Genomic DNA, 72,089 nt, shown 5'->3' with positions numbered 1-72,089 from the left:
GCTAGGAAGACTGATCCAGAGTTTAGGTGCCAAAAAGGTGAAGGATGTACCATCTGCAGTTGATTTTGAGGCTATGTTTGGAGAGGGTTCACCAGGAGGGTGCCCATCTGTTGTTACCTCTTTGGTTAACTCGATCTTGGTTCTCTGACCTGATATCCCTCCTCAACGTCTCCCCTTGGTAGATTCCGATTAGGATGGACCTTCTATCTCAAGCAGGGGGTCAAATATTTCACCCCGCCCAGAGTTATGGAAGCTGTGGGTGTGGCCCCTTGTGTATCTTTGTGGAGGGACCCATTAGTTTCTCATTTCCTCTGTAGCACTTTGAGGGTCAGGCCTGCAGCTCACACAAGTGTTCCAGCATGGGATTTGGCCTTATTACTGGAGGGCTTTTCGGCTGTTCATTTTGAGCCTATCAAGGAGATTTTTAGCAATTCTGAACCTGAAGGTTTTATTTTTGATGGCCATTACATTTCTCAGGAGTTTGCACCTGGCATGGTGAAGGCCGGGTTATGTTCCTAAGGTCCCCACTAATGTGGCTAGATCTATAGTGTTGCAGGCCTTCTGTCCTTCACCCCTTTGAACATCAGACCAGGAGAAATTAAATTTGCATTGCCCAGTTAGGGCACTTGATGCTTACGTTCCTTGAGCTGCCATGTGGCATAAGTCTGATCAACTCTTTGCATGCTGTGGGTCACCCAGAAAGGGGTACCCAGCTTCTAAGCAGAGAATGAGCAGGTGGGTAGTTGAAGCTATTTCTCTTGCTTATGAATCGATGTAATATAAGTCTTAAGTGTCCCCTGAATGTGTCTGTGAAGTTTCAGCTCAAAATACCCCATAGTTTTTTTTATTTTTTATAAATTTTTTTAACTGCCTATCATTATAAATGCGCCGGTTCAGGGTACGTGGCCTCTTTAAATCTCGTGCTCCATGCCCCAAGAGCTCGTGCTTGCCTTAAACACCATAAACAAAGTTTACACAGCTAATATAATAAAATGGATCTTCACCATGTGTTCGTCATGCAACATGTCTAATCGTGTAAGTGTAGTATTTATTTGGATGTTTACATTTGATTCTGAATGAGTTTGATAGCAGCCTATGTGTGGCTAACGGGCTAAAGCTAACATTACACACTGTTGGAGAGATTTATAAAGAATGAAGTTGTGTTTATGAATTATACAGACTGCAAGTGTTTAATAATGAAAATAGCGACGGCTCTTGTCTCTGTGAATACAGTAATAAACGATGGTAACTTTAACCACATTTAACAGTACATTAGCAACATGCTAACGAAACATTTAGAAAGATAGTTCACAAATACCACTAAAAATATCATGATATCAATGATCATGTCAGTTATTATTGCTCCATCTGCCATTTTTCGATGATGTCCTTGCTTGCTTACCTAGTCTGATGATTCAGCTGTGCAGATCCAGATGTTTTGCTCTTGTGTAATGCCTTGAACATGAGCTGGCATATGCAAATATTGGGGGTGTACATATCAATGATCCCGACTGTTACGTAACATGATGAGATTCGCCTGTTCTTGGGAGGTCTTTTAAACAAATGAGATTTACATAAGAAGGAGGAAACAATGGAGTTTGAGACTCACTGTATGTCATTTCCATGTACTGAACTCTTGTTATTCAACTATGCCAAGGAAAATACATTTTTTTAATCTAGGGCACCTTTAAAGATATTTTAGCTTCATACGGAAAAGTATTAAAGGGACAGTTTATCCAAAAATGATCATTGATTGCTCACCCTCATATCATTCCAAATCTGTATAACTTTTGTTCATCTTCAGTATGTACAATATTTTTTTTTATTCCCTCATCCTTTTTGTCCATTTTGTCCATCCATTTAAATTATGATTTTCAAGAGCAATAAAAATAGTCTTCTGAAGAGACACAAAAGCTTAATATGATGAACAGATCTGATTTAGACTTTTAGTCACATGTACACTTTGACTTGATAGAGAATCGATGTATGTCTTCTCATCATACAAGAAATTCAATTTTAAAAAGTAGTATATATGTACATTGCTTTTGTTTTCAACAAAATGCATACTGTCAGTGTCAGTGACATTCAGAGGAAATGCAGAGAGTTGGTAGAAATATACAGCAGAATATAAAGATGCTTAATGATGCAAGTTGCATTAGTTTGTTTAAATTGAGTTCTTGTGAATATCGTGTAATGGTCAGTCACTTTGAAAGTCATGAAAGCACTGTATTTTTTTTTTTTTTTTTTCATTTTTTAAAAGTTTTTATTTATTCTGTGAATGGTCAAACACTTAATAAAAAAATCTAATGTAAAGTGCAGAATGAGGATGAATCAATATGCTGTGTTTAACAGTAAGAGGAGTACCACATTCCCCAAATCACAGGGCTGATTGACAGAACTCATCCATTTTACCCTCTTCTGATTACTACAAAGTCCTTGTAAATAAGAAAACAATGACCCTCCTGTGCTTCACTGTTGATATTTAAGATCTACACCTCTATTTTCAATGACACAAATTTGATTCAGACAACATTCCCACTGACTCCTTTCATACGTCTGTTTTCTCTTTTATTTGGCATTAGATGGAAGGAGGCTGATGAGACTGATTAAGGATGAACAACAAAAGACTGACGATAGTCCTTCGACCAGACAGAATATTCTGCTGGGCAAAACTGGTGTTGGGAAGAGTGCAGCTGGAAACACAATACTGGGAAAGAAAGAGTTTGAATCTGAGCAGAGTATGGATTCGATATCACGTGAATGTTTAGAAAAACATGCCACTGTTTCAGGCAGATCTGTGTCTGTAGTTGATACTCCTGGATTCTTTGACACTTCCATTGAACATGAAGAGTTAGTGAAAGAGATAGCAAAAAGTGTTTATTTGTCCAGTCCTGGACCACATGCTTTTCTCATTGTGTTTCCTGTGAATATGAGATTCACTGAGCAGGAGGTAAAGATCGCTGAGTTTATTGAAATAATGTTTGGAGAGGAGGTGTTAAAATACTCCATCATTCTCTTCATTAATGCAGATCTGTTAGAAGGAGATTCCATAGACAAAAAAAATTGAGAAGAACACTAAATTTAGACATCTAGCTGATCAGTGTGGAGGCAGATATCACATCTTCAACAACAGAGATCTGAAAAACAGAAAGCAGGTGAATGAACTATTGCAGAAGATTGACACAATGGTAGAGCAGAATGGAGGAGGACACTACAGTAATCAGATGTTTGAAGATGCTTACAGATTTAGACAAGAGGAAGAAGAGAGGAGACAGAGAGAGGAAGAGGAGATTGAGAGAATGTTAGAAGTGCAAAGAGACCCTGAATTTGAAAAATGTTATAGGCAGTATGAATCTAGATTCCAGGTTTCAGCTGTTACAGTAAGTAAATTCAGTTGTGCTGAGTTTGGAGCGATCTGTGGTGCTGTTCTTGGTGGAACATTAGGAATTGTTGGTGGGCCTGTTCTTGTAGCTATTGGTGCAGGTTATGGTGCAGCTATTGGTGCAGGGTATTATGCAGCTATTGGTGTCAGGTATGGGGAAGGACGAGGACTCAAATGCAGGTTAGAAGGGCATTTATTAAGCAATAAAAATAAAAACAAAAACACAACAAAAACAACCCCGTGGGGGAAAACAGACTTGACTTGACTTGACTTGACAAAAGGAAACACCAGGAAAAATATGACAACGAACCAGCACAGGACTGCAAACACAAGGAGAATAAATAGGAGAGCAAACAAGGCAGGTAACAAGGGAGGACAGGTGGGGCAAATCAACCAATAATGAGGTAACAAGGTGGGCGGGGTCAAGACAATAGACGTGAGAGCACATGGCACAAAGAAACACATGACAAGCCATGTGCTCACACCAAAACAAAACAAAGACACAAGCACATGGCCAATGAAGACAAATCACAAGCCATGTGCTTACACAAGACGAGACATGAACACGTGACTATGAAAACTCATAAGCCACGTGTTCACACAAAACAAGACAACATGAGAGCACGCAGCCCGTGAAACACCGACTGCGTGCTGCACAAGACAACACCACAACATGAAAGCACGCGGCAGGTGGAAATCACCGCGTGCTACACAAAACATGAGACAAGAGCGCACGGCAAGTGAACATACACACAAACCGTGCGCTCACAGTAAAGACAGGACTGGGAGCGCGAGTGTCCGAATCCCGACACGAAACCGAAACCAAACTAGACACGAGTGCCGGGATCCGAACGCCACGCTCCCAACATGAAACAAGGCACGCAGACAAGAGAGCGCACAGCCCCGAGAACCCTCGAGACCGTACGCTCACACAAAAACCCGACAAGAACGGGAATGTCAGAGCTCTGTCACAAAACCAAGAAATAAACAAGACTGAAGTGACAGAACCCTGACACTACCCCCCCTCTAAAGGGACGCCACCTGGCATCCCTACGAGGGACACAAGACAAACATGACAACATACACGACACAAGACAAAAAACACCAACAAGACAACATGACAGAACATCAGAATACAAGACAAAGAGGGGAGGGAGGGAGGGGAGCCAAGTCAGCCAGCAAAACAAAAACAGAATGTCTTAAGGAAACCAGGGAGGGACGGGAGGGTTGAGCCAGGGAGGCTCAGGCAGGTCTGGGGTCCCAGCTGAGGGCCAGGGAGGAGCTGGAGGGACAGACCAGGGCGGGACCGGCGGGACAGACCAGGGCGGGACCGGCGGGACAGACCAGGGCGGGACCGGCGGGACAGACCAGGGCGGGACCGGCGGGACAGACCAGGGCGGGACCGGCGGGACAGACCAGGGGGGCTTCAGCTGGTCTGGGGTCCTGGCTAAGGACCAGGGCGGTACTGGAGGGACCATCCAGGCAGGCTCCAGCAGGGCAGACAGCTTGGCAGGCGCTGGCAGGGCAGACAGCTTGGCAGGCGGCGGCAGGGCAAGGCGCTCGAGTGGCGCCGGCAGGGCAGACAGCTGGGGTGGCGCCGGCAGGGCAAGGCGCTCGGGTGGCGCCGTCAGGGCAGACAGCTGGGGTGGCGCCGGCAGGGCAAGGCGCTCGGGTGGCGCCGGCAGGGCAGACAGCTGGGGTGGCGCCGGCAGGGCAGACAGCTGGGGTGGCGCCGGCAGGGCAAGGCGCTCGGGTGGCGCCGGCGGTGGCGCCGGCAGGGCAGACAGCTGGGGTGGCGCCGGCAGGGCAAGGCGCTCGGGTGGCGCCGGCAGGGCAAGGCGCTCGGGTGGCGCCGGCAGGGCAAGGCGCTCGGGTGGCGCCGGCAGGGCAAGGCGCTTTGGCGGCACAAGAATGGCCTCTGGGGTTGGAGCGGGCTCACGGGTTGGAGCGGGCTCACGGGTTGGACCGGGCTCTGGAGCGGGCTCTGGAGCGGACTCACGGGCTGGAGCGGGCTCTGGAGTGGCCTCCTGGCCATGAGAGACGGAGGAAGCCTTCCTCCTCCTCTTCCTCCTCTTGTGAGGGTGAGGCAGTGGCACTGTGCCTACCTCCTCTGTGGGTGCTGCAGTTTCTTCGGTCAGCTCTGGGGTGGCCTCCGGGCCTGCAGCGGACTCTGGGGAGGTTTCCGGGCCTACAGCAAGCACTGGGGTGGCCTCCGGGCCTACAGCGGGCTCTGGGATCACCAGAATTTCCGAGTCAGAGGAAGCCTTCCTTCTCCTCCTCCGCTTATGTCGGTGAGGCACTGGTGTGGAGATAGCTGCCTCTGAGGAAATAGCAGCATTAACGACCGCCTCTGGGGAGACTGCAGCATTCTTTCCTGGGCAAACAAGAAACTCCACAAAAGCCTCAAAGTTCAGGTGGTCCAGCCCTCTCATCCTCCACCAGTTGAGGGGCTCGTCAAGGGCATAATTAAATAGGTCCTTGAGAGCCGCGTCATTAAATCCCAGTCCCTCTGCAACACTGTGGAATTCCTGTGCAAACCTCCTCAAGTCATTCCCCCGTTGACGGAGGGAGCTCAAAGCTTTGAACTGGAGAATGTTGTCATAAAGAGGGCTGGAGAGGGTGGAAGTTGGTGGATGACACAAGTCCTTCTTCCGCTGAGTCCTCATTTGGCTGGTTCGTTCTGTCAGGTATGGGGAAGGACGAGGACTCAAATGCAGGTTAGAAGGGCATTTATTAAGCAATAAAAATAAAAACAAAAACACAACAAAAACAACCCCGTGGGGGAAAACAGACTTGACTTGACTTGACTTGACTTGACTTGACTTGACAAAAGGAAACACCAGGAAAAATATGACAACGAACCAGCACAGGACTGCAAACACAAGGAGAATAAATAGGAGAGCAAACAAGGCAGGTAACAAGGGAGGACAGGTGGGGCAAATCAACCAATAATGAGGTAACAAGGTGGGCGGGGTCAAGACAATAGACGTGAGAGCACATGGCACAAAGAAACACATGACAAGCCATGTGCTCATACCAAAACAAAACAAAGACACAAGCACATGGCCAATGAAGACAAATCACAAGCCATGTGCTTACACAAGACGAGACATGAACACGTGACTATGAAAACTCATAAGCCACGTGTTCACACAAAACAAGACAACATGAGAGCACGCAGCCCGTGAAACACCGACTGCGTGCTGCACAAGACAACACCACAACATGAAAGCACGCGGCAGGTGGAAATCACCACGTGCTACACAAAACATGAGACAAGAGCGCACGGCAAGTGAACATACACACAAACCGTGCGCTCACAGTAAAGACAGGACTGGGAGCGCGAGTGTCCGAATCCCGACACGAAACCGAAACCAAACTAGACACGAGTGCCGGGATCCGAACGCCACGCTCCCAACATGAAACAAGGCACGCAGACAAGAGAGCGCACAGCCCCGAGAACCCTCGAGACCGTACGCTCACACAAAAACACGACAAGAACGGGAGTGTCAGAGCTCTGTCACAAAACCAAGAAATAAACAAGACTGAAGTGACAGAACCCTGACAATTGGTGCAGCTATTGATGCAATTAAGAAGCATTAGGTAGTGTTTTTAGATAATAATGTCGGACAGATTCTCATAGCCAGTTTTAGGGGATCCAAAATCATGTTCTGACAGAAGCCGCGTTTCCATTACAGATTTGCGCAAAAAAATTGCGATATTTTCTAAATTTCGATAAAAAACTATTGCGAAATGAGGAGCTATGTTCGAGGATGCACAGGTCGACAGTTGCATAGAAATATAATACTATTATTTTCTATTTTTTTAATTATTAATTGTTCTATTTGTATTAGATCAGATGACAAACTTCAATAACATAAGATCCCCCGAGGCTCGAGTACAGCTGATGACACTTTAAACTGACACTCGAGGGATCAAGAATAAGATTTCCTTCAATTAAACCCATTCTCGTTTTTTTTTTTTTTGCATCCTCCTGTTACATATATGGGGTGAAGCTGAGGCGCGAGGAAAGAGATGCATAAATAAGTAAAGAAAAGCACCCCCTGTCTCGTCTTCTATACAAACATACCACACTATCTTTAATGAATGAAATGACTGTATGTCAGGTGACCTGTAAATCCCCCCCCCAAAAAAATCCATTGTAGTTTTGCTAAATATTCCTTTTTCGAATTGCGTGAAAAACCACCTCATGTGAGCGTAAAAACTTCCTTGTGATATATGGGAGTTTTTGTGAAATTCACGTTTCCATTGAGTGTATTTTCAATTTGCAATTTCAATTTGCGCAATTTAAAGGTAATGAAAACGCGGCTAGAGATTGTCCACATTTTAACCAAACCCTCCATGCTTCAATTAAAGGCCCATAATGTTTTGGGAAAGACCTTTGTGTGGATGTTACTGATGCAGTCAATAGTCAAATTAAAAAGCTAAGAATTTAATGAATCATGACTCAATAGTCAAACATGATAAAGTCATGGAAAAGGTAAAATAATATGAAGCGTTACTTGTAACTGTAAGTATGAAGATACATTTTTATAGCTTGGATTCTCTGACTGATTTTTATTTATTTATTTATTTATTTTGTAATTTTGTCCACCCCTGAAATGGGTCATAAAATTGACATTACCTGGGGTGTGTTTCCTGAACAACAATGTAACTCGCTGCTTCACTACCATTGTACGATGCATCGTTGTACAAATCATTTAGCTGGTCACGACTGTTTCCCGAATCTGTATTGTCGCAAACCTGTCGTTCATCCACATTGGTGAATGAGTGTCATGCAGGTGGTGGAGTAATAACTTCTTTAAATGAATCCGTTTGAGATCGAATTTTGCTATAAATTACAGACATGGCATTAGAGGACTAATTCTCATTCTTTAGTTATTTTGCTTTATTTCCAGATTAAATCAAATGCTTGTTCTTACATACTAGAGCACGTACGCACATGTGCACTCTTCAAAAACGATGCTTTAAATCTCTTACTAAACTAAACTAAAATATATAAATGACATTTGTATTAGGCATGTGATGGTATCAAATTTTCATGTTGCGATTAATTGATGAAGCTTTTATCACGGTATTATCACCGTATTATCATGTTTTATCATCGTATTATCACGATATTAAAATAAGTTGAAAAACCATTTTTGTCATAGTTTAACAGGTTTAAGAACTCTTGTAATAAAACAAAAACAACTTTTTGAAATTTTCAAACAGATTAAAATGCAAAAGAATTAGGCTATAAAGAACAACAGATAACACTTTACTCTATTTAATGCATTAACTAAGATTGAGCAATAGCTACATTTGTTACAGAAAGTGTTATTTTTTGTTAATGTTACTTTAAACACATCTGATCATTTAGTTTTATCTCAGGTCCATTAAATAAGTTATTTTGATTTTAGTAATGTTATTAAACAGTAACTAAGAAATTAACATTAATTAATAATAATTAATACTTTATAAGTATTTTTATTGTCAATTTGGTGATAATGAATTAACATGTTAAGCCGGGCACACATTTAACGATTGTAAGTCCGATTATGAATGTAATTTGATACTTACGACTGATCATGTCCAATCGCGCCGAGTCAGAGCCAGTTACGTTCAGTCTGTGTTTACAGTTGGTGCTTAAAATCGTGCAGTGTGCTGTGTCTAACGATTCTAGTCTTAGAATTTTAGAAACAGTCATTGCCAGTCCTCCTCACAAAGATTCTTCTCAAATTTGATAATTCCCACTTCTGAAGTAGGGATTGCGAGCAAATTCGCGTTACATTTTTTTCAAGGAAAGTCATCTTTACAATAGCTCTGAGAGCACGTGAAGGCAGCATAATATTTGCGACCACTAACGTCTCTGTTTCCTTGGAGACTGTGTCAGGCGATTGTAAACAAGAGGCGAAATGGCGTCAAAAAAGTTTGCAACATTAAAACACATTGGACAACCAGTATGGAAGAAAAACTGATTGAACTCTGGCAAGAGTACGAATGTCTATACAACATATCTTCGAAGGAATAACGTTACCATAATAGAAGTGATAAGGAAAGAAGCTGGGCTGCTATTGCGGAAGATTTGAATGTGTCAGGTAAGTTACAGGGCCGTATTATCCATAGACGGGATTGGGCGAGTGTCCTGGGGCACCAGCCAATCGGGGGGCAACAAGTGATAAAGAATGACTACACTTTTTTATTTTTTTTTTATCATGTTTTGTATATATATATTATTTATCTGGAAAGCTGATACAATATACACAGAGAGAATATAAAGAGCCCTGCCCCTTTGATCGCGACAGTGAAAGTGCCCTTTGAGCATAACGTTAGGCGTAATTTGCGGGTGGGACTGGTGGGACATGTCCCCACCACTTTTTGAAACATCTCGCGGATATCTAATACAAATGAAACGCCTCTAGTTGATTATCAATTTGTGTTAATTATAGGCAATCTGGTGCTGGGATGTGTTGTTTTTGAAATCATGTTGAGTGCTCGTTGTCGCTGTTATCAGAGGCGCAACACCACTGGAGTGCAAGCTCTAAAAATAGATTAATTTAACAATGTTTACTCACGTCAAATTCTCTCTGTAGAGAACAAAGTCCATGTTGCCTCTCCAGCCAGGACCTCACCCATATCCTGCGCGTTTTTCCTCTTTTTTTGTTATTTTCTTCACAAATATAGCTGCAGATGAAGAGCGCCAGCTGTTTGTTTACATCCATTTTCAAGATCCCGCGCACAGTGTGTTGCTTAGCAGCGATCTCAATCATAAACGTTTGTGTTCTTCTCCGACTGTCAACGATTAAAATCGGCTCCAGTCGAAGGAAACAATCGGTATGTGTGTTCAGTTCAGTCTTAGAATGTTTCAGCTAATCGTTAGGTGTGTCCCTGGCTTTAACTAATGAAGCTGTATGTTTTCAAAGTTTTACTGAACAATAACAAATAATCAGAACATTTCTAATCATTAGGGCATGTTTTAGTCCGGATTAAAATATAAAAATGTTTAGGTTTGAAAATAAATATCCTTTTAAGTCTTTTTTAAGTATTCAGTATTTGGTGCTGTGATGAACAACACTGAGATTACAAAAAAAATGAATGGCTGTTTGAAGCATTTTAAAAACTTCACTAGCGCAGTTACTTTGTTTGCACGGTTTCCGTGGTAACCGCTGCACGCTGCTGTTCCATCAGCGCCCTCTGCTGTCAGAGTGAACGCGCACTTTCATTCAGCTCGTCTCCTTCTCGTGCACGTTGGGATTGTTTACATCTGAGCGCGTGTCCTTTTGTCGCAGCATACAGCAGTGTTGTGCATTTTATACGATTGATGGGGAAAGTATTCTTAATTGCCTTATAAAAAATTAATAATTGGTAATAAATTATTATTTACGGTATTCTGAAGTGCCGACGATTACAATATTGCGCATATTCATTATCGCGATTTATCGCATTACCGAATATCGGCACATGTCTAATTTGTATATATTCGAAATAAAAGATATACATTGTACTTAATGTCAGTTTGCTTATTTTGCTTAAGAGAAGGATTCCACATGTCATAAAAACCAGAAACCAAGAGAGCTGTCGTTCCAACCACCAAGTCTGAAATGCAGATTGCGAATGTTCGTTTGAACTATGGTGTTGGGAAACACAAAATTGTTGAACTATGTAATTAACGACAGTATGAAGTAAAACACTGCATTTATTGCATGGATAGAGCAAACACATGCAGTCGTGGCCTAATGGTCTTGTAGTCGGACTGAATGTACAGCGCTCTCTTCCACCCTCAACACCATGACTGAGGTGAGACCCTTGAACAAGGCACTGAAACCCCCAACTGCTCCCTGGGCACCACAGCAAAAATTGGCTGCCCACTGCTCCGGGTGTTTGTTCATGTTGTGTTTGTTTGTTCACTGCTCAGTATTGAATGTAAATGAATGTAAGAAAAATAACCTGTTATAAAATGTCCAGTATGAAAATATACTTTTTCAGAATAATGCATTGAGCTTTCCGTCTCCAGTGAAGACATAAGCCATAGAAAGAGAACAAAGTTAGTTTAGGATTAGTTGGGAAAGTGCATGATATAGTCTATGGAAGCATTGTATGTTTAATGCATCTGGAACAATGTATTAAGGTTGTGTAGCCTATCCATTAATACTATCATACATAATAGTTAACATTTACTAACAATAATCTTAAAGTCTTTTTAAATCTTGGTTTATGTACATTTCTATATATACCAAGTTTTAAAGGCACAATATGTAATTTCGTGGAATCATGGGATTTTTTTGTCTTTACCTTTAGAGCCAATCATATTCTTGTATGAGCCAATGTATTAAAGATTTATTAACATAGAGCAGTTAAGCTTTTATTATGTCGCAGACAACCGTTTCTGCTTCCTCCAGTTCTGCATATGTGGGGTAACAGCTCTGTTTTATTATATTGGATACATTTGTGTATTGCAAGTTGTTAAAATGCCACTCCATGCGGTTTCTCTGCAGCTACTATGAGTAAGCTAGATCCATATTAGGTATGGTAAAACATGGTACTCATGGTAAATCAAGAAAATGAGATTTAAACAATAAGACTAACTATGACGAGTATTGTAACATGATTAGTTTACTGTTGATGAGTGTGTCAAAACAGTTGCTCACCTGTCTAATGAAACATAATATATTAACGCATATTTGTTGTTTCCATGGTTTCTAAATATAAAGGGAAATCAAGGGTAATGTGGGTATGATGTCATTGATAGGCAACAGACGGAAGCAGTCCGTGTCATGGATAAAATGGCTTATTTCTCTGGATTTAAACATTCTTGAAAACATTTGGGATAAATGTAAGTACACAGGTCAACAAAATATATAACACTTTTCTAGACCCAAAGGCACTCAAGACATCAGATTGTCACGAGTATCACATATTGCCGCAGTAGCATCCTCTACCCCAGATACAGCTCTGACAAGGATTGCAAAAACTGATATCCTACCAACACCTATACATCTTGATTTAAAGGCAGGGTAGGCAAAAAATTTTGTTCCAAATTTGTTTAAACTTTCTATATATATCCATGCATAATTAAAATGTAAAAACTCTGATAAAAAGAGTATAAAAATCGAGTGACTATAGACCGTTTAATCTGTATTAAACACAGCTCATTATTTCCATCTGGGACGAAACATAGGATTGGCTTAGACGACTGTCACTCTCTCGCAATCATGGTAACCACCCTTTTGACACACATGACCTGCCCTCTTGCAATGCAGTTGTGAGTTGATATTTGAGTGTATGTTACTCTGTTTATCTGTAGAAAAACGTATATGTTATGAATCTTACACGAAATTCATCTTCATCACAGTGTAAATGATGGTAATGGAAAAACGTGTATCATGCAACCTGTTTTTAGATTTGCCTTATAGATAACTAGCTCGTTAGCGAATCAAAAAATATATATTTTAAACTTTACCAATATCAATATGCTTGATAGTGAGTACTACAATACATCTTGTTTGTTTATCTTCATAATTATAAAGTTATTTTTATTACATGTGATTCTGACATGATGTCACTACATGCACTGTGCTCCTTCCTCTCCACTCGTCTCAGGTAAATAATGCGTCTTTCAGCTCATAAAAACTGTCATAAAAACGGGCTGATGACTTCCTTGTTCTCTGAAGTCCCTCCTTCAGAAATACGTAACGAGTTCTGATTGTGCCAGCGGTTCCTGTGTTGTGATTCGACAGCAGTTTAGCGCATCTTGCCCGGAAAGGTCACGCCTCTTACCATAACGTGGAGATGCACGCGCTCAGTGTTATTGTAAACATGTCTTTAATTTTACCCTATCAATTTGAGCCGGAATCAGACCCGGTGATTGGACTGCGGGATGAAAATAACGACATGGCGACAAACACACTCTACAAACGCAACTCTTGTGTATTCCTGTTGGTGGAGGTTAGTCAAAAAACTGTTTTAGTGACGTCATTAAAGAAGGAAGTAGAGGGATGTAGTCCAAACTGGCCGTTCGATGTAGGCGACTTCTGTTAAATTAAATATCCCTCATAACTTTGAGCTTTAAAATTTTACAGATTTTATTTATACTCTAACAACAACATTACACACTAACTAAAGTTTGAAACATGGGATCACGAAGAACGGGACCTTTAATAGTTTTTTAGGCGAAAATGTAGTTGTTTAGACCTGAAATATGTGACTCATATTTAATAACAGCGCCTATTTTACAATTAGTTTTGACGTTTTCGGAGATGCGAGCTCCAGGGCGTCAACGGCCGTTCTGTGCTTCTGTAACCGCCGAGAACAGCTTAATCTCGGCCAGTGCTTCGGGGATTTGCCGCTGGCTCTTATAATTCAATTTGAGTACATAAAACGGGCAATCGTTGGTCTTATTAATCTATTATTTGTTCCAGAGCAAGTCGAATTGTGTTATGTTAAATTTGATAATAATTACCTTACATCATATAGCATAGCATGGCTACAAGATGGGAAATATCAGACGAAGACTCTTCTCTGCTCTTCAAATACATAAAAAAAGAAACTTTAAAGACATAGTGTATTTTAGTAAAGTAGTAAATTTTTTTTCAAACATCAGATCTTTATTTAACTTTGCATTGCATAAACGAGATGACCAAACTGCATGCGGCACTTCATTCACTAGGTGGGCGGATTTACTGACAGTTTGAGGATCCAATGGAGTTATGAGTTTTTGTCACAAATTTATTCACATTTATTTATTGTTTTTGCAGGTTTGGCCCTCCATACAGATATTGTTACTCATTTGAAAACTATAACTAACTAAAATATAACAGACTCAAAATTAGCCTTTCTATAGACTAAATGTACATTTATCAGTTTGTATTAAGCCAGTGGCACAACATCAGAGATCAAGCTGAAGACAAATCTTTTTCTTGGTTGGCAAAAAAAATGTTATGTGACTTACCGCCATTCAATGGACTGGAGTGCAGTGGGTGCACATTGCATTTTTTCCTTTAAAGCTGCAGTCTGTAAGTTTTTTTTGTTAAAATGATTCAAAATCAATTTGAGCAAGTACATAACCAGTCAGTGTTCAAAACAATGTTTTTCATGAAAAAAAAATAACATATTGTTGCAACATTTTAACATTTGGTCAGAATCTCATGTTTTAAAATATGAAGTGCTATGCAGGCTATTTAAGAGAATATTGGCTGATTAGACAGCAATACTGAGCTGAACTGCAAACTGTTTCATCCTTTCAGGATGTCAGTGGCTCAGTTTGATGCTTTGCTACTGGCACAATCTGTCTTTGTATTCTGCAAGTTGTTTGTCATTCAGTGATGCTGTTTTGTGCTGTAGGCAACGTGGAGGTGTACAGCAAACAAGCTAAAAACCCCAGAATTGAGTTTTTATAAGCTGTCGACCATTCCCCCCCCCCCAAAAAAAAGAATGTTTAAGGACACAAAGGTGGATACAGCATGAGACAGAGCACAACAGGTCATATTATATATAAGAAATACATTGGAGGAGAACGTATTCGGCGACAGATGAAATGATTCTTTGACATGGTTAAAAATAACGACCTGTCGTGTATTACATTGTCACAGTTCCCTTGTCTCCTGGACTCTATTTCCCATAATCCTCCTGTCTCCGCACCTGCACTCACTTCCCTCGTCATCTCCCCATCATCACGGATCACCTGCACCTGTTCCTGATCATCATCACTCCCTATATATTGGACTCCCTTCACTCCTTGTCCGTTCTAAATGTTATTCTATGTGTGTTGGTTGTACCTGTCTCCTTATAGTAATAAATACCTATGTTTTGTGGATCTCCGTGAATGCCTCTTCTCTCCTGCAACAGCACCCGTAACAGAGAGCTTTGAGTTTCTCTACGTTTATGACAATAGTTTTCTCAAAGAAGTGGTTAAATGCTGATGAAGTGACTTTCAAAGCGGCTCTGGAGATGAATTTCGTGCATTCATTTCCTGAAATAGCGAGGCGACAGAGGATGCGAGCATCGCACGTGCTTCAGTGTGTGTGAGGTACATGAAACCGCGCATAGGGCCCTATACTTGTGCTTCCCTTTTAGCAATCCATTCAAAGCTTTTAATGTTTTTATTTCCTTGCTCCCAGCGTTCTTCAATCACTCCCTTTACTAAATTTAAAGGGAGTTTAAACTCTTTAGGCCTATGTCCTTTTAAATTAACCTAATAATTCATTCTTATTTTACACCTATGAACGTATAAATGAGCTTTCCCAAATTCTACCTGCATGGTTGCAATGGGAGATGTTTTAAACATATTATTAGAGCTTAATTCTGCATTGTTTCAATCTTTTTTCAGTGTAGGTTCAGATGCAAATCCATAAATAATACTTCCATAATCTAAACTTGGTTTGATTAATTTACAATAAATAATTTTCAAAGACAGTTTACAAGCTCCCCATTTTACCCCAGTTAAACATCTTAAAATATTTACTCCTATTTTACATTTATTGATCAGCTTTTTAGCATGCAGTGCAAATGTCAATCTAGATTCCATCCATAAAAGCAGGGCCGGCGCCAGGACACTAATATAGTATATAATATTACATATATAAATATATATTATATAGATTTATTTATATAATATTATATACTATATTAAGGGGATCATTATTTTAGAGCATTATTTTAAATTCCCCCGCAGTGTTATTAACGACACATTTAATTGTTTCCTCCCATAAAAAAAGACAGTGCCATTAAAAGACCAAACTTAGTAAACAATATATTAAAGCATAATGTACAGAAAAATTGGTTTGTGCCGAATTTGATCTTTTACTATTAATATTAAGCGACGTTAAACGTTTTCTTTATAACAGTTTTCTGTATGAGGAAAATGCTGGTGAATTTAAACACGTTGCATTCAAATTTTGGGCTCAACTGCTTTTCTACCGGCTTTCCTTATATTGGCTTCTAAGCTTAAAACAGCATCCCTTGAATCTGACATGCCCTGATATCTGATATGGAAGACCTTTTATTTCCAATATATAATTTAGTCTACATATGATAATTTTTTTTCATCAGTTTACATAAATTAGAAGTTAAAGCAACTGGCCCATAACTGGATTAGATTTGTTATTCCATGCTTCCATGAAGAAGGAATCTTTCCTGCATTCCATAACTTGTTGAAAAGATTTAAAATACTTAAAAGATCTATCTGATGAATGTTGAATCATTACATAACATATATCATCTCTTCCAGGAGATAAATGTTTAACTCCCCTAGAGCCGTATTTAATACATGCATCTAAAGCTTCAGCAGAATTTTTGTTCTGATTTCTCCTCTTCTTAATATCCTATCTCTGATACATTATCCTGTCACATACTATATCTGCTATACACTTAACTGCTTCACTGCTTGTAACTGCTGTCTGTCGAATAAATACCACCTCCTTGTATTCCTGTTGTCTCCGACCCTTCTGTTCATAACAGAAGACCGGACCAACACAATAGGCGACAGCATGAGTTCACCGGATCCCTTCCAGGACCTTGTGGATAGTCTGCGCCAAATACTTACCACCAATCCACCTGCATCTCCACCAGCGATCACCTCCGTCAACACCGCTGTCACTCCTTCACCACCAGCTTATGCCAGTCCCCATGGCCAAACCAGTGCCCTTCTCTGGCTTGCCTGAGCATTGCAATGACTTTCTCCTGCAGTGTTCGCTGGTCCTGGAGATGCAACCGCACCTGTACCCTAACGACCACTCCAAGGTAGCTTTTATTATCTCCCAGTTGAATGGTAGAGCACTCCAATGGGCGGAAACTATTTGGTTACAAGATGGACCTGTTACTCAGTCTCTCACCAACTTCATTACCCATTTCAAGGAAGTTTTCGGTAGACCTGCCGGTGATTCATCTGCTGGTGAACAACTTTAACATTTGAAACAAATTTCCATGTCTGTTAATGAATATGCCCTTAAATTCAGGACTCTTGCGGCTGCCAGTGGATGGAATAAACAGTCGTTGCTCACTACCTATCATCAGGGTCTGGATCCCCAGGTGCAGTTGCATCTCGCTCTATACAAGGATTCCATCCGGCTCGAACGATTCATCCACTCTCCATTCGATTCGCCACTCGTATGCAGTTGTGTCTAGAAGAACACTAGGCCAGTAGCTATGCACACCATCTCTCCACCAGCCAGAATCCATCAGCCCTCCAGAACCAGTTCATGAACCCATGCAGCTGGAGAACAACAGATTGACACTCGCTGAGTGGCAGAGGTGGCTGACCCGGGGGTTGTGTTTGTACTGTGGAACCACTGGGCATGTCATCTCAGCATGCCTCATTCGTCATCCTCGTCCCACGGTGAGTGCCATTATTCCTCTCATTAATAAAATTAAGTCACTCAATACTATTGTAATGTTTACGGCTGTCAATGTTTCCATTCCAGTCAATGCTCTCCTCGACTCCAGGTCAGCCAGTAACTTCATCTCTGGTGCCCTCTGCTGCCAGCTCAAGCTCAAGACCAGAATGTTGCCGTCTGCTACAAGTTGGATTACTACACGTCGAACATCAACATCTCCTGGTTCTGGAGGATTCCACCGCTGATGTGATTCTAGGGCGCCCATGGTTGGAGCAGCACAGTCCCATCATCTGTTGGACCAACGGCAAAATCCTGAAGTGGGGCAACAATTGTTTCCTGAACTGTTTCCCTCGTCCACCACAGCATCCCTCTCCTCATCCTGAGATGCTTCCTGTCTGTACTACATCCATTGAAAGTCCAGTGGAGAAACGTTTGGTGGATATTCCTCCATGTTACCCCCCTTCAGTGATGTCTTCTGCCCGAAGAAAGCCTCCAAGCTGCCTCCACACCAGCCATGGGACTGTGCCAGTGCCCCGTGAGTCAGTGAGTCAGTGCCCCGTGAGAAGATCTATCCGTTATCCATCCCTGAGCAGAAGGCCATGGAGGAGTACATAGAAGACGCTTTACAACAAGGTTACATCCATCTGTCTACTTCCCCTGCTGCTTCGACCTTCTTCTTCGTGGCCAAAAAGGACAAGGCTTGTGGCCTTGTATTCATTACCGGGCTCTAAACAAAATAACTGTAAAGTTCTGCTATTCTCATCCCAGCGGCTCTGGAACATCTCCGCGGTGCCCCTGTCTTCACGAAGTTCTCCGCAGCGTCTACAAGTTCATCTGAATACGTGAAGGAGATGAGTGGAAGACAGCTTTTGTGACCCCTACTGGACACTATGAGTACTGCATTATGTCATATGGCCTGGTCAATGCCCCCTCTATATTTCAAGACTTCATCCATGAGGTAATCCTGGTCTACATCAATGAAATACTGCTTTACTCCCGGAGCATGGCCCTGACCCACCCTGACCCAGAGAAGCCCTTCATCGTAGTAGGCGCCTCTACTACAGGAGTAGGAGTGGTGCTCTCACAGCAGCAGGGGAATCCAGCCAAACTCCATACATGTGCCGCCTTCTCCCGCAAACTCAACCCGGCAGAGAGGAACTAAGACATCGGCAACAGAGAGCTTCTAGCCATTAAACTGGCACTTGAAGAGTGGAGGCATTGGCTGGAGGGTGCCAAACACCCCTTTACAGTACTCGCCGACCATAAGAACTTGGAATACTTAAGATATGCTAAAAGACTGAATCCACGACAGTCACACCTAGGAGTAGATTTAAATCATCGGATGTACCAGCTGTCGACTACTGGTCCCCCCCACCCTCTTATCCTGGAGAATGGAGCCGCATATCAGGTCAATGAGATCTTGGACTCCCAGCGCCGTGGTGGTCAACTGGAATATCTGGTGGACTGGGAAGGCTATGGTCCTGAGGAGCGCTCATGGGTACCCAGAAATGACAGCCTTGATCCTACTCTACTTGATACTTTCCACGCTTCTCATCCAGATCAACCTGCTCCCCTTGGAAGAGGACGATCACCACAACGTCAGGGTGGGGGGGATGTCTACAACATCATCCAATCACAGCGCACTCCCTCACCTCAGTTCTGATCACATACACCTGTTCCCAATCACCATTGCTACTTAAGCTCACCACTCACCTCAGTCAGTTGTCCAATCTCGTTTGCATGAAGGACTCCATTTCCTTACCTCAAAAGGTCCTATAACACTTACAGTCTCCACTCCAGCGTGTTTCCTTTATCCTCCTTTAGCTTTTCTGTGTGAGTCTACCAATCATCGTCATTCCCTCATCCTGCACTTCAACCTGCAATCATCCACAATCCACATTTCTGCAATGCAAAGGACAGCATCAGTCTTCTCATTATCTGTCACAGCTAATCTTCCTTCATTATTTTTTTAACAGATACAAGTTTGATTTATATAAATTCCTATTTTCCTAATTTATCCCCATACTTGACTTTTTGATTTTTCTGAATACTATATTTCAAGTCAAGTCACCCTTATTTATATAGCGCTTTTTACAATGCAGATTGTGTCAAAGCAGGTTTACATTGATGATTGGTATATCATTTTCCTAGAATAGTGTCAATGCAGGCAGATCAAAAGCACTGTTGAATAAATGTCAAGAATACTGTTGAATATCAAATGTCAAGTCAAATTAAATTAAATTAGGGCTGCACGATTAATCGTATTTTATCACGATAACGATATCTGCTTCTCCCGATTGATTTTAAATAATCGTCACGATATTGGCCCACTCCATGAAAATGAACATAATTTGGAAATATTGGAAGTAATATTAGGAGTTTCGCTGTTTTATCTTTTAAAGTTCCTAAAGGTTTTACCAGTTTTCATAATGTTGATCAGCTAAAAATGATTGTTCTTTGCTTTACAAATTTGCCGGGCAATTTGAATCTGGTTTGTCTTATTGCAAACGAATTTTGTTGCTTTAAAATCTAATGTGAATACATATTACAAAGCGCTCACCAAAACCATGTTTTGTATTGATTTACCATCTAACAAAGTTATCATAGTTGGTTAAATTAAGTCGAAAGACTAATATTAGCGTAGATGCCATTCTTTTTCTGATGTAACGAGTACATCTGGTGTTATAGGAGGTGTTCTTGGTTCCGGCTGAACTAATTTATGCAGCCTAATAATCCTTTAACTGATTTGAAAATATAAATATATAATGTGTTATGTGTCTGCCAGGTTAAAGAGATGTTTTTTTAGTCTAGATTTAAACTGACAGAGTGTGTCTGCATCCCTAACAATGCTAGGAAGATTGTTCCACAGTTTAGGTGCCAAATAGGAGAAGGATCTACCATCTGCGGTTATATTTATATATTTAAGGTATTATCAGCTGGCCTGAATTCTGAGATTGCAATAAACGTGAAGGACTATAATGCATTAAGAGCTCGCTTAGGTACTGGGGAGCTAAACCATTTAGTGCTTTGTAAGTAATTAACAAGATTTTAAACTATATTTCTATTATGTATTGCATCAATTAGCTCTCCTAATGCCACGTTCCAAATCTATTTTTGTGTTCCTACCATCATTTAGACATACTAGCCCATTACTGTCTATTATTTCTTTAACAACATCCCCATTATGATCATCATTACTGCTTTCCCATAAATTATTTTATGATTTCCTGACCCTATAACCTTTTCCAAATTTTGACTTAATCAATTACAATTTAAAAAATGGAAAGCCCCAAAGGTGAATGAATTTCAGAACTAAAATTATTAAATTATTCCTGATGCAAGCAGAATCAGCAGAAAATGAAAACAGACAAAAATAAAATTATTAGTTTAATCAGATGCAATATCAGATTCATCTTCTCCTTTGTGTGAAACTGAAAGTGAAGCTAAAAAGTCAAGATCACTGATGAGTCATTTTAATCCCATCAAATCTGCTTAACAACTGCTGTGTCACAATTATCTATTTTAATGTCATGACTCATGAAGATGATTTGTGTTATGAATCACTTGTTAAGTCATGAAACTCTATATGGCGTAGGCTTGACATGTAATCTGTAAGCTGATGCAAAAATTGATGCATATGCAGATATTTTTTACAAACTGAACATCAAACAAAGATTTGCTGGACTGAAGGAAAAGCAAATTCATGAGCAATAATTATTTTAGATTTAATTTTAACACTGTTTGCTCTGGACACTGTACAGATGCCTGTGCTGTTTACGCTGACTTGAGAAGTTTTTCCTATTGCATACTTGTATTTAAAGGTTATATTCTTAAGTGTGAAGAAGGTCACATTATGTGAGTTTAAGAAGGCATTTATTGGTGTAGTTTCAACATTATTACTGTTACAACCTCTTAGTTTGGTCTAGGGTCAAAAGAACAACACTGGGGTCATGATCAAATTTAGAGTGATGGAGTTGGCAGGTGACGACGTGAAAAAAAAGTAATGCAAAGCAATTATTATGCATAAGCCAAACTAAATGTACAATGATGATATGATGATGAAAATAAGCAAATATTTACAATTCAAAACAAAATCAGTTTATTAAACCCAAGAGAAAAGAGACACAATTAGTGATGCCAAAGAAAATAACAACAAACTGAGCATAACTTCTAATTAATCCTCTAACCTAACAAAGAAATAAAAGAAAATAAATCAGATCTTCAGCATCAAACGTCCTAACTTATGCTAACAAACACAAAACATGTAGGATAGTGTTCCCATTCTTACCTGAGGTATATGTACACATTTAACCCTGTTCACCTTACTAATGGGCAGAGAACAACGGCATCTAAAAGAAAGAAAACTAAAGGGGGAAAGTAGCAAAATAATATCCAAAACGAGATGGCAAACTAAAAGTGGTATGGTTAAGACTGTCACAGAACACTATTAAAGATACTAAACAACAAAACAAAGAGAGGTTAATTTTGGCATATTTTTTGGCACACCCATAGAAATATAACAATTATGAATACATATAAGATCACAATCTCCATGATTCTCTTGAAAAGTAGTTGGTGGACATCTTCAAGATCACAATATAAACTCATCAGGTCACCCACTCCTACAATCAACCAACAAAATGTCCCATCACTCATCATGGCTGTTAGGAAACTAAGTGGTTTTGCCACTAAGTGGTTTCTCATGTGGATCTTGTATGGATCTTCATGTGAAGCTTCAATTGACTTTTACAAGAGAAACTCTTTCCACACTGATCACACGTGTGCGGCTTCTCTCTGCTGTGGATCATCTCATGTATTTTCAGAGATGATGACTGACTGAATCTCTTGTCACAGTGTGAACACTTGTAAGGTTTTTCTCCAGTGTGAATCCTCTCATGTATTTTCAGAGATGATGAAACACTAAAACTCTTGTCACAGTGTGAACAATTGAAAGGTTTTTCTCCAGTGTGAATCTTCTTGTGCTGCCTTAAAGCACTTGCTTGAGTAAAAGTCTTCCCACACTCAAAGCACATATACGCTTTTACACCAGTGTGTATATTCTGATGTTCCTGTAAACTTTGCAGCAGTGAAAAACTCTTTCCACACACAGAACATGAATGTGGCTTCTCCTTCGTATGAACTGTCAGGTGTTTCTTCAGGGCTGATGACACAATAAATGTTTTGCCGCAGTGATCACATGTGAATGGCTTCTCTCCGGTGTGGATCCTCATGTGTGCATTAAGATTTTGTCTGTGTGTGAATCTCTTTTCACACTGAACACACATGTATGGCTTCTCTCCGGTGTGAACTCTCATGTGAAGCTCAAGACTTGGTTTATCTTTGAAGCTCTTCCCACACTGATCACATGTGAACGGTTTCTCTCCAGTGTGGATCCTCATGTGAAGCTTAAGATTTTGTTTGTTTGAGAATCTCTTTTCACACTGTTCACACATGAAAGGCTTTTCTCCAGTGTGGATTCTCATGTGAATCTTAAGCCATCCTAAATCCTTGAAACTCTTCCCACATTTATCGCATGCGAATGGCCTTTCTTCAGTGTGGATCCTCATGTGTATCTTGAGTTTTGTTTTTTCTGTGAAACTAAACCCACATTGATCACATGCGTACGGCTTCTCTCCAGTGTGGATTTTCATGTGTCTTTTATGTTTTGAAGAATCCACAAAACTCTTCCCGCATTGATCACATGTGAACGGCCTCTCTCCAGTATGAACCCTCAGGTGACGATCAAGACTTTCTTTGTTTGAGAAACTTTTTTCACACTGATCACACATGAACGGCTTCTCTCCGGTGTGGATCCTCATGTGATTTTTAAGGTGTGTTGAACAAGTGAATCTCCTCCCACATTGATCACATCCATGCGGCTTCTCTCCAGTGTGGATCCTCATGTGAACCTTAAGGTGTATTTTTTGCGTGAATCTCTTCCAGCACTGATCACATGTGAACAGCTTCTCTCCAGTATGAAGTCTCAAATGAGCCTTAAGACTTTGTTTGTATGGGAAACTCTTCCCACATTGATCACATGTGAACGGCTTCTCTCCAGTGTGGATCGTCATGTGTTCCTTAAGATATACTTTTGATGCGAAGCTTGTCCCACATTGATCACATGTGAATGGTTTCTCTCCAGTGTGGATCTTCATGTGTTGCCCAAGATTTGGTTTTTGCCTGAAACTCATCCCACACTGATCACATGCATGCGGCTTCTCTCCAGTGTGGATCCTCATGTGAACCTTAAGACTTTGTTTGGTTGTCACACTCTTTCCACACTGAGAGCAGGTGAAAGATTTCCTTGCTTTTCTTTTCTTTAAAAATGTCTTTTTAGTCTTTGAGCGACTCAAAGGTTTTTCTCCAGGTTTGTCATGATGTTCCTCCTCCACTTCACTCAGTTCTTCACTCTCCTCACTCTCTTCCATCGGGTCTGAAATCAATAAAAAAATTATAATTTCATTTTTAGTAAAAGTGACCCTTGATATAATGGGAGAAAATAAACAACTGAAAGTAGAGAACTAATAGTAGTAAGTAGACAACTTATTAGTAGGGATGCACCGATCTGATACTCAGATCGGGTATCGGCTCCGATACTGCCATTTTTGCCATATCAGCCGAATGGGACCGATCCAAATCCGATATTGTGCGTGTACTATTCTGTGTTATTGTTAAGCCCTACAAAAGGCACAAAACATTAAAAAGCACCATAAAGTTTTTGTGCACTATATTCTAAGTGTTCTGAAGCCATTCCATAGTTTAATTTGAGGTACAGCTAAATATTTAAGTCATTAAAATAAAGTTCACATAAATGCCTCCCTCCGCTGCGGCTTTCTCCTTCAGTCATTTTCCATTCAGCGTTCAAACTGCGTGTTGCGTTCGGTTACGACAGTCAACACAATGAAACTCCCTCCAAGATGATTTAATGTTTATGCTATAATACTTCATCTGTAGACAAAGATATCGGTAATACAATACACATCAATATATCTTCAATTTGTGCTTTGAACTTTAAAATGTGGAGCTCTGCTGCTGCGCACTGACACTCCATGATGCTTCAAGCACTTCATTCTGCACACAGGATGCGCATAAGCGCTTTGTGCCACTCTGTATGGGAGCCGTTCATATTTTAATACTTTTACGTGCTGAAAGATTGTTAATAGCATTTTTTGTTCTGTCCTATCTATCATATATTGCTACCTCATAAAAAAAAAAAACACTGCTATAAATTTATCTTTTAAATTTATATTTTATAATTACATTTAAATTTAATAATTTTAATTTTATAGTATATATTTATAAAAACCCGATTCCAAAAAAGTTGGGACACTGTACAAATTGTGAATAAAACAGAATGCAATGATGTGGAAGTTTCAAAAGTCAATATTTTATTCAGAATACAACATAGATGACATATAAAATGTTTAAACTGAGAAAATGTATCATTTTAAGGGAAAATAAGTTGATTTTAAATTTCATGGCATCAACACATCTCAAAAATGTTGGGACAAGGCCATGTTTACCACTGTGTGGCACCCCCTCTTCTTTTTTTATAACAGTCTGAAAACGTCTGGGGACCGAGGAGACAAGTTGCTCAAGTTTAGGAATAGGAATGTTGTCCCATTCTTGTCTAATACAGGCTTCTAGTTGCTCAACTGTCTTAGCTCTTCTTTGTCGCATCTTCCTCTTTATGATGCGCCAAATGTTTTCTATGGGTGAAAGATCTGGACTGCAGGCTGGCCATTTCAGTACCCGGATCCTTCTTCTACGCAGCCATGATGTTGTAATTGATGCAGTATGTGGTCTGGCATTGTCATGTTGGAAAATGCAAGGTCTTCCCTGAAAGAGACGATGTCTGGATGGGAGCATATGTTGTTCTAGAACTTGGATATACCTTTCAGTATTGATGGTGCCTTTCCAGATGTGTAAGCTGCCCATGCCACACGCACTCATGAAACCCCATACCATCAGAGATGCAGGCTTCTGAACTGAGCACTGACAACAACTTGGGTTGTCCTTGTCCTGTTTAGTCCGGATGACATGGCGTCCCAGTTTTCCAAAAAGAACTTCAAATTTTGATTTGTCTGACCACAGAACAGTTTTCCACTTTGCCACAGCCCAATTTAAATGAGCCTTGGCCCAGAGAAAACACCTGCTCTTCTGGATCATGTTTAGATATGGCTTCTTTTTTGACCTATTGAGTTTTAGCCGGCAACGGCGAATGGCACGGTGGATTGTGTTCACCGACAATGTTTTCTGGAAGTATTCCTGAGCCCATGTTGTGATTCCATTACAGTAAGGGCCCGAAGATCACGGGCATCCAGTATGGTTTTCCGGCCATGACCCTTACGCACAGAGATTGTTCCAGATTCTCTGAATCTTTGGATGATATTATGCTCTGTAGATGATGATAACTTCAAACTCTTTGCAATTTTTCTCTGAGAAACTCCTTTCCGGCCTCTTATTGCTACCTGTCCCAACTTTTTTGGAATGTGTAGCTCTCATGAAATTCAAAATGAGCCAATATTTGGCATGACATTTCAAAATGTCTCACTTTCAACATTTGACATGTTATCTATATTCAATTGTGAACAAAATATAAGTTTATGAGATTTGTAAATTATTGCATTCCTTTTTTATTCACAATTTGTATAGTGTCCCAACTTTTCTGGAATCGGGTTTGTATATAAATTATATGTGTATAGGGATCGCTAATCTGTACAGACCAGACACCTTTGTTCAAAACGTAGGTGATACCTTCTGTGAGTTCTTGTTTTAAATGTTGATAATATTATATGAGCAAGAATGCAAATCCAACACGATTGCAAATGTGACAAATGATGTCCTTCACAGTATTTTTAGTAATTGCTCTATTTAGCAATAAAATAATAGTTCCAATGAATGCCAAGGCAAAACTACAACACGCAGTGCTGTTTCATGAACAAAAACTTAGAACGAATGGCTTAGAACAAATCGTCCATGAAAGTAAATGATTCATTCATAAATACAGCCACTTGTTCGTTACTGAATAAATGACACAATGACTCACGCATTAAGACAGTGACTTACCGCCATCTACTGGCGGTTTTAGTATTCAAAAGAATCACTTTTCACGTTATCATCATTGCATATTTCTCTAATGAACATTTTTATTTAAAACATTATAAAGGTATTTATAAGATTAATTGTTAAATTTATACAGTGAGCATATTGCTATCCTGATGACTCGCAGCTCTACCTTTCATTCCAACCAGATGATCCCACAGTAGATGCACAAATCTCAAGCTGTCTGGCGGACATCTCGGCATGGATGAAACAACATCATCTGCAGCTCAACCTGGCAAAGACTGAGCTGCTCATCTTCCCTGCCAACGATTTCACCATCATTCTAGATACAGCCTCAATTACCCCATCAAATTCTGCAATAAATCTTGGAGTAATCTTTGATGACTACCTGACCACATTGCAAAAGACAGCTCGGTCACGCAGATTTGCACTATACAACATCAGGAAAATCAGGCCCTTTCTAACAGAACATGCAACACAACTTCTGGTCCAGGCCCTGGTCATTTCTAGGCTTGATTACTGCAATGCTCTTCTGGCTGGACTGCCATCATGCACAATCAAGCCTCTACAAATGATTCAGAACTCTGCAGCACGTCTCGTCATTAATGAGCCATGTCATGCCTCTCTTCATCTCTCTGCACTGGCTATTACTTGCTGCTTGCATCAAGTTCAAGGCGTTGACGCTTGCTTACAGATCTACCACAGGCTCAGCACCCTCCTACTTTCACTCACTCTTGTGAGTCTACACTCCTACAATCCCTACCAGAAGCCTGCGATCACTAAAGGAGCGAAGGCTTGTGGTACCATCGAAGAAAGACACAAAATTGCTGCTCAATGCTGGTGGAACGATCTCCCCGCCTTCATCCAGAATACAGAATCCCTGGCAGTCTTCAAAAGACAGCTAAAAACCCATCTCTTTCGTGAGCACTTAACCTCATCTTAATAAAAAAATCCTTTAATTTCTTTTAATCCCTCCCAATTGACCCTTCGCTGCGAGTTGAATTGACAATCGATCTAACCAATCAGAACGCCAAATTCGCCATTTGGTCCGAGAAAGCAGTCAGTAGTTAGAAGATTAACCTTGGTGGAGTTAAACTTGAAAAATGGTGTGTATAGACGTCTTTCCACGTTTGAAACAACATTCCTTCTGATGTTCATTCATGTTTATTTGATGCTATAAATGAACTAGTAGGAAGAGATGATCGGTTTATGAGCCTCTTGAAATGAGGCGCTACAGCGATCTGTCACGACACATTAAAGAGCCACAAAACGGTTCTTATTGTTTGAATTTATTAAAAAACTACACAGTTTGAAAGCTGGGACTTTGTTTAATATCATAAGTCACCTGTTTGTCTTGTCCGTCGACATATTGTCAGTGTCCTCTTTGCGAAGGGTCAATTCTAGCTTTTGAGACTCTAAGCAATGTCTGAAACTTGTATTGTGAGCACTTCTTGAGTGTCTGCCAAATTAATAAAGGTAAATGTATTTAGCCTACCTGACTGAAAGGCTCATTTTGTGGCCCAATAATGTCACTTCAGGTGTGAATCAAAGCATTATTCAGGATTATTCACGCCTCCAGGCATATTTTTCATAGAATATTTTTCACATCATTTTAAAGTAAAAAGTATACAGTAGTATACTAGTATACAACCTCCAAAACCCAGAAGTCTTGTTTATATACAACTTAAAAAAAAGCATAAATGTCAGGGCACTTAAAAACCTCTCCAGTGCCCCAAAAAAGTTTTTTGAAAGTTCATCTACTTAGTTGTTTACAGTTTATTGCTAAAAAAAAAAAAATCACAATGTTGTGAACTATATTGAGAAATGTCCAAAATTTTGGTAACATCATTGAAAAAAATTGTGAAGCAGATATAAAGAATGTAAAATGAAACAGCTGAATTAATATTTAGTTTGAACTGATGTTGACAGTCGAAATAAAAGTTTCTCAAACCTCCCTTTACTGAACATTTGTTAAAATCTAACATGAATGTTGTTCAGCATCATGAATGAATGAAGAATAAACACCAACCTCTTTGTTCTTCAGTATCTTCAGTGTGTTTCATTCTGCAGGGTTCTGGATCACTCATGTTCTCACTGGCCTCTTTAATAAACTCCTTTGCAGATTTCAGCTCTTCCTGATGCTCTGATGCTCGTCTGATGGGAATATTCCAGCATTTATTAGAGAACTGCTGTGGAAGGAGCTGAGCTGATATGATGTGATCGTTGTGGGAAGAGCTGACAAAACAAAAATGTATAATTTATCAGTTTTTTTAAGAATATTGATAGATTTTATGTTGGTCTCAGCATTGAAAGTATGTGGACTGAGGCTCCTTTTTCCTCTGTCAAAGTTGTATCCTATGTTAACATATGGTTTTCTATGTACCAGAACCATTTCCATATAAGGCTCTACTAGGAGTGAATGTGAAACAGGGAATGGTCTCTGCTTTCTGTATTACCAGAATAGGAGAAGGTCCTTGGGATTTTAAGGGACCACATGGGTACCTGACCAGTAGATGGCCATATTTAGACTTGTTTTTCTATATGTATCACATTCCAATACCATAAGCTATATGATGTATTCTCTTTCTCATTGGCTGAAACTATACTACACCCCTTGTACTCTTTCTATATATTCTCTTTTTTCTTATCAGTAAAATGAGACTATATTCTCCCTCAGCGATGAGTGATTGTTCATATATTTAAAATATATTTAAAAACAGTAATTAATGTATACATATATTAGGGGTGGGAGAACGAAAATCGATCCATGTATCGCCCCATGCATCGCGATCATGGATCAATTCTGAGCCTCATTTTGTTCAGATGCGCGATGACGCTGAGTGTGCTTTAAACACCTGGATTCTTTAATAAGGTTCGGAAAGCGGTTTGAAAAAAAGCCACCAAAAAGCGTGCGTGCGCCTATTAATATGATTACGGTGATTTCAGGAACAGCAGAGAGAGAACACGCTTTCAGAGCGCTCGAGTTCCCCAGATCTTTCTTTCTCATCTGATATTTTTCTTTCTTTCTTTCTGATATTCTCTTTCTTTCTTTCTTCCTGTATTTCTGGTATTTCTTTCTTTCTTTCTGATATTTTTCTTTCTTTTCTGATATTTCTTACTATCTGATAGTTTTCATTCTTTCTGATGTTCTTTCTTCTTTCTTTCTTTCTTTCTTTCTTTCTTTCTTTCTGATATTTCTTTCTGATATTCTCTTTTTTTCTTTCTGGTATCTTTCTTTGTTCCTTTCTTTCTTTCTATCTGATATTTTTCATTCTCTTGCTTTTCTTTCTTTCTGATATTCTCTTTTTTTCTTTCTGGTATCTTTCTTTCTTCCTTTCTTTCTGATATTTCTTTCTTTCTATCTGATATTTTTCATTCTCTTGCTTTTCTTTCTGATATTTCTTTCTGATATTCTCTTTTTTTCTTTCTGGTATCTTTCTTTCTTCCTTTCTTTCTGATATTTCTTTCTTTCTATCTGATATTTTTCATTCTCTTGCTTTTCTTTCTTTCTGATATTTCTCTTTCTGTTCTGATATTTCTTTCTATCTGATAGTTTTCATTCTTTCTGATATTCTCTTTTCTTTCTTTATTTCTGATATTTCTTTCTATCTGATACTTTTCATTCTCTTTCTTTCTGATATTCTCTTTTTTTCTTTCTGGTATCTTTCTTTCTTCCTTTCTTTCTGATATTTCTTTCTTTCTATCTGATATTTTTCATTCTCTTGCTTTTCTTTCTTTCTGATATTCTCTTTTTTTCTTTCTGGTATCTTTCTTTCTTCCTTTCTTTCTGATATTTCTTTCTTTCTATCTGATATTTTTCATTCTCTTGCTTTTCTTTCTTTCTGATATTCTCTTTTTTTCTTTCTGGTATCTTTCTTTCTTCCTTTCTTTCTGATATTTCTTTCTTTCTATCTGATATTTTTCATTCTCTTGCTTTTCTTTCTTTCTGATATTCTCTTTTTTTCTGTCTGGTATCTTTCTTTCTTCCTTTCTTTCTGATATTTCTTTCTTTCTATCTGATATTTTTCAATCTCTTGCTTTTCTTTCTTTCTGATATTTCTCTTTCTGTTCTGATATTTCTTTCTATCTGATAGTTTTCATTCTTTCTGATATTCTCTTTTTTCTTTCTTTATTTCTGATATTTCTTTCTATCTGATACTTTTCATTCTCTTTCTTTCTGGTATTTCTCTTTCTTTTCTGATATCTATCAGCTATCTGTCTATTTTTTTCTTTCTTTTTCAGTATGCATACCTCACATGAGCATGTTTGAGATACATCACATTATTTGACCTCACTTCAAATAAGTAGAAAAAACGAATGGTCAGTTTTCATAGGGGACATCTCATACTGTGTGCATACCTCATATCAAACCATTTTACTGCAGCATTTTTTAGATATATCACATTATTTGACTTCGGAGGCCTAAGAGGACCACATTTCTAATAAGAAGAAAAAACTAATGGCCAGTTCTTATAGAAGACGTCCCATACACACCACATGAAACCATTTTACTACAGCGTTTTGGAGATGTCACATTTTACTACTTCAGATGCCTATAAAGTCCTCATTTCTAATAAGTAGGTAAAATAATGGCCAGTTCTCATAAGGGATGTCCCGCACTATATGCACAACACACATAAAAACAGAAAGAGAAACATTAGAAAGAAAAATATCAGAAAGAAAGAAAGGAACAGAAATATCAGAAAGAAAGAAAGGAGACATATTTGAAATAAATAAAGAAAGAGAAATATCAATGTTAAAAAACTACTCCCGAGGTGTGCCTCTTAATTGGCAATTGAGTGAACAATCTCAGCGCTGACGGAGAGTATAAAGTCTCGTTTTTATTTAGCTGGGTCTGTGATTATATAGAAAGTGAGATATGGATTTAACCAATGAGAGAGAGAGTACATCATAGCTCATGGTATAGGAATGTGCAACAAATCTAAATATGGTCATCTCACAGTCAGGTGATGCATGCATTCCTGGGGATCCAAGAAGACCCCCTTCCAAAGGACCATTCCCTGTCTCCTTATTAGCTCCAGGAGCCTCATACCATACATTGAAGTTGTTCCGGTACATAAAGAGAAACAGATGTTATAATATAGACTACAGCTGAGCTTCAACAGAGGACAAAAGACCCTCTGTCTTCCTTCATTCAATGCAGAGACCAGTACTTTAAACACAGAATCCTTCAGTCAGATAGAAAGAAAGATCAGATAGAAATGATAGACAGATAGAAAGAAAAAGATACATTTCAGAAAGATAGAAAGAAATATTAAACGGAAAGAAACATCTGGGGAACTCGAGATCACCGTATTCATAGTAATAGGCGCACACGCTCGATCCCCATCAATTCATCTCACAGATTTCAAACTTCAGACTTTTGACTTGGCATTCAGTAAAAGTTAATTATCTCCCCAAACATCAAAAGATCACACGAACGAACACACAAAAGACAAAATCGCTCAGGTCTGAATGAATTCAACATATGTTCCTCACATGCTGCTGCACTAAATGTTTATTTCAGTAGCCAGAAAAGACGCACAAGAACGCGCTGTGCTCGATGAAAACAACACAGAAATGAGCCTGTAAAATATCGCTTAAATAAACTGTATAAAGTGTGTTTGATGGTTATGTAAAAATATAAGAAATACCTTGAACTGCTCTCCTCCCCTCTGAAGACTGAACTGATTTAACTGAAGGAGAACGGGTGACTGCAGCTCGGAAAATGGGCGTGTCGAAGGGTTTTTTTTTTTTTTTGGTCAAACTTTTTTTGTGGTGTTTGTCAATGGGAAATCTGGAAAAATGACAGTGGAGCTGCAGAGATAACAGCTGTCACTTAATATTTCAACACTTTTAATCATCATAACACTTTTAATCATTTGAATTAAAACACTTAATATCAAAGAAACAGACAGTTTTGCCAAAATGCATACTTTTTTTTTAATGAGTCAATCCGTTCACAAAACCTTCTCAACTTGTACTTTAGCTTTCATACATGTTTAGGGGGTGGTGTGTAACTGTAACAACTGTCTAATGAGAATATATTCCATCATTATAGAATAATAAGAATAATAAGTCTGTATCCGTTATAATAAGTCAGTTTCCGTCTGAAGGTACCATTCATCCCGGAGCAACCTTTTCTCCTAGACTAAGAACAGATGTGTGATGAAACAAAAACAACTCTTCTCTTGAAACCTTACAGACCAGCGAGAGAGAAAACGGAGAAACCGGGAAAGAAAAATAAGACTGATAAGATTTATCTTTCATTTAATGCATTTAATCTCACTTTATTTGCCAATGTCTTTGCGGCTGACCTTCAATGACCTAATTCAACCATACCAATAATCAGAAATAACTTTATATTAGATTTAGAAATAAGAGTTTTGAACTTCCTTCCCCTGTATACTATTCTTCTTCAATCCAGAATGGCCATACAGCTGAAAGGTTTAAGCTGCGCCCTCTACTGTACAGGCGTAAATAGTTTCCTTTAGCCTGAGGCTTATTTATTTCACTTTTGGTGTGAAAGAGTCTTAACATTTCGCAAAAAGAGATTTTTTTTTTTGTTGTTGTTATTAAAAAAAAAAACACAGCAAGCAAGCAAGCCCAGCCCAGGTGAGAAACAGTAACGCAAAAGTAATGTAATGCATTATTTTCATAAAAAGTAACACAATTAGTTGCTTTTTTAGGGAGTAATGCAATATTGTATAAAGTTCACCCAAAATGAAAATAACTGTATGAGGAAAAAAGATCTACAAATAAAAAAAACAATTGGAGTGATATATTGTTTTTATGTTAATGTAGAAAAAAAGTCACATTCGGGGTCTTTGGGGTCTCCAGTGACCCCAGGCAACAAAATGTAATTTTCTAACACAATAATAGTTTTTTTAAAAAAACAAAAGTAATTGTACCCTGTTTATTAATGTTTTAACTTCATATTTGTGCAGTTTTTGGAGGGTTTATCATATCTTTTAAATTTATATAAATAAATATTTTGTTGAGTAAGTTTTTGAACAAAAACAGCATTTTATGTAAAATTCCCTTTATAAAAGTCCAACATTTCTAAATTTCATTCATGGGGATAACATAGATAATTCGACATGATTTAGTGTAATATTTTTGCCCATCTTTAGTGTAAGATTTTTGCCCATCATCATCACTTTTACCAGTAAATGTTGCAGAGCTCCACTATTTGCTATTTGACTGACTGAAAGACCTCTTTTCACAAGTTTTTTTTTTTTTTTTTTTCAGTTGGATTCATATCTAAATATTATGAAATCACAATTATAACAATAAAAGCTACTTTTTTGTCAAAGTTTAGCTTTTTTTTTTTTTTTTTTTGGTACTGAAAAAAAAATTAAATGTTGATTTTGAGGATGAATTTTGTCCATTTTCTAAGGGGGGTCTCATCATAATGTAACAATATGGAAAAACAAATGTTTTTTTTCATTAAGGGGAGCAAGTATTGAACCTTGAGGGACTCCGCATGTCATGGATGTCCACTCAGACTTATGGTCACTGATACTCACATAATAAACTCTCTCTTTTAAGTATGACCTGAACCATTTAAGGACCATCCCAGAAAGCCCAACCCAATTTTCCAGCCTGTCAGCCTGTTGTGATCGACAGTGTCAAACGCAGCACTGAGGTTGAGTAGAACCAGCACTGATAATTTACCTGTATCTGTGTTCAGGCGAATATCATTTATTGTTTTTATAAGTGCTGTCTCTGTGCTGTGATGCGGTCGGGAACCAGATTGAAAGTTGTCAAAACATCCATTGGTCTGTAGTTGCTCAATATGGTGTTATCCAGATTTTTCTTTTTCAGGAGGGGCTTAACAACTGCAGTTTTCAGGGAGTTTGGAAAAGTCCCAAAAAAGAAGTGAGACGTTTACCACTTCTAGGAGATCTGCTTCTAAACAGTTAAACACACTCTTGTAAAAAGATGTGGTGAAGGGTGTCAAGGAAACATTTGTCTCTGACTCCAGAAAAGATTTTTGAAGAAGTTCAGTCCCTTTATGTTGCAGGGTTTTTTTGCAGCCATGTGTTAAGCCCAAGCAACTAAAGAGCATCCTGTTTTTTGCAGGGACAAGGAGACCAAAGCCATGCAAGAATTCTACATCATTGACACCCAAGTACCACCTATACTAGGACTATAAAACTGGTCCTCTCTGTGCAAACCGACACAAAACAAAGTAACGTTCTGCTAAGCGAATATGCTGACATCTTCAAAGGAATAGGGAAATTTCTAGATGAGTGTAAAATACACATAGACCCCACTGCAGTTCCAGTGTTATATACCCCACGAAAAATTCAATTCACACCATGCGGACGTCTAAAGGAGGAATTAGACAGAAAGGAGCATCAAGGAATCATTGCAAAGGTAACCAAACCAACAGACTGGATCAACACTTTAGTTGTAGTAGAAAAACAACTGGAGACTGCCTTGATCTGCGCAACCTAAACAAAGGAAATCAAAAGACTGCATTACACTCTATAAACCTTGGATGATGTTATCTCCAGATTCTCAGGTGCAAAGTATTTGAGTGGATTAGATGCCAGATCAGGATACTGTGCCATTAAACTGACAGAGGATTCATGTAAACTCAGCACATTCAATACGGTGGTCGGACAGTACCGCTTCCTCTGTACCTCAAGTATAGGTCAAATGAAGTCACTGTGATAAGCTCTGACATTCTGGTTTGTTTGTTTTTTTATGCTGAATTAGTATCTTGTTAAATAAAAAAGACGATTAATGATTGGAAAATAGTGCCCTTTTGCACCTCTTTCCTACTCCGATCATTCCAACAAACCTGCACAGGTGGGGAATGAGGGAGGACTTGCTGTGCAAGTTATGTGGAGGGAGAGGCATGTTGGCGTCTTACTTGCAGGGTGCAAATCTGCACTTAGAGATACAGAAGGCATCATGAAAAGGTCCTCAAAGCACAGGCTGACATCTTGGAACAGGAGAGACAAAAAAGTGTCAAGACCCACATGAGACCAGCGCCATCCATTTAGTTCATCAGGGAAGGGGAGAAACCAGCCTCCTCCAACAAGACCAAGAAGAGCCTCATGCAGGTGAAATACTTTGCCTAAGTGGTCCAAACATCCCTGAGGCCTGATGTGGTCATATGGTCTGAGGAGGTAAAGAGGATCATCCTAATTGAACTTACGGTGCTGTGGGAAGAAAGATGTAAAGAGGCCTTGAAGAGGAAAATGCAGGGACAAAGAGTGCAGGCTTAGCTATTTCCAGTTGAGGTTGGCTGGAGGCGTTTCCCGGCTTCAACATCCAGCCTTCAGAACTTAATATCTCAGTCCACCTCCATCTCCAGAGCTTTAGGCTTTAACAGTTGTTTCATGCTCCTGTTTCTTGAATTCGAGATTTAATTCTTTTAGCAACATAGAAGTATCACAACTTGAATCACTTCCTTTACCAGGAATAGAAATGGATTCTACTGATGCAGCTTTCCCACCCACGCCAGACTTAGCCAGCAGAATACTTGCTTGGACAAGCTTCCAGTACAACTCATCTTTGATGCAATATTTTTTTGCCTCCTTGTTGACAGGAAAATTAAAAAATATCTGCAATCACGAGCAGATCTTTCTTTCTACACATCAAACTCTTCTACTGTTGGATTAAACATGACTGAATTAAACCAGACAAGGAATAAGGGTCTTATCTAGCGAACTTATCGGTCATTTTCTAAAAAAAACTAAAACAAAACAAATGTATATGCTTCATAAACACAAATGATTGCCTTTGTAAATGCTTCCACCTTCCGTATTCTTCAAAACGTTTACGCTGTATGTCCTACGCCTTTCCTATTCTAATTATGGAACGAACATGGTGCCAGTTCCATTTTTCTGTATGTAGGACATGCAGCATAAGCTTTTTGATGAATACACAAGGCGGAAGTATGGCGATCATGCATTTACATGTGTATTTATTTTTAAGAAAATGACTGATCGTTTTGCTAGATAAGACCCTTATTCCTTGTCTGGTATTGTTTAAAGCCATTTGAAGCTGCACTAAAACTAATTTTGACCTTCAACCTTTTAGAGGCCATTGAAGTCCACTATAAGGAGAATTTTTTCATCAAAAACCTTAATTTCTTTTTGACTGAAGAAAGAAGGACATGGACATCTTGGATGACATGGGGGTGAGTAAATTATTAGGAAATTTTTATTTGAAAGTAGACTTATCCTTTACACAACAAAAAGAACGAATAAGAACACTGTTAAAGAACCGGATTGATTAGCAGCATTGGTTAAAATAGTGACATCATTAAAACCTTAAATGTCCATCCCTACACAGCACAGGAGTTTTTCATGCTCTCATGTGTTTTCTGGAGCCTTTTAAAAAAGTCAACCCTTTTAAACCTCCTTCCACAAACAGGAGTAAGGCTCCTCTTTTTCATGAACTTTCTGGTGACTCTTCAGTAATGATGGCAAAGCAAATGTCTTACTGCAGTGATCACAGTTAAATTCTTGTGGTTCAGAGTGAGAGTGAGAGTCCAGATGAGCTTTGAGACTTGTTTTCCATTTAAAACTCTTCCCACACAGAGAACATGCGAAAGCCATCTCTTTAGTGTGAATTCTCATGTGAAGAATAAATCCTGGTTTACGGGTGAAACTCTTTCCACACTGAGAGCAGCTGAAAGGCTTTATTCCAGCATGACTTAACATGTGCTTCTTCAGGCTTGCTTTAAATGCATAAGAGTTTCCACACTGATACAAACCTGATACAATGGTGTTGAATCAAAATAAATTGTTTAAAAACAGCATCAAAAATAATTTTTTGAGTGTACTTACTGCATTGCAAAAACAACATTTTAAATTCAGAATACAATTAAATTGTATTGTACAATTTAATTGTATTCTGAATACATACCTTCATGGACAACAGCCTTTTTGAAGTAAATTTGAAGGTGTGCATTCAACTTTTGCCGTCTGGTCGGTTTAAAACACTGGACAGTGGAAATTGTTGCTGCACATTTTGCATCACAGTAAATGAAGTAAAGCGAAGCATCTCCCAATAGTAATATGTCTCTAAAAATCCACAAAACATTGGTCAGTAATGTAAAATGTAACCAATGAAATAAAATACAGCACCAACAACAAAGTAAAATCACAAACCATGAATATATAACCACCCATGTGAAAAAAATACTATAATAAATACTATATTTTTTTGAACCATACTATAGTAAATTTTTGTATACTGTATATATTATAGTATTTACAACACTAATGAATGCTACAGAATACTGAAGTATTAACTATAGTGAACTGATAAACTGTTATAAATACTGTAGTATACTTTAGTTTTTACTACAGTAAACTGTAGTGTGTATAAAGTAGTATAATATACCCTAAAGTGGTTGAAAACTTAGCACAATGCAGTGTTAATTTTGACAGCAAATTTTGATTTAGTTTTAGTCATAGTCTTTTGACTAAAATGCCATTTAGTTTTAGTCATATTTTAGTCATTGGAAATTGTTTTAGTTTTAGTCTAGTTTTAGTCGACTAAATATCATAAGATTTTAGTCGACTAAATCTACAGTAGAATTAGTCGACTAAAATCTAATTTAGTTAAATTGTAAGCATTAAGCATTTCCAATAAAAATGCTTCCACAGATCCAATACACTGATATAGGTACATCTGATATTCCCCAAACTGTTTATGTTCACCCAACTGTACTTTGCTCACCAAAGTGGACGGTTTTTGATCGTTCAAGTGCAAAAACACGTGAAAGAGCAAAATTCAGTACTTTTCAGGGATTGACACACTTATCATTGAGGTAGGCTACTATTATAGATTTCATTTTAAAAAAATTATTAGATTTGATTTTTAGTTTTTCCTGCTTTCATTGTAATTTTAGTTAAAAGTTTTAGTAATTTTTTGTTTATGTCTTTTAGTTTTTGCTTTTAAATGTCTATAACTTTTTATTTTTTGTTTATTTTAATACCTCAGGTTAAGCTAAAGCTTAGAAACTATTAAGTTTACATTTTTATAAGTTTACATTTTTATATATTTATCTTTTATTTCAGTTAATGTTTATTTAAAGTAATGAAGATTTCTTTGGTTTTAGGTTTAGTTAACTATAATAACTACTTTAATAACTATAATACTTGTAAAATATATTGAATAATGTGTCAAATAATGTTCTTAGTCTTTCCTTCCTGTGACAGAAGATACAGTAGTTTACTATGAATTAAACAGAAAATAAATTAAATACAGTTTATTGTTTAAACAAAATAACAATAATGACCAGGAAAAAAATAATAATTATAAACCATCCCGAAATACACCGTGACTCTTATTCTGAAATGTCTGCAGTCTGCACTGTAGCAGGCTGCTCACGAGGTAGATAAATATGCATTCTTTCAACAGTCTAAAACATGCTACCATATAAACATCGTGTAGTAAACATTGTCATAATTCATCAACATTAGCTTATACGCAATCGGATGGCATAAATGTGCGCTATTCATTAATTGCGCAGCAGTCAGATGTGCTGCTGCACGAGCCTGTAGAGCGCGCAACAGCGCCGCGTTTCCCGCGGTTAGATCAGCACATTACAATTCAAATGTGCGCATCTTCCACACAGGACAGCAGTCCTGACTGGATATCTTCCCAAATCGTCCCTCTCTTTCATTTTCGTCTCGTTTTTATTCGTTGACGAAAATTAGAGTAGATTTTAGTCATAGTTTTAGTCATTCAAAACGCATTTTTATTTAGTCATCGTCTCGTTTTTGTCCGTGAAAAAATGTCGTTGACGAAAATTATGACGAAAATTATTCGTCAACGAAATTAACACTGGCACAATGTTGGGTAAAGTAATTTGTTTATATTACTATAGTTGTTATATTATCACAGCAACTATAGAATTACAATAAATGAATTCAATTTATTAGTATAGTACTAGTATACTAACTTATAGTACTATAGTATAGTTCAAAAACACTTTAGTATTTACTATAAATTACTATAGTATTTTTTCACCCGACAAGTAGTGGGGACGGTTGATACCAGGGCTCCGATGCTCCGACACAGTTTTCAAAGCACAATTGTATCACACACTGTACCGATGCTTGTATCGAAATGACAATACCACGTGATTGATGACATTTGAAGCTTCGAACGTCATGCAGTATCGGAAAGTCGAGACAGCTGGTTTGAAAAATTGGCGCTTCAGTTGATGCATAAAGGAAAATGCATTTAATCATGTTTTATTGCTGGGGTCTCAGAGACCTTGAACAGAACATAAGGGTTAAACAGCTCACCCAAAATAATTTTTTAACTACTCATGTCAGTTATGATCACATCATTGTATCTTTTATATTATTGAAGGTTACACATGACGCGAGTGGTGGTCTCATTGTCACAAATTAATTTAGATGACATTACATCAGATTAGATAGAACTGATTCAAGACGAGAGTGATTCATTGTGTCACAGACTTCTGAAACTTTGGTCACTAGCTTTTTCAAACTGTAGATCTGCTCCGCGATGATTAAGATATTGTGAAGAAAACAAGTCTGACCACCAGATGTCACTAATGTGCACTGTGTTAAAAGCTTCGAGTAATGAACCTTTTTTTCGGCACAATTTGATGAAAGCCTCAAACACTTCAGAAAGCCTTGTTTTCCCATCACTACTGGCAAGCAACGTGAGACGATTTGTAAAATATCAAAAGACGCAATAAAGTGACTTTGAAGCCCATTTACAAAATATTTGAGTCATGTTAAGTGTTAACTTTCGAATAAATACACAACAAATAAATGTGATCGATTAAAAACACAACACAAAGAAACTTTTTGCCGTGTTCTCTTCTTCGGTGCACCGTTGTTTATTTGTTTGTCGCTAACTCCGCCCACATCCGACGTGATACTGTTACTCCGCCCACTTCCGCCCTCAGGCTGTCTGGCGCTGTCGTCCTCAGACTGTCATGACGTTTGGAACTGCGGTTCTGCAGTTGGTTAGCAAGGGGGATTCAGACAAGGACCGTGACGTCAGCAGCTCTGATTGGCTGAAAGCAGTGAGCAACAAAATCTGATTGGTCACAGACCAAGTTGAAGAGACATTTGAATTCCGAACGAAGTCTGAAGTTTAAAGGGTTAGTTCACCCAAAAATGAAAATTCTGTCATTTATTACTCACCCTAATGCCGCTTCACACCCGTAAGACATTTGTTAATCTTCGGAACACAAATTAGGATATTTTAGTTGAAATCCGATGGCTCTGTGAGGCCTTCATAGGGAGCAATGACATCCAAGATCCATAAAGGTACTAAAAACATATTTAAATCAGTTCATGTGAGTACAGTGGTTCAATATTAATATTATAAAGCCATGAGAATATTTTTGGTGCGCCAAAAAAGCAAAATAACGACTTATTTAGTGATGGCCGATTTCAAAACACTGCTTCAGGAATCATCGGAGCATTGTGAATCAGTGTATTGAATCTGTTTGGAGCGCCAAAGTCACGTGATTTCAGCCGTTTGGTGGGTTTGACCCGCGATCCGATTCATGATTCGATACACTGATTCATTTATGATCCGATGCTTCCTGAAGCAGTGTTTTGAAATCGGCCATCACTAAATAAGTCGTTATTTTGTTTTTTTGGTGCTCCAAAAATATTCTTGTCGCTTTATAATATTAATATTGAACCACTGTACTCACATGAACTGATTTAGATGTGTTTTTAGTACCTTTATGGATCTTGGATGTCATTGCTCCCTATGAAGGCCTCACAGAGCCATCGGATTTCAACTAAAATATCCTAAGTTGTGTTCTGAAGATTAACGAAGGTCTAACGGGTGTGAAACGACATGAGGGTGAGTAATAAATGACAGAATTTTCATTTTTGGGTGAACAAACCCTTTAACCACTCAACATATTTTTTCTGCATGTAATGTTACTTGTGCTGCTGGTGTGTTGTTTAATATAGATTTGTGTGTATGATTGTAAAATGATTCTGCCAGTGTAAAATTATTAAACATATTTACACATACAAATATTCACTTGCTCTGCTGTTCCCACTTGTCTTATTCTCTCTCTCAGTAAAATTAGAAATTGCCAAAGATTAATTTGAAGCTTAATCGTGCCCTTCCCACTACCTAGTCCATACCAAGGGTCGTACCAATCCTAATTATATCCTGCTGACTGCAAAGCATTTGGACTTGACAAAATTCATCTTTTAGAATTTTATTGATTTTATTTACAGACATTTCCTTGGTGAACACAAACACACTTGTGAGGCAGCTGGTGGAGGTACATCAACCCCTGTTTTTATGGATTAAAATTTTTCTACAAGACCAAACAAAACATGGGCTGGTAAACGATTGCAAGAAAAAATGTGATTTTTAAATACTGGACTAATTTTTGACGGACATTACTTTATCCATGTTCATTTTCTCACAGCCTGGACAGAGGACAGCACCTTGGAGCTTAATATTAGTAAAATCTAGGAACTGTGTTGTGGCGCTGACAATGCACATGTGCCTTTTAAGCCTTTATTATTTAAAAGTGAGTTTAAGCAGGTGGGATCTTTTAAACATATTGGGACAGAGATTGTGAACTCACTTTGATAAACATTTCGACAATATTTTTTAAATGCCTCACCAATGACTAGGGTTACTAAGGAAATTGAGGTGCTTTAATAATGAAAAGGACAATTAATGGTTGTCTATAAATCAATTAATGTATCTTTGCTTACTTTTAAGTACGTTTCTCCAATCCTGAAAGCACCCTGAAAGCATACTGTAACCGTTTCTCTTGCAGTTTCCCATTTAAATACGTATAGATGGAGGAGCCTGGATTGGAGGGATCTGAGATGGCAGAAATTACAGAGAGGACATTATTTCTCTTATACGGCTCTATCAGACCTTTGAAGAGATTAATGTTAAATCTCATCTTTTCAATAAGATCAGAATCATTAAACCACTTTCTGATAGATGCCACAGAAACCGTGTTGGGTTCCCCTTCTAGCTCTTTAAATTTGTCCGTTTTCACGAACTCCTTTAAAGCTGAAAGATATGGGTCTTTATAGTTCAAAGATGTGAAGGTAAAGCAAATCACTCCAACAAAATCATGCTTAAGAGGGATGTTGTCTGGGTCTTCAATTTTGATTCCATCCAGTGACTTGGTGACAGAACTCAAGGTATGAAGTTCAGACTTTGCATCATTTAACCACTGATTAAGCATCTCAGCCCTGAATGGGGAGCTCCTGTGGATCTTCAGGATGTCTTCCAGAGACTTCTCCTCCATCTCTCCTCCTCGAATAGCAGGCAAGACCCTCTCAAGTTTTTTCAGTAGCATTGACTTGTAAATTCTAAATGAGTTCTGAAATGAGCGCAGCCTCTCTTTAATGTCTTTGAAACTATTAACCAGTGTGTTTTCTGACAGCTCATTGTATTTCCTCTCTGCCTCCCCCAGCTCCTCGATTATAGCTTCGGTTTCAAGAGCCACACTTGTACTGATTTCTCTCTCTACCTGAGCTGCTGTTGTATTAAAAAGATGAAGAGGATAAAGCCAGACTTTTATGGGAACTTCATTGTGTGGATTCTCCTTTATTAGAGTAGGGAGCGTCTTGTACAAACTCAAGGCCTCCATGTATGTGGTGGGGTTCTGCTTAAGGTGGACGTCACCATGAAATGTACAGGTGATCTTCTCTGCCATTTTCTTTTCAGCATCAGTAATTTTTAAAGCTGTATTTGCCTCACTAGAAAAATCAGGGATCTTTTTGACCATGGCATTCAGTTCTTCCTCAATCTCCTGCTTGTTTTCCTCTTCTGAAAATTTCCGATCAAACACCATGAATGCCTGAGCTCCGTACAGCACAGCAACAACCACATGAGTTGCAGTTTTCTGCTCAAACACCTGAGGGTAGGTGATCTGGCCCAGATGACTCATTGTGAGCTGTTCATATCTTGTGGTTTCACTGTAATACATTGTAACTCTGGACTGTTGGTTAGAGGATTTGGTGTCAAGCAGGTACTTGCCAGATCCTCCCACGTCCACAAGCCCCCCCAAGAAACTGGTCTTCAGAGAACCACTTACACCTAGGAGATTGAATTTACTTGAGAGAGAGTCAGAGCTACTGAACATCACATCTGTTCTGGGCTGTGGACGGCTGTCCAAATCTTCACTCAGTGATTTCTTATCCCACAGAGTAACACCTGAAATCAGAAGTGGCTTTAACAGTTACTCTATGTATGAGGATGTGACAGGTAACCATGCAGGTTTTTCAATATTTTAACACAATGACTGGTAAGTGGTGATTCAACATGTTTTGAAAATTGGAATGAAGGAAAAGTTCACCTGGAATGAAGGAATCCCTGCGGCAGTCATACAACGTTCCGGGAAACAGAGGTCTTCCGAGGGCTGTCACTTTGAATGTCACTGATGACAGGGCTGTTAACAAAGAGAAAAGATCATATTGATGACCAGATAAAAAAGTTTGACAAGAGTAACTTTGATGTTGGCTTGAGAAAGCCTGACCAGAAAGTTTGGAAGACTTTAAAGGTTTAAAGGTTTTAAAGGCAATACAGAACATCAGACAGACAGATAAGATTAGCAAGATTTAACATAAAGTGGTGTGAAAAAGTGCTTGCCCCCTTCCAGATTTTAATTTTTTTTGCATGTTTGTCACACTTTCATGGTTCAGGTTATCAAACAAATTTAAATATGAATCAAAGATAACAATAGTAAACACAACATGCAGTTTTTAAATGAAGGTTTTTATTATGAAGGGAAAACAAAATCCAAACCCACATGGCCCTGTGTGAAAGAGTGCTTGCTCTTAACTGTGGTTTATGACACCTGAGTTCAGTTTGTCTAGCCCCACCCATGCCTGATTACTGCCACACCTGTTCACAATCAAGAAATCACTTAAATAGGACCTGCCTGACAAAGTGAAGTAGACCAAAAGATCCTCAAAAGCTACACATCATGTTGAGATCCAAAGAAATTCTGGAACAAATAAGAAAGAAAGGAATTGAGATCTATATTTCTGGAAAAGGTTATAAAGCCATTTCTAAAGCTTTGGGACTCCAGCGAACCACAGTGAGAGTCATTATCCACAAATGTCGAAACCATGGAACAGTGGTGAACCTTCCCAGGAGTGGCCGGCTGACAAAAATTACCCCAAGAGCGCAGAGACGACTCATCCAAAAGTCACAAAAGACCCCACAAAAACATCCAAAGAACTGCAGGCCTCACTTGCCTCAGTTAAGGTCAGTGTTTCCGGTTTCCGGTTCAACGCTGCTCAACGCTGCTGCCTGCCAGCTGTCTGATCTACGCTCGGAGCTTCGTGGAGATTATCCTAAATCCTTCTCTTTATTCCTATTCGCATAATATAACTTTCTTATTTTTCACCAGATTACTTAACCTATTGCATAGTATTACTAAACGGAACGATTTATTACTAGCAATCCACCAGCGTAATCACCTAGTGTTAGCCATAGCCTGCTAGCTACCGTCTACTTTCTTTTTTTCCTCTAAACCAACCTTCCTTGTCGATTGAATGGCGGATTTATCCGTTGTATGTTATTCTGATCTGTCCTCGCCAGATCGGGAAGCTGTGGAGACGTTGCTGCCCGGCATTCATCGATCCACCGCGAGGTACAGCGTCCCGCACATCACCCTCGCCCCAGGCACCGGCAAGCGACCGAGACATCCAGCCAGCGAGTCCCGTGTGCGTTGCAGTTTTTCGGACGGCGTTCATCAAACACACGGTCAGTCATGTCCGACGATTATCATGTGTAGTAAATGCAACATGTACAGCTTAGCTCTTTCTGTCAGCAGTGAGACTTACACATGTGATAAATGCAGGGATATTGTCAGGCTGACAGAGAGAATCTCAGAATTAGAGACACGCATCCAAACTTTAATTGAGGATAGTGAGAATGAAAGGGCCTTAGATACTGCTTTGGATGCGACTAGCCTAGTAAACACTACACATTCGGTTCCGGTTGTAGAAGCCACGCAGCAGGCTAACTGGGTGACTGTGAGGCGGCATAATGGCAAGAACAAACACCACTCTTCCGTTCCGATTAGAACATCAAACAGGTTCTCCCCACTCAGTGACGCACCCACTGAGAATCCTGTTGAAAGTGCCCTAGTAATTGGTGATTCTATTACACGGAACGTGAAAATAGAGACACCAGCCACCATAGTCACATGTTTGCCGGGGGCCAGAGCACCTGACATCAAAGCAAATTTAAAAGTGCTGGCTAATGCTAAACGTAAATATTCTAAAATCATTATCCACGTCGGCACAAATGATGTTCGACTTCGCCAGTCGGAGATCACTAAAATTAACATTAAAGAGGTGTGTGAACTCGCAAATTCAATGTCAGCAAAAGTAATTTGTTCTGGCCCTCTTCCTGTTCGTCGGAGTGATGAGATAGTTAGCAGGTTATCATCACTCAATGGCTGGCTGTCTAAGTGGTGTGCGCAGAATAATATAGGTTTCATAGACAATTGGAAAAGCTTTTGGGGCAGACCTGATCTGTTGAAAAGAGATGGTATTCATCCCTCCCGGGATGGTGCTGCTCTTCTCTCTAGAAATTTGGCAAATAGTCTTAGAGCTGAAACATGACAAACCAGGGCCCAGATCAGGACGCAGACAAACTGGCTAAACCGACCGTCTGCTAGCCGCCTCACGTCACAGAACTCAGATAATTCACAGCACATAGAAACACTTTCACCTAGATATTATCACATAGAGACTGTGTCTGTACCTCGAACTAGTAAATACAAAAAACTTCCAAAACCTTTTAAGGGTAAAAATTTAATTGATGTTCAAAAAATGAAAATCACAGATAAATCAGATAAACAAATGATAAAGCTTGGGTTACTGAATATTAGATCTATTTCTTCAAAAGCACTTATTGTAAATGAAATTATCACAGACAATAAACTAGACTTGCTGTGTTTGACAGAAACCTGGCTAAAACCAGACGATTACATTACTTTAAATGAATCTAGTCCTCAAGGTTATGATTATCGACACAATCCTCGACAGAAAGGCAAAGGGGGAGGTGTTGCTGTAATTTATAGTAATATATTCAGAATCATTCAAAAGAATTTCAAATATAATTCCTTTGAAGTGATGGTGCTTTATGTAACATTATGTAAGTTGACATTTGTGCTGGCTACTGTATACAGGCCACCAGGGCACCATACTGACTTTATCAAAGAATTTGCTGAGTTTCTATCAGAGTTAGTACTGGCTGCGGATAAAGTCCTTGTTGTTGGTGATTTTAATATCCATGTAGATAATAATAAAGACGCATTTGGATTGGCATTTGCAGATATTTTAAACTCTATTGGAGTTAAACAACACGTGTCAGGACCCACTCATTGTCGTAATCATACCCTAGATCTAATACTGTCGCATGGAATAGATATTGATGCTGTTGAAATTCTACAGCAGAGCGATGATATATCAGATCATTATTTAGTCTCGTGTATAATACAATTAGCCAAGGCTACAAAACCACCACCCAGCCATAAATATTGTAGAAAAATCACGTCTGCCACTAAAGATTGCTTTATAAATAATCTCCCCGAGCAGTTTCATCGCCTTAGTATACCTGACAACATAGAAGAACTCGATGCTGCAACAGAAACTATTGGCTCTCTCTTTTCCAGCACATTAGATGCGGTCGCTCCTTTACGTCTAAAGAAGATTAAGGAAACTAATCCAACGCCGTGGTATGATGAGTACACTCGGGCTCTAAAACGAGCTGTTAGAAAAGCTGAACGTAGTTGGAAGAAAACAAAACTAGAAGTTTTTCGCCTTTCGTGGAAAGAAAAAATGATTGAGTACAGAACAGCCATAAGAAATGCTAGATCTACTTATTTTTCAAATCTCTTAATAGAAAACAAACATAATCCTAGGTATTTATTTGACACAGTGGCTAAATTAACTAGAAACAGAGATTCAACTGCTGACGTTTCCATAGAGCACAGCAGTAATGACTTTATGAACTTCTTTACTTGCAAGATTGATAATATTAGAGAGAAAATTATAAACATGCAACCGTCTACAGTTTCTCTTCAGACAGTGCACTGTAGTGTCCCTGAGGTAAAACTAGAATCATTCGCCGCTATAGGAGAGGCAGAATTATCTAAACTTATCAAATCATCAAAATCAACGACATGTATGTTAGACCCAATGCCGACTAAACTACTGAAAGAAATGCTTCCAGAGGTCGTAGGTCCACTTCTTGATATAATTAATTCATCTTTAACACTAGGACACGTGCCAAAAACCTTTAAGCAGGCTATTATCAAACCTCTTATTAAAAAACCTCAACTAGATCCGAGAGATTTAGTAAATTACAGGCCAATCTCGAATCTACCTTTTCTGTCAAAGATACTAGAAAAGGCAGTTTCAACACAACTGTGTTCCTTTTTAGAAAGAAATGGAATCTGTGAGGATTTCCAGTCAGGATTTAGACCATACCATAGTACTGAGACTGCTCTCGTTAGAGTTACAAACGATCTACTCCTATCATCCGATCGTGGCTGTATTTCTCTATTAGTGTTATTAGATCTCAGTGCTGCTTTTGACACTATCGATCATAACATTCTTTTAAAAAGACTTGAAAACTATATTGGCATTAGTGGAATTGCTTTGGCATGGTTCAAATCATACTTATCTGACCGTTATCAGTCTGTGGTAGTTAATGAAGAGATGTCGTATCGATCACAGGTTAAATATGGGGTACCACAAGGCTCAGTATTAGGACCGTTGCTTTTCACTCTGTACATGCTGCCCTTAGGAGAGATAATTAGGAAGCATGGTGTTAGTTTTCACTGCTACGCTGACGATACTCAGCTCTATATTTCCTCGCGCCCTGACGAAACCTACAAATTCACAAAACTAACAGAATGCATAGCTGACATTAAAAACTGGATGACAAGAAATTTCTTATTATTAAATTCAGAAAAAAACTGATTTCCTAATCTTTGGACCAAAAACTTCCTCACGAAAAAACCTTGAATACTCTCTAACACTTGACGGGTGCTCCATTAAACCTTCGTCCTCAGTTAGGAACCTGGGTGTGCTCTTTGATACCAATCTTTCATTTGAAAGTCATGTTTCTAGTATCTGTAAAACCGCCTTCTTCCATCTAAAAAATATATCTAAATTACGACATATGCTCTCAATGACAAATGCGGAACAGTTGGTTCATGCATTCATGACCTCAAGACTAGATTATTGTAACGCTCTACTGGGTGGTTGTTCTGCTCGGCTTTTAAACAAACTACAGTTGGTTCAAAATGCGGCAGCTAGAGTTCTTACTAGAACCAGAAAGTATGACCATATTAGCCCAGTTCTGTCAACATTACATTGGCTCCCTATTAAACATCGTATAGATTTTAAAATCTTGCTACTTACTTATAAAGCTCTAAATGGTTTAGCTCCCCAGTACCTAAGTGAGCTCTTAATGCATTATATTCCTTCACGTTTATTGCGATCTCAGAATTTAGGCCAGTTGATAATACCCAGAATATCAAAATCAACTGAAGGCGGCAGATCATTTTCCTATTTAGCACCTAAACTCTGGAACAATCTTCCTAGCATTGTTCGGGAAGCAGACACACTCTGTCAGTTTAAATCTAGACTAAAAACACATCTCTTTGCTCTTGCATACACATAACACATTATCAATACATTAACATTTTTCAAATCCGTTAAAGGATTGTTACGCTGCAATAATTAGGTCGGCCGGAACCGAGAACATTTCCTATAACACTAGATATACCTGTACATCAGAACAAGAATGGCATCTACGCTAATATCTGTCTCTCTGCTTATCCTGAGGTTTGCCGGGTGCTGGATCCAGGCCGTATCCAGGTCAGATGGAGAACCTGCGTCTGGACCTGACTACAACGTAGCCCAGGATCCCCGTATCCGCTTACATATATTTATATATAATCGATTTTTAATCTCTATAATAAAAATGTACAATTAAGATTTTGATCTCCATATCCATTTACATATATATATCTTCCAAGGGGTTTTTTCCCTCCTAGGACTTTTTTCCCAGTGCTAGCACGCTGGGTTTTTCTCCTAGGGGGTTTTTTCCACCCCTGGAAGTCAGCCGACATTGGCTTAATGTAGCACCATCTTGTATATGTTACATATTACCACGCTTGTTTGTACAGTTTTAACCACTTCCCTTTTTTTCTGTGCTTCTAATATGTAAAGCTGCTTTGAAACAATTACCAATTGTAAAAGCGCTATATAAATAAATTTGACTTGACTTGACTTGTTCATGACTCCACCATAAGAAAGAGACTGGGCAAAAATGGCCTGCATGGCAGAGTTTCAGGACGAAAACGCTGCTGAGCAAAAAGAACATAAAGGCTTGTCTCAGGTTTGCCAGAAAACATCTTGATGATCCCCAAGACTTTTGAGAAAATACTCTGTGGACTAAAGAGACACTTTTTGGAAGGTGTGTGTCCCATTATGTCTGGTGTAAAAGTAACACGGCATTTCAGGAAAAGAACATAATACCAACAGTAAAATATGGTGGTGGTAGTGTGATGGTCTGGGGCTGTTTTGCTGCTTCAGGACCTGGAAGACTTGCTGTGATAAATGGAACCATGAATTCTGCTGTCTACCAAAAAATCCTGAAGGACAATGTCTGGCCATCTGTTCGTGTCTTTAAGCTGAAGTGAACTTGGTTTCTGCAGCAGGACAATGATCCAAAACACACCAGCTGTAACAGACTCATGGCAAGTTGATTGCAGTTGTTGCTGCTAAGGGTGGCCCAACCAGTTATTAGGTTTAGGGGGCAAGCACTTTTTCACACAGGGCCATGTGGGTTTGTATTTTGTTTTCCCTTCATAATAAAAACCTCCATTTAAAAACTGCATGTTGTGTTAACTTGTGTTATCTTTGATCTGAAACATTAAAGTGTGATAAACATGCAAAAAAAATAAAAAATCAGGAAGGGGGCAAGCACTTTTTCACACCACTGTAGTTTTTAGGCTTTGTGACGGACAGCTTAAATATACTCCATAAGAGTTACTGTACAACCATTTTTAACTCCTCAATGAAAGTCTATGGGATTTTCCCCTGGTATGTTTATATACATACCGAGATAGGACACATACGTGTGGCTGATGTCGGCCTCATATCTATAAAATCTAATAAGGATCGGCCAGGCATATGCGCGTATCTTCAGTCAGTGATCCATTTCCCGCTGATTGCGCATGACCATTCATCTCTGCAACCCATTAGAGAAATGGCGACTCCGGCGACATCTGTGGTTTTCAGGTAAGTTTTCGCTTTAAGTAACTATACTAAGGAACTATACTCTCATTCCAGCATAATGATCAAGGTACTTTGCTGATGTTCCATGGCTGCAGCAGGCGCAATGACATTACGCAGCGCCTGTGCTTGCACAGGGAGCGTGCCTTGTAACCATGGAGACGTTTGTGAGAGGCGCTGTGTAATATCATTGCGCCTGCTGCACTCATGGTACGGCAGCAAAGTCCCTTGATTATTATGCCTGAATGAGAGTATAGTTGCTAGCCATATTAGCCTAGAAAATCACAACGTTTTATTTTCCGTCGGTTTTAGTACACGATTTAACCACAGAAGAGTCAAGTTTTAGATAGGAAAAATATTGAAACTCTTTGGTCATTTTTAAGCGAGATGCTAACGGTCTAATCAGATTCAATGAACTATGCTAAGCTATGCTATCAGATTCAATGAACTATGCTAAGCTAAGTGGTACCGCCAGAACCGGAGATCGACTGAATGGATTCGAAAACGGTAAAACTCAACTGTTCAACTCTCGGGGAGTTGGAAAATGAGCCTATTTTCAAAAAAAGTGGAGTGTTCAATCACATTGAAGATGTTCTGTGATTTCAGGAGTGAAAAAATAATTCTACAACACCGGAGGGGGAAGAGCTGCTGATAGTAACGTTTACTTTAGGAAATTCAGGTAAACTGAGAAAGCTCATTAAATAACTTCATACTCATTTTGTCATTTTGTCCACAAAGGGTAACACTTTAGTATGGAGAACAATTCTCCCTTTAAACTAGTTGCTTATTAGCTTGTATATTGGCTATTTCTTATTACTTATAAAGCTGATAATGTATGACCTGCTTGAGCTTATTCTACAACATCCCTAAATCCTACCTGATATCCACCCTTAAACAATATAACTACCTTACTATCTATTAATAAGCAGTATATTAAGAGTTTGAGGCAAAAGTTAATAGTAAATATGTTTCCCCATACCAAAGTGTTACCCCACAAAATATTTTACCCATATCACCATGCATGTTATTATCTTTTGCAAAATTATTTTTTAATATTACAGTTTGTAAGGTTCTAACATCCAAACGTAAGTAACACAGAGCAATATAAAATGAAGTAAGCCTAAAACAAATTCTGTTAATAAATTTTTGTACATATATTCTGTATATTCTACTTTCTCTTACCTGCATTTCACCTCTGCTGTATCTGGTTTAATTCTAATGAACCTGACATTATACAGGCTCTGAAATCATGTGACTTTGGCGCTCCGAAGCGCAGATTCAACACGCTGATTCATTATGCTCTGAAGCTTCATGAAGCAGCGTTTCTCGGCCATCACTATATAAGTCTTTATTTTTATTTTTTTTTGCCATATCAAAAATTATTCTCGTCGCTTTATAATATTAATATTGAACCACTGTACTCACATGAACTGATTTAAATATGTTTTTAGTACCTTTATGGATCTTGACAGAGGAAATGTCATTGCTCCCTATGTAGGCCTCACTGAGCCATCGCATTTCAACAAAAATATTTTAATTTGTGTTCCGAAGATGAACGCAGGTCTTACGGTGTGGAACAGCATGAGGGTAAGTAATAAATGACAGAATTTTCATTTTTGGATGAACTAACCCTTTAACCCCTGGTTGTTTCAGTGGGAGTGTCTGTGAAAAGCCTATAGGGTAAAATAATCAACGAAATGAGATGAGGTGACAAATAATGTTATATTGTTTGTATTTATGATAAACTGTATGATAACAGGATGTTATGGTCATTAATATATTTTTTCTAGGTCTTGTTTGAGTTATTTATTTGTATGTATTTTTTACTGATACATTCTTAAATACGTTTTACTAAATATTTGGTAACACTTTACAAGATGTTTCATTAGTTAAACATTAGTTAATGTATTAACTAACATGAACTAACCATGAACAATACATTTGTTTCTGTATTTACTAATCTTTGTTAATGTTAGTTAATGAAAATACAGTTGTTCATTGTTTGTTCATGTTAGTTCACAGTTAGGGGTGTCGCAATATACCGGTATTGACTATAACCGTGATATTCAAAGCATGAAATATCGATATCGTGTTAATTTAGGGTGTGACAATATACCGGTATTGGCAATAACCACAATATTTAAAATTAATAGGATGCTTATGATATCATGACATGTAAGTACTCCAGTGCCAGTACCTGGTTGAGCTCTCAGGTGGCAGTATTGCACCTTAACGCTGACATCTGTCAAACAAGAAGAAGACACAGCACACACAGCTATTCCGAGCAGGAGAGTGAGAAGCTCTGTCCACACCGAAAAAAGTCAAGTAAGCTCGACACTAGTATGGGAGTTTTTCGGCTCATTAGACAGCCCAATCCACAGGATTTGCCTAGCTACAGTCAGTGCGAAGGGTGGCAACACCACCAACCTTTTTACCCACCTCCGTGTCCATCACCCTGCAAATTACGCAATTTTACAGAGAGTAAATTGTGATTATTTTACTAGTCATGGAATTGCAATTGTTATATTAACCTGTTAACAGCGATTTTCTGTGTTCATATATTTAAATAAAGTGTGATTCTTTTAATAAGTAGCCTACTGCATTTCTTTACTCATCTTATTCAGCATGATTTAGCTATGCATGCAGTTATTTGCCCTCAAAATTCAAGATACACGGGCATTTTTTGCCCCAACGAGTTTTTGTCATTGTATTAAATTATATGATAACATGTAGTTGTATTACAATATTATATGAGCAAGAGTACCGTTTTTCCCAAATCAGCACAAATGCAATGTTCCTTCAAACTTACTGTTAAATGAGTTACATTTTTGACACAGTATTGTTAATATTGTTTCCCTTTTGAAAGGGAACTCGCTCTGCGTTGAAAACGCAATGGGGAAAGTCACAACGTGATCTGATGTCTGAAAGCTAACTATCCAACAACTCCAATTCCTATTGGCCTATTGAGGGCGCCGTCTGTGTGTTTGTCTGTTGTTTACTGTGAGCATCTCCCTATCGGGACGCTCCGTTCTCGTTTGGCACTCTTCCCGAGGGAAGAGGTGTCCGCATCTGTGCCTGGTGATTCTGGCCCCATTTGTGCTGGGGCATAATGGTGGCTGCAATCATAGGGCTCGCAGGTAAGCTCGTTGGGAAGTTTGAGAAAGTTGTATTCTCTCTCAGCTTCCCTGGGGCTGACGAGGATAAGTGGATGATGATGACGTCCGTGTTTTGATGTCATCACGTCCGGCACTGCGCACTCATCTGGCTGCTGTGTGTTAGAGCTGCTGTGTTTGTGGGACGCGCTTTTCGGCGGGCTGCAGCTATATGCAGGTCTATATTTTGTGTGTTTTAAAATAAGACCTTGTTTTCCTGTATAGTTTTCTAAGCATGTAGTCAGAAAAAGTAGGGTTTTATTTTGGGCAAACTGAAGTTGATAGGCTGGCTAGAATATATATTGTGCAGGCCACAAAATGGCTGCCTCTTAGCCACCTGTTGTTTAGAGTAGCTTCTCATCTGCTGTTTTCTACAGTAGTCTGAGTAAGCACTCGTCATTTCAGTTAATATGTATGTTTAGGTCGGCCTTAATCGGCCGCCTGACATTGTTTGCTTGTGAGCTTCACTTTCTTTCTCTTATCCATGAGATTTAGAGGTGAAGCCCAGGCTTCACTAGGCTTGTAGCCCTGTAAGAAGGCCCATAGTTCAGCAGCCAGGCTAGAACTAGGTTAGGTGTGTTATTTACATATAACCCTATGTATACTATCCCTTGTCAGGTTGTATAGTTCCTAGTTCTGGCCTCCTCCCGAGGGAGTTGTTTAGGCCATATGCCCATTATCCCCTTGCTTATGTAGGTGCAATTGTGAGTTTAACAGCTAGGTTGTAGACTGTTTTTTGACTCCCTGATGCTGTTTCTCAGGTGGAAGGGCCTTATTTTTTCATTAATAAGTTATGCAGGTATTTGCTAGGCCCCACTTTCTAGAACTTTAATGCTAAAGGAAATGATTTTCCTCTGAGCCTCTTGATGTCTGTACTTATCAAGTTTGACTTGACGATGCTAGTTTTTTACCTTTCGTCCTCTAGGGTTTAGAACAGATTCGAGAATCTGTATGAGAGTGTTTTTCCTTTTAAACAGCATGTATTTCAAAGTTTTATGTTACTTTGAGTTCTAGACTTTTGCCCTACATTAATATGTGAGCTTACTTATGCTGCCACAGGTTAGCACCTGTTCTCATAATAGTAGGCCCTTTTGCTGTAAAGTGGCCTCTATTTGAGAGGATGGTGACTATATATTCCCCAGTTAAGAGGTGTATTTGTGGCACTGAGTGCATCAACTGTTGGATTACATGCTCAGGGTAGTTAGAACCACTTTTTGAGGAAAGTTGGTATCTACTTAAGCTCCCTGGTGATCTTGTTAGCAGCTATATTGCATATAACTCGGATTGTAGGCTTTATGATATTTAGCCTCCTTCTAGTTAGCAGTTGTTTTCTACAATGCTGTTTAACTGATCATAGTTTGCTCACAAATTTACACTGCCACAGGCCCTGTCTGTTTGAGGTAGTAGGCCTTATAGCCTCCCTTAGTCCATGTTGGCTTTGTTTGGTTCCCTTTAGTCACATGTTTAGGGTACATTGCCTGTTGGAATGTGTAGCCTAGTGCAGGTCGCAGTTATTCCCATATTTATGTTGGGTTAGAGCTAGTTCCCTGTAGCTTGGTTCCCTTTTAAATTCAAGAGCTGTAGCCACATGTCATTGAATCAGCAGACCCCTCAAGGCCTCCTTTTTTAGTCGACTTGTTGGCAGGATGCCTGGGAAACCATGCCACCATCGGTCACTCCCCATCGCTGACGGATAGGCCCTAAACAGGCCTGTTCACAATGTTTGGCAGCATTTCATGTATTCCCTTTTTGGAAATTTCTAATACATGGCCTCTGGGGTGGTATGGTTAGGGTAGCCACTTGCTGATGCCAGGTGTTTACTAAGATAGGCCTACCTCGGCCTCCGGTCTAACATGTGGAGTTCAGTTATGTACTCCTCTCGCTGTGAGAGTAACAGGGTGCTTTTACCAAGTATTTTGAGTGGCTGGCCCCTCAAGTTGATTATGGTAGTGAAACCTTACTGAGGTTTGATTTAATCTACATCTGCCTCCCTCTAGTTGAGCTAAGAGCCACCTAGTGCCTAGGGTGGATCTATTGTGCTCCTAGAAACGGCCATGAGACTTACGCCGTGTGTCTTAGAGGCTCCCTCTAGCGCTATGGGCTGCCTTTTTGAACACACTGGTGTATGTTTGTGTATATTTCTCTTTGAGAATTATCTGTATACTCTTCTGGTCAGCCAGAGGCCCAAGTGATAAATCCAACCTCCTTTGGTCCGGTTGTTTATCGTTGATGGTGCCTAAACACTGCCACGAGCTAATGCCACGTGTCTGTTGAGGTTATAGGCCCTTCCAAGCCTTCTTTAATATGTGTTGGCATACGCTGTACTCCTCTTGCTTTAAAGAGTAAAAAGGTGCTTTTACTGAGTACACTGCTCGTTGGATTGTGTCAGGTAGGTGAGCTTTGCACTTCCCTATTAGGGTAATATTTGTAATAGTGCTTAGTTCCCTAAGCTGATCATGGTGGTAGGGTGGTAGGATACGTGTGGGTCTGAGTTGCTCCTGCCTTTATGCAGTCACTCTTACCTGCTGTCTTCTATCAAGAATGTGTTATGGAGATTCTGTACTCAGACAGGGTTGGCCAAGACTAAATTTGTCCTATGACAGACCAGGTCGGCCTCCCTGGTGGCATTGGGGGTGACTTAGTTCCCCTCTAGTGACTGGTCGGGGTTCCTTTTGGTTCTCTTCTTCAGAAAAGTTGGTTCCCGATGCCTTTAGCGGCCTTGGTAGGCCTTCTGTGGAAGGCCTTCTGTAGGCTCAGCTTGGGCTGTTGGCCAAAGGGAATGCAGTCACTGACAGCCTGGTGTGACCCGAGGGTGAGTTGCTAAGCATTTCCTTCGAAACTGCTCAACGTTTTGTCATATTATTTGGCATGCACTCACCTCAAGCATGGCAGCATGGGTATATCGTTCCCCATTGCGTATTCAATGCAGAGCGAGTTCCCTTTTGAAAGGGAACGTCTCAGATTACGTATGTATCCATAGTTCCCTGAGAACCAGGGAACAAGACTCTGCGTTTCCTTGCCTTACTTCAGGTTGCCTGCCTGCAGAACAGTCCCTCAAGATGATAGATACTGACGGTTTCTCCAGGCACTCCTTTATATTTCTGAGTCGCGCCATATTACGTCATTGGCTGTCGCCAGCCAATAGGGATTGGAGTTTTTGGATAGTTGGCTTTCAGACGAAAGATGAAATTTTCAGATGAAAATTTCAAAATTATAAACAGCAAAACAGAGCCCCCGTGCAACAGAAATGTTTTTGTTACACTGACTGAATCCGCGTTTAGAACGAATGAATCCGAGCTTTGTTCCTGAATGAATCAGTTATTTGAACAAATCGGTTGACTCACTCATTAAGACAGTGAAAATTGACCCAATTTACTTTGTTAGTTCATATTACTAGTCTTGCGGTGAACAATTAATCTGTGCAAGTTAAAAAAAAAAAAGTTTGTCGCTGTAATCTTTAATCAAAATCTGAAAAGTTACTTCCGGTCTGGAATTGGGTTCCTTCTCTGATAACGTCTGTTTGACGGCTTGGGTTGAAAATACGTAAACCACTCCTCTGCAACCGTTTATCTGATATGAGCAAGAAATGGAGACGAGGAGCGCGAGAGATGGAGAGGAGGAGCGCTAAAGTAAAACTCTTCCCTCTATTCGATATTCCGTTTCATTTGGAAATACGTCACAACACTAGAGAAGAGTCGTTTGCAACTTCCAGTTCACGTGGACTTTAATGTAACTTCTCATTCTGTGTCACTTCTGTATTGCAAAGATGGATTTTGTTGATAATGATTTCATTTGATTGGTAACAGCCATAATGTACAGGCTACTATGCTAATATTAATCTGTATTTCTTCAGGTCTTAAAAAGCCTTATATTTGATTTTTTTTTTTTTTTAAATGTGCAGCAACCCTGAAAGAGAAAAACTTAACAAACAAAGTAAAAATTATTTAGACTGATAAATTTTTTTCCCTCAAGGATTCTATAGATATCATAATATATCGACATTGTGAATTCTTTTGGCCACAATAACCATGGTGTGAAAAATCTAATATCTTACAATTATGGCTTTGCTCTTGTTACCAGATGAGATTTGATCCCCAGAGTTTGGCGCTGAGATTCTTCAGAACAAGGCCTTGATGCCATGCAGATGGTGAGTTTCCCCAATAGCTGCCACTACCCAGATCAAGAGTTTGAACATAACTTCAATCTGTATTAATCTATTTTGATAGGTATATATGTTATGCGTCTTTTTTTTTTTTCATTACAGCCCATCACTGACAGGCTTTCGTGTGTAAACCATCATATTTATCCAAATGAGGTTTGCAAATGCATTAATTCTTTATATTTTACATTATTCATTCATTTTGAATAAAAAATACTTCTAGAAGAAAATGTGACATGGCCTCTCACAAAATGCCATATTAAAGGAATATTCAGAGTGCAAGTCAAAACTGTTTCTTTTGGGCAATATTATCCTACAAATATCTATATGTATGTCTATTGAGCTAAAGTTAAATTAAACCTGGAATGTTGATTTATGTTACCAGATAATAGGCATGTACAATGGATTTTGAACTCTACTGCATGGATGGCTGATTACTACCATGTTCTGAGAGGGTATTACTATAGCTAACTGAGCACCTGTGACAGTGGGATTTCTAGTTGTCCTATTCTACAAATCACAAATTAAGATATTCATATGCTCAAATTTAAACTGCGGACACACTACTTTGAGCATTTCTTCGGACACTGTAACTAATGATGTCTGCAGAGTCTTTTTATAAACATGAATTCAACATTTAACAAATAGTATATACAAAATATTAAAATATACAGTCTACTTGATTTTACTACTTTTTTTTTTTTTAATTTAGCCAAGAGGTCACTCCTTATTTATTATAAATGCTACTATTTTACAATTAATATTTAAGACTATGTTAGAGAGTGACAGAAGTCATTTTTATGGATGATAGGGTTTTTGCATTACAACCTTTACTTTATTTGAATGATCAGCGAAGATTTTAGCCTATATATTTATATATATATATATATATATATATATATATATATATATATATATATATATATATATATATATATATATATATATATATATATATATATATATATATATAGAGCTATGGAAAAAATTAAGAGACCACTCCAAGTTCAGAAATCAATGTTAAGTGGTCTCTTAATGTTTTCCATAGCTGTATATATAGATAGATAGATAGATAGATAGATAGATAGATAGATAGAATACAAACTGACGTCATGCCTCGTTGCATGCCAAGACAGCACCGCCATTTTGACAGGATCGCCCCCTATTACTTGCACTGAAATTAATGCGGATACTAGTTGCTTACCTTTTGTTTTGTTTCTGCCATTAGGTGGAACATTCACATTTTAATGGTATCGTTTTCAGGGAATAGAAGCTATATATAGCATCGCACAATCATTTTATTTTTTTTTAACTGAAGTTTTGTAGAATTTCGTTTATAATGTTAATCTGTTGACCGTGTCGCACACTGGATGCTCGCTGCTGCTTCAGCCATCATATGAATATTCAAATAAATCTGTGTTCAACATGCTGAGAAAAGTCGATTCATTTATTTGTTGGAAGCGTTTAAATGAGTTTAACAACTGTTGTCATTGTAAATATTCCCCTTTTCCATGATCACAGTGGAGGAGAATCAGAGATTATGGGTCAAATTCAATGGACAGACAGACACGTATTTTCATATTTATTTCAACAAATGACAACCAAAATCAAAACCCTAGGAGCTTGTGAACAGTTTAGTGGAGTCTCCCTGCAAGGGTACATTTTAAAAACGCTGGCTTAGTGTACATTAAAAGATGTGCAGACGAGCCCAGAATGAACGCAGCGTGTTTAATTACACATTAAGCAATTCCTGCCTTTATAAAACCCTTATGAAGAAAATGCTTGCATTTTATGTGATACTTAAAGTTTATGTTTTGGTCTCATCTGTTTTTCTGCACATATGTGCTTTATTTGTAAACAGAATTTGGTCTCTTTAAGTGCATTAAGCCACATTAAGAGTTTTCTTTACACGAGCGGAAACTGATATGTTGCGTTCATATTTTGGGCTCATATGCGTATTTCAACACAATGCTTTAATAAATATTTGAGTTTCTCTCGGTGCATTAAGCCACATGAAGCGTTTTTCTTGTTAAGAATTTGAATGTCCCCGTTATATTCATATATATATATATTCAAATAGAAAACAGTTATTTTAAATTGTAATAATTTTTCACAATATTACTATTTTTACTGTATTTTTAATTAAATAAATTAAGCATTGGTGATCAGATAAATCTTCTTTCAAAAGCATTAAAAATCTTACTGATGCCAAACTTTTGAGCTGTACTATATATATATATATATGTATATAAGTGAAACAGAGGGCAGAGTTTTACTTTAGCGCTCCTCCTCTCCATCTCTCGTGCTCCTCGTCTCCATTTCTTGCTCATATCAGATGAACGGTTGCAGAGGAGTGGTTTACGCATTTTCAACCCAAGCCGTCAAACTGACGTTATCAGAGAAGGAACGCCATTCCAGACCGAAAGTAACTTTTTCAGATTTTGATTAAAGATTACAGCGACAAACAATTTTTTTTCTGTGTTTTATCTTGCACAGATTAATTGTTTACTACAAGACTAGTAATATGAACTAACAAAGTAAATAGGGTCATCTGGCAACACTTTACATGTGAATGAGTCAGTGAGTCACAAGAGACTTTTAAATTGAAAGGACATTTTGCAAAGGAAGTTATTTTAGCGCTGTGGTGTTATGTAAAATTCCCTTAGCAGTAAAAAGGACAAATAGAATTCAAATGGACTTTTATAATGGATATAATATTATGGACATTGACTTGAAGAATGAATGTTATGCAGTGCATCAGACACAGGTAATAGACTACTCGCTCAGGCGATCTCTCTCTTTGTAGTACTGTACAAAATTCAAGTTTCAATGGAGGGTAAGGTGACCAGATTTCTGAAATGGAAACCGGGGACATTTCCTATTTGAGAGGTCAAAATATCACCGAAATCTCATTTGTTATTAACTATTAATAAAAAACGGGGACAATATATTTTGGAAGGTTTTTGTTTTTTAATTGTTCACTGTAAACCCTAATAAGTTGAGACTACACAAATGATTTGAGGAAAGTGATTCCCTCAGTTCAATTGAGTAATGGGGTAATTGACAACTCAATTTAATTGAGTTGACCTAATGTGGTCTTTTCACTGAATTAACTTAAATGTTTAAGTACAGATAACTTGAAAGGTAAATATGGGTTCCCTATATCATTACATTAATAATAATTATGAATTAATTTTATTATTAGGATTTTTGGTCTGGTTTTAATACAATTCACCAAAAAACTATTACACTACTAACCAGGCCTAACTAAAAAAAGTATTACACTATTTTGAAAAATCACATTACAAAATTAAAACAACATAAATATGAGATAAGATAAATAAAATGGCATTTAAAAAATATTTTTTAACATTTATTATTGAATTTAATATTTTCATTTTCATGAGCTGTACAGAAATTAAAACTTTTTAAACGTTTAACTATTATTTTGCATTTTAGACTCATTTTAAACACTAAGTAAGTTGCAAGTGTATTATTATTTTATTATAATTGGTTAATTTATTCATATCTGAGTGTACCTTCACCTCGTGATACAGTTAAGACGTGTGTGGAAATTGCTGCGTTGTGACTGAGGACGTTTAAATAGTCCAAAACAATCCAGCACCCTGTTGAAGCCCTGTTATAAAACACAAAACCATATTACTTTAATTTAACATGAATAGTTAGTATGTTACTACCTTAAAAGTTGAAACCAATAACAATGTTTCTTTTGATAATTGAAAAAAACAGGATTGTCCCCGGAAAACGGGGACATCTGGTCACCCTAATGGAGGGACGTTCCTAAGTACAAATATCGGATTTGAACTTTCAGTCTAAAAGGCTCAAAACAAGCCTATCACATATTGGTAAAATGCTAAGGAGACATAATATATAATATAGAACTATTAAAGCCTTTGCACACTGTCCAAAATTTTCGCATGCGTTTTTTTTGTATTCGTGATCCTAAAAATTCGTCACACACAGAACCCTTGCACAATGTGCAACTACAAAATTAAGTCTTCAAGCAGTGAGCACAATTTAGTTGTCCTCTCTGCAATCCCGAGATTGCTTAGAGAGAAAGGAGAGTTCACCACATCAAGGAGCTGCGTGATTTTCCCGAGCATTTCAAAGTTTACTTCAGCATGTCAGTGGCTCAGTCTGATGCTTTACTACTGGCACAATCTGTCTTTATATTATGTCTCTTTGTATTGCGCACTTTGTTTGTCATACAGTGCTGCTGCTTTGTAAAACGTGGATTAACTTGTCAGATGGCATTCTGGATTTCGGTGTGCGCTTGTACGGTGGCTCTGAATTTTCAAAACGTCTCTCAAAATGCGTGCCACGGATGTGAAAACCGCAGAAAATCGAACTGATACAACTTTTATGATGGACTAAAGTTTTGGAGGCAGTGTTTAAACATGAGTAAGGTCAAATTTATTTTTTAATGTGCAAAAATTTTGCATGCGAATTTTGGACTCAGTGTGCCTTTATTCTAATACAACTATTACACCTATATTATTGGTATAATATAGAACATAATAGAACACTTTTTAAAGCTAGACAGTGCTATCTCTGCAAACTCAGGATAAAACTAGACATTCAGTCCATTATGTCTAACACTAAGTGGTAACACTACCATTTAGTTGTTGCTGTGTGAGCATTACACAATGGACTAGCACAACGGATGTTTCTCCTTTTGATGGTTTTTGAACATGTCCATGTGATATCACTGAGTTGTAAACAGCACATACACATTTTTACACCACTCACACATTACCTGGAGTCCTCGCAGTTCTTCTGGGAGTGAAGACATGAAGTCTTGTAGTTTCTTTAAATAAAGTCCCAGTCCCATCGGGTTTGGGTTGTAACATTTCCTATTTAAGAAAATGTTCATTAAATAATTTTAAAAGATTTCCACAGATTTTTAAAATCCCATATAATCTATTGAAACCCATATGATTAGACTTTTGCATTTTGTCTGAGGGAGCACATTTACCTCTGCATTTGCCACAGCAAGGGTTGCCAGCCACAGATATGCATATATGTAGATGCAGATTGGTTGCTTCAGGTACATCATAAGAGACGCCATCTTAGAAAAGTTAGTGAGGAGACCTGATGGAATACAATTAATTGGAGAAAATATTGGTGTAGTAGACCAGGGGTTCCAAACTACGTTCCTTTTCCCAAAGGGATAGCTCAACTAAAAATGAAAATTCTGTCTTTATTTACTCACTCTAAAGTTGTTCCAAACCTGTATTAATTTGTCTTGTGCTGAACATAAAAGAACATATTTTGAAGAATGTGCTAGTACAAACATTTGCTAGTACCCACTGACATCCATAGTATTTTCTTTCCTACTATGCTGTTTGGTTACCCACTTTCTTCTTCAAAAAAAAAACTTGTATGTTCAACAGAAGTAATTTATTCGGGTTTAAAACAAGTTTTAACGTGAGTAAATAATGACCAAATTAACTTCTTTTTTTTCTTTTTTTTTTTTTTATTTTTTAATACAGTAGCTTTAACAAGAAGCTTTTTTATTTTTATCTTCATCCGCTTTGGGCTTCTTTTTTTCTTTTATATTTTGTCACCTTTTAAGGCTACTTTTTTTAATATATAGGGAAATTAGTTTGACTCTACTGCTTAGTCACTGGCAAAATAGTAAAACATGAAAAAGATTTGTGATCAAATCATGAATTGTGATATTTTTGCCATATCACCCACCCCTACTTATTAATAAGAATATTGTGCAGAACATTATGTAGAGTTAGTTTCCTCGGGCGTTTTCCCCCATTCTACACTTAATTCACAATTGCGAGTTAAAAAGTCAGAATTGCATGATTATAAAGTCAGAATTGTGTCTTATAAAGTCAGAATTGTGATATATTAATTGCAATTCTGACTTTTTTTTCTCAGAATTGCAAGCTTTTATCTACTGATTCTGACTTTATAAGCCACAATTACAATCCATATAATCCTTATAACCCATATATTGTTTTCCATCAATTGCAAAGTTTATTTGTACAATATTCTCTCTATATTATAAAGTTTTTACTCAAGTAATGATTCATAAAAAATGAAAACTAAATCTAGTGTGAAAAGATTGTTAACATTAGAGATAAGGAAGCTGCAAAAAGTTAATATATTTCCAAAATTAATATACACATGTTTCTGCACTTCTTCCGGGTTAAAATGGATGCAAATGCAATAGGAGGGTTCAAATGTTAAGTACTGTAAGAGGTCTTTCATGACACTCCATATGCTGGGATGTGAATTTGATAGGTGCTTGATTTAACCCTCTATGGTACGCAATATGATATCAATGAGAAAAAAATTATTTGTTGTTTTTCCTGCTTAAAATTGGACACTTTAACAATATCAATAAACATTTTCATACATTTTTAATTTATTTGTTTTATAAGTTTGTTGCCTCAAGACAACATACCACAAAGGAAAAATGTAAACATTTGGCATTTTCATGTAGAAAAAATAAATATATTAATTGAAAACATTAATTTCTTTAATTAGACACTTGAACAAACAAATTTATCCAGTTTTTAATGTATTAAAAGTTTTATATTTAATAAAAAGTAACATTTTATATCCAGCTGTTGCCCTCAGGCAACATAGTACCATAGTGGAACACAAGTATTAACAAACCATCATATCTTTATGTTATTATATTAAGTTATCATATCCATCTTCATCCTCATATCCATCTTCTCTCTCAACCTCACTCTCTCCCTGACGTATTGTCACTATGATTTCATCTTCCTCATCACAGTATGACCCCTCATTACCTCCTCATCATTAACTGCCAGTGTTACCAGTGTTTTATAGCTTTTTGAAGTGCTTTAGAAAATATGCAGATCATAATAAATGCAGAGATATTATGTGAATTAGTATTCTTATAAGTGCATTACAAAATCATGTGAAAATGCCAACATATTCAGATAATTCTAACTCTTTTTCTTACAAATATGATACAGTTGTATTCAAACCTATTATGCCTGTATGGACTTATGCGATTCCATTATAGTACAATGTTGCCTTGTACTATACAGCTTTTTTGTTATTTTCTCTAAAATATTTGATGATATATAATGTAAAGTTCTTAAAAATACTTCTTTACTTGCCAGTGAAGGTGACTCATATTTTTTGTGGGTGATTAAATGGTTACAAACAAGTGAAAAAAGCACTTTTCATTGGAGAAAATATGGAGCCATGTGACGTGCTGAAACAGGACACAAAATGGACCCCTGCTGGTCATGTTTTGGTCTTTTTTGCACTCTTATTGATTAGTATTTGAGTTTTTCTGTCCTGAGATATGTTTGATCAATCAAACAAACTAAAATAGACCATGTTGCCTGGAGGCACCACCGTACCATAGAGGGTTAAAATAAACGGTGCTTTAAAAAGTCCTTGAAAGTCCTTGAATCTGGTGTTCATGAAAGAGTGGGAACCCTGACTGACACAAAATCAGAAATTAGTAGTTTTTGGACTAACAAGGATGTTTTGAGTTTCAGCTTCTGGAAACCTACCACAGGTTTCATGGAAAGAAAACAAAAAAACAAACAAAAAAATACCTTTAGTCATTTTATTAATTCTCTCAATGTTTTACATTTCAGATGGTTGATTCATTGTTTTTGTTTTGTTTTTTTAATCCAATATTAAGAAACATTTCTTTCCTTTTTTTTTTTTTTAATTTAATAAAAACGTCTATAAATCCCCCTGTTGTCACATCTGAATTCTGTGAATCATCTCAAGCTCTAAACCGTACATTCACACTAACATCACCAGTTCATATTGTTTTAAATGATGAATTACCTGGAGTCTCTGTGTGTCCTTGGGAAGTTCAGAGCTAAAATTTTCTGGTAAGGTCTTCAAATGAAAACTGAAGCTCATTGGATTTCTGTGAGGATTTTTATAGTCAGAAAAACCTGCACTTTGCCTTTATAGACCCAAGGTCACTGTGATTTGGCCAAGTAACATGTTCCTGGATCAATATTTTGTTTGTCCTGTCGTAACCCTATTCCTACCCCTAAATCTACCCATAACTTATCCCTAAAATCAGAAAGATGGGGAAAGATAGGTGAACAACATTGATGTAGAAGCACCTAACCCTGGTTGCAAGCCTAAACTTGATAAACGGTAAAGTTGTCCCACAAAGATGTTGATCCAGGAACATGTCTTACTTGGCAAAATCACGGTGACCATGGACCCCAGACTCTTCATGTTTGGCAAAAACGTTTTATCTATAACACATACAAACACTGATAATGTGAAATAATGGCACCCTTGGTATATATATATATATATATATATATATATATATATATATATATATATATATATATATATATATATATATATATATAAAACAGCAAACTTCAATCAAACTTTCAGTCTCTCTGATGGTCAGATGAGACCAAAATAAAGCTTTGTGGAAAAGCACCAGGTTGAACAAACCCTTTAATTATATTGTAAACGGTCCCTTAATTTCTTTTACATTCAAACTATGTTGAATTTGCAGAAACTTCTCTTTGACAGTTTGTTTTGCTGTTAATATTTAGCTCCATTTCTTCTTGTTCTTTGACATAACAAATTCAATAATATGTTTGCAGAGCAATGTCCATGCATTTATGTTTAAAGGGGCAGGTTGCTGAGCATGAGATCACTGTGATGTATATATTATGGACACAGAATGTGATTTGTTAAAAAAAAAAAAAAAACAACAAGGGACATGAATGATTAAAACTGAAATGAAATTATTCATATCCAATGCACGTTAAAGAAGGTAAAAGCACAGTTAATTCAAATTTTAATTAGACACTTGAACAAACAAATGTATCCAGTTTTTAATGTATTAAAAGTTTCATATTTAATAAAAAGTAACATTTTATATCCAGCTGTTGCCCTCAGGTAACATTGTACCATAGTGGAACACAAGTATTAACAAACCATCATATCTTTATGTTATTATATTAAGTCTTCCCTCTCACCCTCACTCTCTCCCTGACATATTGTCACTATGATTTCATCTTCCCCAAACAACAGAATTTTGAACTGAATCCTTAAATGGACTGGAAGATAATGGAGCGATGCTAAGATTGGGGTGACATGGTCAAATTTCTTTGCTCTGGTTAACATCCTTGCAGCTGCATTTTGAACCATCTGGAAGCGAGCAATGGATGACTGAGGAAGGCCCAAATACAATGAGTTGCAATAACGTGATGTGATAAAAGCATGAATGACCTTCTCCAAATCTTGAAAAGACAAGAATGATGACAAATGACCAAATGAATGACCAAAAACAATGATTTCAGTTTTGTCTTCATTAATTTGGAGAAAGTTATTTTTTAACCATTTCTTGACATCATCGACAGTCCAACAACGGTTGAATGGAATCAGCAGCTTTCAATGGAATGTACAACTGGGTATCATCAGCGTATAAATGAAACGAAACATTGTGCCCTCTAATAATATTCCCTAATGGACGCATATATAAGTTAAAGAGGAGCGGGCCCAAGATGGAAGCCTGAGGTACACCACTCATAATAGGAGTGGTCACCACACCACATAATAGGAGCTGAAGAAGAGGAAAATCTGCCCAAAGATACAGAAAAGTACCTGTCTCTAAGATATGAAGTGAAACACTGTAAGGCGGTACCCATGATACCAATCAAATGCTCTAAACGCCAAAGAAGTACATCATGATCTACAGTATAAAAGGTGGCTGTAAGATCTAGTAGCATCAAAACAGCATTTTTACCAGCATCAACTGCAATTAAAATATCATTAGATACCTTTAACAAAGCAGACTCTGTGCTATGATAAGCAGTGAAGCCAGATTGGAAAGGTTCCAATAACTTAGCTGAATTTAAAAACAAGATCAATTGTGACTGCACAACTTTCTCTAACAACTTTGACAAGAACGATAGCTTAGAGACAGGGCGATAATTATTTAAAGAACCCTCATCCCATCTTAGCAAAGGTTGAACAACAGCATGTTTAAAACAATTAAGGACTAACCCAGCATCCAAAGATAAATTAATCAACGCTTGGATACTGGGGCCAATTTCAGAGAAAGATGCTTTTATAATCTCTGAAGGGAGAACATCAAGTGAGGTGGAAGTTATTTTCATTCGGTTAACCAGATCACCCAGATGATGAAACATGAAACATGCTGAAAACGATAAAAGCATACCGGAGTAGCCAGTAAATTCAGAGTCAGATCTGAGAACCGTAAAGTGAAGGAAGAACAAATTGGCTATCACTTTGTCAGAAAAAAAAGTTTAAAAATGTCTCATAAAGTTCAGCCGAGGGTTCTCCATGAAATTGGCAACTAGGGTTAATTATTGAATTAATTGTGGTAAATAAAATCTTAGGCCTATGTTGATGTGTAGCAATTAAATCAGAAAAATACCTTGATCTTTCTAAGTTTACAGCATGCTCAAACTTGAACAGACAGTCTTTAAAAAACTCAAAGGACACAGTTAAATGATCATGCTTCCATCTGTGCTCTGCTTTACGACAGGCCTGTCTGAGAGAATGAGTATTATCGTCCAGCCAGTAATAAGATTTTTGCTTTGGTTGTTTCAGCTTGAAGGCTGCAATGGCATCTAAAATGTTAGAGCAAAATGTGTAAAATAAAGTAATCAAATCATCAGGCCCAGAGGAAGACTCAGCAGCATTTAAGATAGATGATTCAACAGCATTAGCTAAATAATATTCACTAAACTGAGCAGCAGTCAGCGAGTTTATAAAACGGGAGTAGTAGCCAATAGGCGTAGTTAACACAGCAGAGCTTACAGCAGGGACATTAAAAACAATGGGCTTGTGATCAGAGAAGGAAGCTTTTTCGATATTAACATTATCAAAACGTGTCCCATATGACAATATAAGGTCGAGAGTATGACCAAGGACATGTGTTGCTTGATTTATGTGTTGACTAAGACCAAAGGAATCCAAGACATTACAAAATTCAGCAACAAAAGGGTCGACCTTGGCAGCATACATGTACATTAAAATCACCCAAAATTAACATATGATCATACAAAGGCAGGATAAGAGTTAAAAAATTCAGAAAAGTCGCACATAAGAGAGTGGAAGAAGTGGATTCTAACATGGCACACTGTACCTCAAACGACAAGTAAAGTGTTTGTTTAAAAAACATAGCAACCCCACCGCCCGTTACAATGTGTGTAGATCAAAGGCATGATGACGATGGAAAAGGGTAAGGAGTACAGTTTAATCACAGAAACAGTATACATAACTGTGGCGAGGGGGGCGTGGTTCAGCGAGGTCTGCAACCGGAGAGAATGGCGGGAGACGCGTGGTAAGTGAGTGGCTTGAATACAAATCACGAACACCTGTTTCTCATTGCAGTGATTGGCGCGGAGACAGGACAAAACGCCGTGAGAAGCAGGAGTGTGGGAGAGAGAGGGGAACTGTTGACTGAGTCGAGTCGAGGTTCGTGGAGTGAAGCCCTTGTGGATAGTGTAAGCCCAACGTGGAGTGAAGCCCTTGTGGATAGTGTATACCGAACCTGGAGTGAAGCCCTTTGTGGATTGTTTATTTTCGTTGTTGTGCGTTGCACAGTCCTTCTGTTTGACATTCAATAAAGACTCAGTCACCAGTTGTTCGTCGTCCCTGACCACTTCCTTCCCCACTACGAACTTAAGTTTACTACACTGGTGCCGAAACCCGGGAAGGAAGTCGGTGTGCACGTCGCCATGCAATCGTCGTCCTCCGCCACATTTGCGGACATCATCGCGTCCCTCGCGGTCCTGCACCGCGAACAACAACAGGCCCTGCTGGAGTTAAGAGGCGACCAGGAGCTGTGTTTTCAAGCCATCCTACAGACCCAGCAGGAGGACCGCGAGGCGTTCCGGAGCTGGATTGACCGGGAGGTTCCCCGGGAGCCCATCGAACCGCCCGCTGTGCCTGTCCACCTGCCCTTAAATAAGATGGGCCCACTGGACGATCCGGAGGTGTTCTTAGACCTCTTCCAGAGATCCGCGGAGGCGTGTAAATGGCCGCGGGACCAGTGGTCGATGAGGCTGGTCCCGCTCCTCTCAGGAGAAGCACAGGTGGCGGCACAGCAGCTCCCCGTCCCGAACCTCCTGGTCTATGAAGACCTACGACGGGCCATCATCCAGCGGGTCGGTCGGACCCCGGAGCAGCACCGACAGCGCTTTCGCTCCCTCGACCTGGGTGAGTCCGGCCGGCCCTTCACGTTGGCCCAGCAGCTCCGGGACTCGTGCCGCAAATGGTTGCTGGCTGAGGGAAGCGACGTGGACCTGGTCGTCGATCGCGTGGTGCTGGAGCAATTCATCACTCGGCTCCCGAAAAAAACGGCCGAGTGGGTCCAGTGCCACCGCCCCACGTCGCTGGACTCAGCAATCCAACTGGCGGAGGATCATCTGGTGGCGTGCCAAGGGGGCGGCGAACCCCTTCCAGCTGCCTCTCTCTCTCCCTCTCTTTTGTCCCCCTCTCTCTCTAGACCTGTCCCTTTCCCTAGGTCTCGTCCGCCCGGCCCACCTCGTGTTCCGCCCCGAGGGCGGGGCGGAACGGGACAGGCACCTTCCTACGGACCCAGAGGGACTCCCTGCTGCCGGGGCGGACCCCGCTCCTGCTTCCCCCCTCTCTCCGCGCCATGTATTCAGCCCACTCTCTGCCACTGGAGCGGCGGGCAGGTCTGGGCCGGCCTGTTGGCGGTGCGGGGATCCGGATCATTTTGTGGATAAATGTCCGGTTATGGAGGTCGGGACGGTGATCCGGGTCCCCGACGATCCTCAGGCCGCCCCTGGTCAGGCTGGCGGGTACCAAATACCTGTGAGTATCAAGGGGGGTACCTATCAGGCTTTGGTGGACTCGGGCTGTAACCAAACCTCTCTCCATCAAAGCCTGATTTCGTCTGGGGCATTGGATACAGGCCGCATGGTTGGGGTTCGGTGCGTGCACGGGGATGTGGTAAGATATCCCGTAATGTCCGTCATAATTAAATTTAGGGGACAAAAGCATAGTGTTGAGGTGGCAGTTAACCCGCACCTCCGGCATCCGATAATTTTGGGGACGGATTGGCCCGCGTTTAAACAATTATTGGGATGTCTATGCTCGGATGCCTCTTGGGGGGAAAGAACGCGGGGTGAGCAAGCGCGAGTGCAGGTCGGAGAGACTGATCAGAGACCGGAGAGTTCTGCTGCAGGGGATCTGAGTGAAGCCGGAAGACTAATTCTTCCGGAACGCGATGATTTTCCCCTGGAGCAGTCTCAGGATGAGACATTAAAGAATGCTTTTGATAGGGTCTCGATGATTGATGGTCAGCCTCTCCAGCCTGGACGTCCGCTTGCTTACCCATATTTCGCGATTATAAAAGATAGGTTGTATCGAGTGACCCAAGACACTCAGGCAAAAGAAGATACAACCCAGTTATTAGTGCCAAAGAGCCGCAGGGAAATGCTTTTTCACGCGGCTCATTCTAATCCAATGGCGGGGCATTTGGGACAGGCAGCGACACTAAATCGTCTCATGACCCGGTTTTTCTGGCCGGGCATTCACGAGAATGTACGCAGGTGGTGCGCGTCTTGTCGTGAATGCCAGTTGGTGAACCCACCGGCCACCCTAAAAGCGCCATTGCGCCCACTTCCCTTAATGCAGGTCCCCTTCGAGAGAATTGGTATGGACCTCATCGGGCCATTA

At 38.8% G+C, this 72,089-nt stretch overlaps 2 protein-coding genes and 1 pseudogene across 2 annotated transcripts; 1 reads left to right on the top strand and 2 right to left on the bottom strand.

The window, feature by feature from the left end:
- Positions 1–2,596: 2,596 nt before the first annotated feature.
- Positions 2,597–3,567, top strand: LOC137003234 (GTPase IMAP family member 9-like; annotated as a pseudogene).
- Positions 3,568–22,415: 18,848 nt separating this feature from the next.
- LOC137003226 (zinc finger protein 420-like) lies at positions 22,416–28,868 on the bottom strand (the record flags this gene model as incomplete). Its single annotated transcript, XM_067363299.1, has 3 exons — positions 22,416–22,946; positions 23,031–24,148; positions 28,811–28,868. Coding segments are annotated over 3 exons (1,707 nt in total), but the record flags the coding sequence as incomplete, so codon positions are not given.
- A 13,111-nt stretch (positions 28,869–41,979) lies between these two features.
- LOC137008530 (stonustoxin subunit alpha-like) lies at positions 41,980–66,292 on the bottom strand. Its single transcript, XM_067370360.1, has 5 exons — positions 66,213–66,292; positions 63,385–63,500; positions 63,166–63,262; positions 44,105–44,197; positions 41,980–43,962 (listed from the first exon to the last, which is right to left on the bottom strand). Exons 2-5 carry the CDS (start codon positions 63,475–63,477, stop codon positions 42,503–42,505), a joined length of 1,743 nt encoding a protein of 580 aa, XP_067226461.1. The 5' UTR covers positions 63,478–63,500; positions 66,213–66,292; the 3' UTR covers positions 41,980–42,502.
- Positions 66,293–72,089: the final 5,797 nt, after the last annotated feature.

Source organism: Chanodichthys erythropterus, chromosome 3 (assembly GCF_024489055.1).
Source record: "Chanodichthys erythropterus isolate Z2021 chromosome 3, ASM2448905v1, whole genome shotgun sequence".
Classification (NCBI taxonomy): Eukaryota; Metazoa; Chordata; class Actinopteri; order Cypriniformes; family Xenocyprididae; genus Chanodichthys; species Chanodichthys erythropterus.
This window is presented reverse-complemented; position numbering and strand designations above follow the sequence as displayed.

Bases quoted from the DNA above. Each gene is read 5' to 3' on its own strand.
- LOC137008530 (XM_067370360.1), bottom strand. From the start codon at position 63,477: ATGGCGTCTCTTATGATGTACCTGAAGCAACCAATCTGCATCTACATA. The intron at 63,263-63,384 runs GTAAATGTGCTC...TTTCTTAAATAG, and splicing joins TTGCTGTGGCAAATGCAGAG to GAAATGTTACAACCCAAACC. The intron at 44,198-63,165 runs GTAATGTGTGAG...CTTTGTTAACAG, and splicing joins AAGAACTGCGAGGACTCCAG to CCCTGTCATCAGTGACATTC.